The 71,839-nt window shown below is 45.8% G+C and overlaps 1 protein-coding gene and 1 long non-coding RNA gene across 4 annotated transcripts; one reads left to right on the forward strand and one right to left on the reverse strand.

The window, feature by feature from the left end:
* The first annotated feature begins 323 nt into the window (after positions 1 to 323).
* On the forward strand, positions 324 to 2,441 carry LOC115500851. The gene is made up of 2 exons (XR_003964655.1): positions 324 to 1,539; positions 2,062 to 2,441. It is a non-coding gene; the product is annotated as an uncharacterized LOC115500851 (long non-coding RNA).
* On the reverse strand, positions 2,383 to 48,432 carry PRPSAP2 (phosphoribosyl pyrophosphate synthetase associated protein 2). Of its 3 annotated transcripts, none has more exons than XM_030295581.1 (12): positions 48,306 to 48,431; positions 43,392 to 43,487; positions 42,983 to 43,133; positions 41,749 to 41,801; positions 39,290 to 39,356; positions 36,224 to 36,396; positions 33,155 to 33,270; positions 25,999 to 26,054; positions 18,704 to 18,852; positions 11,959 to 12,029; positions 6,532 to 6,678; positions 2,383 to 3,058 (listed from the first exon to the last, which is right to left on the reverse strand). In XM_030295581.1, the coding sequence occupies exons 3-12, from the start codon at positions 43,099 to 43,101 to the stop codon at positions 2,900 to 2,902; spliced, it is 1,110 nt and encodes a 369-aa protein (XP_030151441.1). In that variant the 5' UTR covers positions 43,102 to 43,133; positions 43,392 to 43,487; positions 48,306 to 48,431; the 3' UTR covers positions 2,383 to 2,899. The 3 variants fall into 3 exon arrangements, with proteins under 3 accessions (XP_030151441.1, XP_030151442.1, XP_030151443.1); XM_030295582.1 differs by lacking the exon at positions 48,306 to 48,431 and adding an exon at positions 46,210 to 46,418; XM_030295583.1 differs by lacking the exon at positions 43,392 to 43,487 and having other exon boundaries at positions 48,306 to 48,432.
* Between the last annotated feature and the right edge of the window lie 23,407 nt (positions 48,433 to 71,839).

Here is a 71,839-nt window from a genome sequence, read left to right on the forward strand (position 1 = left end):
GTTTCCATGCCTCAGAACTTTTTTGGTTGATAACTGGGCATTTTTAGAACAGGGGAAGTCTGGAATCAGAGTCTCCTCCTTCCCCAGGGTTTATTGCTGCTTGTAGTTGCCTGTTTGGTGGCGTTTCTCAACTAATGTTTGTAAAGTCTGTATCATCATGTATGGTAACTGAAATCTCTGTTCAGTCAGCTGAATGGTGAGTCATCATAGACTTCCTTAAATGCCTGAAAACAAGAGAAGGGGAAGGGGAAGGGGAAAGGGGAAGGTGGGAGGGGAGGGAGGGGAGGAGGAAGGAAAATCACCCACTCTGCAGATGGGCTGCTGTCTTGGGCCACACCTTCAACGCTCAGACAGACAGACTAAAATTCTGCTTTAGCCCACACTTCATGCTTGCATAGAGCCCGAAGGTCAGCCCGAAGTGAGAGTCTAAGGCTTTCTTGGGTCTCTTCCGGGCACGTGCTCAGCCCTGTGCAATCCCGTGCCCTTCATATCCCCAGGAACACATGGGAGCTTTGTAAAGTCCTTTTCCCCCCAACCCCTGATGTATCTCATTCTCTAGCCTTTCCTCCAAGCTTTTCATGGTCTCATTGTTTGCCCCGACAGGGATGGCTAATACATTTGCCTTTATACTTTTTCAACAACTGTCCCTCTGCTCTGAAGAGTTCTGAGTTGGGTAAAACCAAGGCAAGTCCTTTGAGCCATCCTTCGAGGAGCCAGGAAACAGGCCCAAACAAATAACCACGGTTCTGTGAGAACGGTATTCTACTCCCACTGGTACCAGGAACACGTACCAGGAATGCAGGCCACTGTCTTCAAGGCTGCCAGGAAGCAGGTAACAAATGGGACCAGGGGTAAGTTAAAGTGCCACAAAGCAATTTTGTCAAGATTCAGCCGTTTGTTGGTGGTGGTGGAGTGGTTTGGTTTGACTAACAATTTTCTGGGTTGCCATAAACTTGGTTATTTTCTAGAGTCCCAATAATGTTGATTCTGACAGTTTCTGCCAATTTCTTCTCTTTTACAGAGGAAGGGACTTTTGGAGTTCCTCATTCCACCATCCTGTAGACATCTGCCAGCTTATTCTTTTTGAGCTAAAAGGAAAACTTGGTTACTTTCAAGGGTTTCGTAAAGCAAAGACAATCATGCTCGCAAACTGTAAAGGAGAGAGCATAAGGCCGCACTGTTCTAAGCCAAGAGTTAATGTGCCATGTTAACGATGCAGACTTCCGCTTTGATTAGACCCGAGCATCAATGTGTATTACGTTATGCGATTAGCAAAATATGTCTTCCTTTCATGCACCTGTAGGAGCACAACCATCATGGGGTGTTTGGCTGAGACGTGGCGTCGGGAGGGGTCTGGACACTGCCGGCTGTGATGAGCACAGAGAGATGAGCAGGAGACCATCCAATACCCAGGGCAGCTGACAGAAGCAGGGGCCTCAATGATTTTGCACACGCAGGCCCCCAGACCTGCTCCAGAGCAAGCCCCCAAGAGTCAGGCTTCTCTCTTGGGAGCTGCAAGAAACCCTGATACGGCAAACGGTAAGTGACTCATCTTTAATTTTGTGCCAAGGCAACTGCTATTTTATTCCGGGTTCTAACACAGGCAGAAAGCACAGGTTTAGGTTTTCTTTGGAAGGAAAAATAATTCTGGGCTGCGTGGCTGACTCAGTCAGTAGAGCATGCTTGATCTTGGGGTCGTGAGTTCGAGCCCCACAAAGCAGGGTGGAGCTGACGTGGAAAAAAAGAAAAGCAAAAGTAATCCTTTTCTTTGTGAGAAAATCTTAATCTCTTCCTCCATGAATTTGACGGCACTGCCATTACATGAGCTTAGCCAGGGAACGTGCTGGCCTAACTCATGGGGCCCCAGTGTTCCGGAGTCTGACAAAACTCCAATGTAGAAGTTCCGAGTTCTGCACTCCGAACTGGAGGGCAGACGGTCCCCAGAGGCCTCATGTTAACAAGGGTCGTGTCATTTGCCCTCTGTGACCACCCTCCAGCATGTCCTCGTCCAGAGCATGCACAGGTGAGTTTTGTTCAGAGAATGGCTGTGCTGTCGAACAGGGAGCAGAACAAAGCCATGCCGAGATGCAGGTGGCAACTCACACCAACTCGCTGACCTGCCCCCCGTGGCTCACAGCCTGGGACTCGAGTTCCTCTCCTGCCACAGCCATTACACGTCAGAAATGTGCGGGTCCTGGACAAACAGAACAGGAAATATTACATCCCCGAGAGGCCACTGTCTCACCCCGACAAGATGCAGAAGACAAAACGGAGCGGGCGGACGAACATTTCAACATCCATGGCACGTATATTCAGCTTTCTTTTTATTTTAATTATAAAACAATGGCCAATACACAAAGTTTAAAAAAAAACACACACACACACACAACGTAAGTTTTTATTCCCTCTTTTTTTGCAGAAAATAAATAACGGTCACGTAATAATCACATATGCTTGTCTATAAAAGCATTTCTAAAAATGTCACTTACTGGATTTAATGGTATTATCTTTTTGGCTTTTCAACTGCAAGTAACACACAGTAGATCCTTTTATTTCATTAACTTGTTTAAGCACTTGGGCTCTAGCAACTTTGGAAAAAGGCTGTCTGTGAGCTTAAAAAAATCGTATTCCAAGCTATTTTTGAAATAGTTCAACTACAAACAACCAGATCGTTAATTTATTTAGGAGGAGAATATAGTTTTTCTCTTATAAAAATCGCCCCAAAAACTCACGAACACCTAACCCGACATAAAAAGTTGGTCTATCTTCATAGGAATTAACAAAGGGAAAGGAAGAAAGCATAATCGGCCCCCGTGAAGTGCATCAAACCAGGTGTGAGCCCTCACAGTATGCTCCGCCTCTAGTTTGGCCCTTGGGAGTTTCAAGAAAGGAAAGCTGTTCAGTCATCTAAACCTATGTTTCTGAAAAGGTAGGACATGGACTCCCCATTGTGAATCCGACGGATGGCTTCCGAAAGGATCATGCTGATATCCACCGTTTTAATTTTGGGGCACTGGAGCTTCTGGATTTCATGTGGAATCGTATTGGTAACCACCACCTGCAAATCGAGAGGAGAAAAACCAAGAGCATCATGAAACCAGGTAGCTTCCCGGCTGGATGTGAAAATGTGATATATTCTCAAATCTCTGTAGTTTGACTTGACAGGACAGTGGGTCTACCGTACCTTTGATGGTGTTTTCAGTCAATGTGAACACTACTTGTGGTTCTTAGGTCAAGATCTGATGACCTTATGTCCACTAAGATGGCTACAGGCAAAAAGAGAATAAGAACTACTGGCAAGGTGGGAATGCAAACTGGTGCAGCTGCTCTGGAAAACAGTATGGTGGTTCCTCAAAAAACTAAAAGCAGAACTACCCTATGACCCAGCAATTGCACTACTAGGCATTTATCCACGGGATACAGGTGTGCTGTTTCGAAGGGACACATGCAGCCCCGTGTTTCTAGCAGCACTATCAACAATAGGCAAAGTATGGAAAGAGCCCACATGTCCATCGGTGGATGAATGGATAAAGAAGATGTGGTCTATATATACAATGGAGTATTACTCGGCAATCAAAAAGAATGAAATCTTGCCATTTGCAACTACGTGGATGGAACTGGAGGGTATTATGCTAAGTGAAATTAGAGAAAGACAAAAATCATATGACTTCACTCATATGAGGACTTTAAGACACAGAACAGATGAACATAAGGGAAGGGAAACAAAAATAATATAAAAACATGGAGGGGGACAAAACAGAAGAGACTCATAAATACAGAGAACAAACTGAGGGTTATGGGAGGGTTCTGGGAGGGGGGATGGGCTCAATGGGTAAAGGGCACTAAGGAATCTACTCCCGAAATCATCGTTGTACTATATGCTAACTAATTTGGATGTAAATTTTAAAAAATAAAAAACAAAGAACTACTGGTAAGGATGTGGGGAAACTGGAACCCTCACGTACTGCTGGTGGGAATGTAAAATGGTTTGGCTACTTTGGAAAGAGTCTGGAAGTTCCTCAAAAGGTTAAACACAGAGTTGCCATAAGACCCAAGAGAAATGAAAACCAATCTTCGTTCAGAAACTTGTACACAAGGAGCCCCTGGGTGGCTCGGTTGGTTAAGCGTCCAACCTCGGCTCAGGTCATGGTCCTGCAGTTCACAGGTTCAAGCCACATCGGGCTCTCTGCTGACAGCACAGAGCCCACTTTGGCCTCTGTCCCCTTCTCTCTGTGCCCCTCCCCAACTTGTGCTCTCTCTCAAAAATAAATAAACATTTTAAAAAAGAACAAAAAAACTTGTACACAAATGTTTGCAACAGTATTTTTTTAAGTAGGCTCCATGCCCAACGTGGGGCTTGAACTCACAACCCGTAAGATAAAGAGTGCTATGCTCTACTGACTGAGCCAGCCGGGCACCCCTATAGCAGTATTATTTACAACAGTCAAAAAGTGGAAGCAACCCAAATTTCCTTAAAGTTATGAATGAAAAAACAAAATGTGGTATATCCATTCAATGAAATATTCAACAACAAATAAAAAGGAAGTACTGATACTCTACTACGGCAAAGATGAACTTTCACAACAGTATCTTCATTGAAAGAAGCCAGACGCAAAAGGTCACACATCACACAATTCATGTATGTGAAATGTCCCAATTAAGTAAACCTATAGAGTCAGAAAGCAGATTACTAGATGCCTATGGCTGAGTGGAAACGAGGGGGGGTGCTGCTAATGAGAACAGGGTTTTTTTTGGGGGGGGGGGAGCGAATGAGAATGATGGCTATAAAATTCTGTGGATATACTAAAACCACTGAATTTTATACTCTAAATGGGTGAACTGTACGGTATGTGAATTATATCTCAATAAAGTTGTTTCTTAAAGTTAAGATTTGATAAAGATCAAAAAAAGATAAACAGGCACTTTCCAACAGCTACAAATGGAAAAAATATTAAAATACTCAGCTTTCTTAAAAAAACAAACAACAACAACAACAACAATAACAAACAGGGGATTTGGGGCACCTGGGGCTCAGTGCTGACGGTGCGGAGCCTGCTTGAGATTCTCTCTTTCCCTCTCTCTCTCAAAATAGATACACTTTAAATTTAAACAAAAGGGGGGGGGGATGGGAATAATTTTTAGATCATATTTATAATATACATTCCTTGCTTCCAAAACGAGCTTCATGACAACTTATAATAAAGACGCATGTACACAATGAGATTGTTGAAACAGATATAACCACCAGGAATTATTCAGAACCAGCACCAGGGACAGGAAAACCTAGCCTCATGCAATTATTGTGACTCATCATTTTGTATTTCATATTTCTAGCAACTGAGGCAAAAATGGAAACATGAAGAGGAATGTAAGCATCACAGCTTGTACAAGACAGAACAGGTCCCGCCCCACAAAAAAAATCTACCAACTGGTATCAAACACAGAACTTTCTACACCATTCACGTGAAATCACAGCTTCCACTACTTTTACGCCTCCTCTGAAGTCCAGTGGGCTCTGGGAGGCGTGGCTCTCCAGCAGCTCCCCCACAGGCCTCTGGCTTGCTCTGCCCGCAAATAGCACCCATGAGAACCACACGGACAGACCAGTGAGAGCCGCTGTGGGCCTGAAGTCTTCCTAGCCTACTTAACATGTGAATTCCATATTGATTCTCCAGCCCTGAATGCTTGTAGCATCATTCTTGGTCCCTTATATGTCTGTCCAGCTGAGTAGGAGGCTGGATCTGACCTGAGCCACGTGAGCCTGGCCTGTCTGTGTGAAGGCACCTTGGACCCATAAACACAGGGCCAAGCTCAAGGAAATCTGCTGCCGAAGAGTCAAAAAGCGGAACTCGGAAAAGTAAATCCAATGTAAGATTTAACCAATCTTACAATTCTGGCCAATGTACGATTCAATACCCAGGAACATACACGGCAAAACACTTCCATTTCTTAAGACACAATGAAAATGTGACGTATGCCGTCAAAGCACACAAGCCAGCGGACCCAGGGGGGTGGACGGAGCGAGGTGAGTAAACCCGAATGGCCTGGCTTCAGCCTCAAGGCAGCCGCGTGCAACTGGGAAATGTGCCCCGTTTGCCTGTCTCCCCCAATCTCCCCCCACAGGTGTCTGCACCAGCGACAGAGCGGGGCTCTGCAGTCAGGCAAGTTAAGGTCTGATCACAAATGCTCAGCCTACTGGCTGTGTGACCTTAAAAAGTCACTCACCCTTTCTGATGCTCTCTGAAAGTGGTGTCAACGGGGACCCTGCGGGGCTGTGATGGAGCTCGAGCGAGGGAGGGTGGGCACAGCACTGTGCACCACACGCACCATTTGTGAGAATTAGGAAGACTCTGAACTATTACCAGGGGCAAAAGGCAGAGAGAGGCTTACAGCCCACGAAATGCAAACATAACCCACATTTTCAGTCCATTCGTAACCACAAAAGAACTCCTCCTTCACCCGCTGTCTATAACCCGGACCGAGGGGGCACAGGAGTGCCAGGGCAGCAGTGCCCACGACGGCGGCTGTTACCTCGTCAATGGCGGACTCTTCGATCAGCCGCGGAGCATCCGAGGATAACAAGCCGTGAGTCGCCATCACAAAGATCTTGTATGCGCCTCTTTCCTTCAGGGTCTCTGCTGCAGCGAGGAAGCTGTCAACATCATCGATGATGTCGTCCTGTCCAATCACAGAGCGAGTGGAAGGCACATGAACACGTGCGCAAAGCCAGGAAAAAGAAAGGGTCCAATTCTACTCTAGCAAATCTGTTGCTGCATGTAACACCCCGACAGTAAGGTCACACTGTGAGTCTAAGTGGCTGTGATGCCACCACATTCCCTGCTGGCTTTTTGCTGCAAGGCTCCTCTGCCAGGTGCCTGTCATCTACAGGTGGCATCTTGGCCACACCCAAGGCTCCCTGGGGCCTCCCTCTCTGTGTCATCCCTTACTGTGCCTAGGACTGTGCCCTCACCCTGCAGGAGCTCCAGAAATGTTCACTGAAGGGTTTTTGGTTTTTGAAATGAATAAAGCTGTCAGGAAAGGCTTCTGACTCTAGGTAGACCTCTCCTCTTTTCCTGTTAGTTTTCTTCAGTTTCCAAATTTTCTCTGCTGGGCATATGGCAAATATGCTTTTTACATACGTTTTTATAATGGGAAAAACACTAATAGTTATTATTTTAACAAAATATGCAATCCAATGGTTTCCCTTCTATCGACCACATATTCCCAGTATGACAGGATAGAAAATATTGGCCTCCGCCCCGGGTTCCTGGCACAGAGCTCCTAAAACTCTTGTAAATTCCTATGTGATAAGGATACTAGGAACATGTCTTATTCTAGTATTTGTCTTTGACTCCATCCCTGACACAGGGCTCCTAAAACCCTTGTAAATTCGTACGTGGTAAGAATACTAGGAGCATCTTTTATTCTAAGGAGGGAAGTCTCGGTGGGCTCCCAAATGGGGGCTGGTCACCAGAAAGACCACGCCATGAGGAGAAGCTTGGAATTTCCAGCTCCCCCACCCATCCTCCAGAGAGGAGAGGGGCTGGAAACAGAGCTAATGATCCATCATGCCTCTGTGATGAACCCTCCATAAAAATCCCCACAGTACAAGGTGTGGAGAGCTTCTAGACTGGTGAAAACATCCACATACTGGGACGGGGACGTGCCCCCAACTTCACAGGGATGGGAGATTTTGTGCTCTGGACCCTCCCAGACCTCGCCCTATGCAGATCTCTTCATCTGTATCCTTTACAACATCCTTTAATAAACTGGTAAATGTGTTTCCCGGAGTTCCATGAGCTGCTCTAGCAAATGAATCCAACCTGGGAACGGGGTCATGGGAACCTCCAATTTCTAGTCATATTGTACAGAAGCTGTGGGTAACCTGGGGCAACTGAAGTAGGGTGGGAGCAGTCTTGGGGGACTGACCCTTAACCCCTGGGGCTCAGACCCTAGCTCTGAGTAGACAGTGTCAGAACCGAGTTAAATTGTAGGGCACCCAGCTGGTGTTGTAGACAAAAACCTCCACACATCTGTGTGAGTAATAAAGGAGACACACAGGAGAGAGACACAGGAGGTGGAAAATAGAGTCTTTCCTCATCACACCCAGGCTACCAAAGTTATTTGAACCCCATTACGGTATTAAGCATTGTCTAGAGTTGAATAAATATTCATGTATGTATGTATATGTGTGTGTGTATGTATACATATATATATAACGTCCTTGCCTTATATATATTCTTTTCAAATGTACACTGATATTACTATGATCAAAGAAAAAAATACTTTATATTTTTTTTCTGTTTATTTTTGAGAGAAAGAGACAGCATGAGTTGGGGAGAGGCAAAGAGAGAGGGAGACACAGAATCCAAAGCAGGCTTCAGGCTCTGAACTGTCAGCATGGAGCCAATGTGGGGTTCGAACCCATGAACCGTGAGATCGTGACCTGAGCTGAAGTCTGATGCTCAACTGACTGAGCCACCTAGGCGCCCCAATACATATAACTTTGTTTTTAATGTTTATTTATTTTTGAGACACAGAGACAGAGAGAGAGACAGAGAGAGAGAGAGAGAGAGAGAGAGAGAGGGAGGGAGGGAGGGAGGGGGAGGGGCAGAGAGAGAGAGAAAGACACAGAATCTGAAGAGACTCCAGGCTCTGAGCTGTCAGCACAGAGCCCGACGCGGGGTTCGAACTCGCCAACCGTGGGATCATGACCTGAGCTGAAGTCGGACGCTTAACCGACTGAGCCACCCAGGCGCCCCCAGTACATATTACTTTAAAAGTGCTACTGGTAAGGGCGCCTGGGTGGCTCAGTCGGTTAAGTGTCCAACTTGGTTTTGGCTTAGGTCATGGTCTCTTCGCTTCATGAATTCAAGCCCCGCATCAGGCTCTGCCCTGGCAGTGTGGAGCCTGCTTGGGATTCTCTCTCTCTCCCTCTCTTTCTCTGTCCCTCCCCGACTTGCGCTGTCTCTGTGTCTCTCAAGATAAATTTTTTTTTTCTTAAAAGTGCTGCTGGTAAAATTGTACAGCCTCTCTGAAATAGAGCTTGACAGGTTCTTATAAAATTGTATTTGCAATTACCATGCAACCCACCAATTGCACTTTTGGTCATTTATCCCACAAAAAGGAAAACTCTGTTCACACAAAAACCCATACACAAAAGCACAGAGCAATTTAATATCTAATAGCAGAGAGCTAGAAACAATCCAAGTGTCCTTTAATCAGTGAGTGGTTCAACTGGGGTACCAATCTACATGGAATACTGCTCAGCACTAAAAGCAAATATTAATATACATAACAACTTGATGGATCTCCAGGGAGACGTGCTAAGTGAAAAAAAAATCAATCTTAAAGGGCTACCTACTATATATTCCACTTATATGACTTTCTTGAAATAACCGTTATAAAGACAGAGGACACGGGCGCCTGAATGGCTCAGTCGGTGAAGCATTCGACTTCAGCTCAGGTCATGATCTCGTGGTTCATGAGTTCAAGCCCTGAATCTGGCTCTGTGCTGACAACTCAGAACCTGGAGCCTGCTTGGGATTCTGTGTCTCCCTCTCTCTCTGCCCCTCCCCCATTCACGCTCTGTCTCTCCCTCTCTCTCCAAAATAAACACTAAAAAAAAAAATTTTAAGTAAAAAAGAGGGCAGACTAGACACGGCCACAAGTTAGTGATCAGGTGGGCAGAAAGGGGGTGTGGCCATAAAGGAGTGGCACAAAGGAGCTTCGTGGTGATGGAACAGTTCCATATCTGGATTGCAGTGGTGGTTACACAAAGCTCCACGTCCATATGCACGTATGCAACACCGGCAATATCAGAAGCAGCTCTATGAGTGGTGGTGATCTGAATTTCCAGATTGTGGTACAGTTAAGCAAGGAGGAGGAAGCTGGATAAAGAGGACACAAGATGTGTCTGTATAATCTGGGGGGAGCTACTTCCTATGAATCAATAATTACTTTAAAAAAAAAAAGTTGTGGGGTACCTGGGTGGCTCAGTCGGTTCAGCGTCCAACTTCAGTTCAGGTCACGATCTCGAGATTGGCGGGTTCGAGCCCCATGTCAGGCTGTGCGGACAGCTCAGAGCCTGAAGCCTGCTTCGGATTCTGTTGTCTCCCTCTCTCTCTACCCCTCCCCCACTAGTGAGCGCGCGTTCTCTCTGTCTCTGTCTCTCTCTCTCAAAAATAAACATTAAAAAAAGTGTTTTTTTCTTAAATGTAGCTGCAGCAGAAAGGGGGCAAAGGCTTTACTGAATTCACAGCATCTTGTTGCTATAGATTTTGCTGATTAAGGAATAAATTAACGGGCACAGCTATTATTACCCTATAGGGTGACATCGGAGATTTTCTGATTCAGAAAAAGTACAAACAAAACTATAAACACCAGGGAGCCCTGGTTAATTGGCGCAGCCACTTTGGGAACAAGTTGGCACCAGCCAGTGAAGTTGGGAATGTGTGTGCCTTAGACCCCCAGCCCCACTCCCAGGCACCGAGGAAGTCTAACGTGTATGCACCAGAAAAGAGACGCAACACTGTTCAAAACAGTATTATTTGGAAACAGAAAAACTTTACGTTCAGGGGAGCCTGGGTGGCTCGGTCAGTTAAGCGTCTGACTTCGGCTCAGGTCATGGTCTCATGGTTTGTGAGTTCGAGTGCACAGCCTGCTTCGGATCTTCTGTTTCCCTCTCTCTGCCCCTTCCCTGCTCTTGCTCACTCGCTCTCTCTCAAAAATAAACAATCAAGGGCCGCTGGGTAGCTAAGTCAGTTAAACATCCAATTTCAGCTCAGGTCATCATCTCACAGTTCGTGAGTTTGAGCCCCGCATTGGGCTCTGTGCTGACAGCTCAGAGCCTCGAGCCTGCTTCAGATTCTGCGTCTCCCTCCCTCTCTCTGTCCCCTCCCCAGCTCACGCGCATGCGCGCTCTCACTCTCTCTCAAAAATAAATAAACATTAAAAAAATAATACATAAAGGCGCCTGGGTGGCTCAGTTGGTTAAGCGTCCGACTTCAGCTCAGGTCATCTCTCACAGCTTGCGAGTTCGAGCCCCACGTTGGGCTCTGTGCTGACAGCTCAGAGCCTGGAGCCTGCTTCAGATTCTGCGTCTCCCTCTTTCTCTGCCCCTCCCCTGTGCTCTCTCTCTCAAAAATAAATAAAAAATTTTTAAATAATAACAAATAAATAAACATTAAAAAAAAAGAAAGAAAAACTGTATGTTCAATGCCTGGAGAACAGATCAGTAAGGTGAGTGTTGGCTGTACCATGGAACGGGCACACAGCAATGAAGAAATGTTAACGTGCAACCACATGTTAACTACACAGAAGAATCTCAAAACAGCGTTGAACAAAAAGTCGCAAAGTACACAAAGACTTCATTATATAAACATGAAAAACCTGCAAACGAAAACAACCTAGTGTTTCGCACACACGCACTCATGGCAGACTGCAATGGCAAGTAAGGGTACGAATGACGACTTTCAGGCTGCTGACAACCTCTGGGGGGAACAGAGGAGGGGGAGACCAGGGCAAAGCCCAGAGGTGGCTTCAGGGGGACAGGACAATGTTCTGATTCCAAGCTGAGTAATGGGGGACCCACGTGTTCATTTTATTCCTCTTGTAACTATACAGGCATTAAAGACACTCCTTTCGTGCGCTAGTTTTATGAAGTGCAAGAGAATGTGTGTTTTAAACAGTCGTAATCAATTTCAGACGCTTTCAGCACAAAACAATTTCCCATGTTATGAACATCAGCTGCACAATATTTTAGTTGACTAAGGAGTTATAATTTCTTAGTAAACTAGTAACAATTTTCAATTTTTGGACCAAAGTAAACATTTAGCCCAGGTACCAACTTAAATGAGACTTAACTGGCCATACCGCTATCCCCACATAATTAGCAAATAATTCAGCAGAGTAACAATGGCAAAATACAACAATGAATAATAAAAGAGGTCGACATACCACAATGATGGCGATCCTTCCTCCCACATCGCCAACAACTGTGATTGGGGGCTTTTCTTTAGGAATTAGCACTGGTCAGAAGAAAACACACACACAAAAGTTTCTATATTAAAACGTACGATACAGCCTCTAAGAAGTTAATGTCTCATGATAAAAAAACTCAAGAAACTAGCAACAGATGGAAACTTCCTCAACCTGATAAAGGGCAACTGTGAAAAATTCACAGCTGACATCATGCTTAATGAAAGATTGAAAATTCTCCCCTAACATCCGGAACAAGACAAGGATGCCCATCCTCTCCACTGCTATTCGACATTGTACAGGAGGTGCTAGCCAGGGCAATTAGGCAAGAAAAAAATAAATAAATAAAAGGCATCCAGATTGGAAAGTAAGAAGTAACACTATTTGTATCAGCAAGTGACTTGATCCCATATATAAGAAATACCAAAGAATCCACAAGGAACTACAAAAGCTAATACACCAATGCAGCAAATGTTGTAAGGTAACACACAAAAATCAGTTGTTTCTACATGCCAGCAATGAACAATCTAAAGAAGAAATTAAGAAAACAACTCCATTTATAAAAGCATCTAAAAGAATAAAATACCTAGGAATAAATTTAACCAAATAGGTGAAACACTTGTACACTAAAAACTATTAAAACACTGCTCAGGAGCGTCTGGGTGGCTCAGCTGGTTAAGCATCTGACACTGGCTCAGAGCCTGACAGCTGAAAGCCTGGAGCCTGCTTCAGATTCTGTGTCTCCCTTTCTCTCTGCCCCTCCCCCAGCTCACACTCTGTCTCTCTCTCAAAAATTAAAAAAAAAAAAAGAAAAAGAAAAAATTAAAACACTGCTCAAAGAAATTAAAGAAAATATACATAAATGGAAAAACAGCCCATGTGCATGGATGTAAGTATTAGTACTGTTAAGATGGCAATGCTCCCAGTGACCTAGAGATTCAATACAATCCTTATCAGAATCCCAAATGCTTTTCTGACAGAAATGAACTGACCATAAATTCCTGAAATATGGAAATACAAGGGACCCCAAATATCCAGAACCTCAAAAAAGAAAGAATCAAGGTGGAGGACTCACACTTCCCTATTTCAGAACTTATTACAAAGCTGTATTTTTTTTTTAATTTTTTTTTCAACGTTTATTTATTTTTGGGACAGAGAGAGACAGAGCATGAACGGGCGAGGGGCAGAGAGAGAGGGAGACACAGAATCGGAAACAGGCTCCAGGCTCTGAGCCATCAGCCCAGAGCCCGACGCGGGGCTCGAACTCACGGACCGCAAGATCGTGACCTGGCTGAAGTCGGACGCTTAACCGACTGCACCACCCAGGCGCCCCCAAAGCTGTATTAATCATACGTGGTACTAGCATAAGGATGAGGATATAGATCAAGGAAAAGAACTGAGTCAAGAAATAAACATTTATAGCCAATCCATTTTCCCCCCAGCTTTACTGAGATGTCTCTGACAAAGAACTAGTTGTTAAGTTCAAGGTGTACGACATAACGATTTGATACACATCCACACGGCAAAATGATTACCACAGTAAGATTAATTAACACATCCATCACTTCACATGATTACAATTTGTGTGTGTGTGTAGTGAGAAACATTAAGAACTACTCTCTCAGTAACTTTTAAGTTTTCATGTATATAATACAGTATTATTAATTTACAGTTATCATGTTGTACACTAGATCCCCAGAATTTGGTGAACTTATAACTGCAAGTGTGTACCCTTTGACCAACATCTCCCCATTTCCTCCACCACCCCAGGCCCTGGCAACTAACATTCTATTGTCTGTTTCTATCAGTTGAGCTTTTTCTTTAGATGCCACATATAAGTGGGGCACCTGGGTGGCTCGGTCAATTAAGCGTCCGACTCTTTCGGCTTAGGTCACGATCTCACAGTCACGCTAGTCTAGTGTCTAGAGTATATAAAGAACTCTTACAACTCAACAATAAAAAGGCAAACAAACCAATTTTAAAAATAAGCAAAACATCTGAATAGACACTTCTCCAAAGAAGATATGTAAGTGGACAAGCACATGAAACATCATTAGCCATTAGAGAAATGCGGGTCAAAACTACAACAAAGTACCACTTCAACCTGCTAGGGAGACTATTATAAAAGAAATCAGGAGAGGCACCTGGGTGGCTCCAGTCGGTTAAGCATCTGACTCTTGATTTCGGCTCAGGTCATGATCTCACAGTTCCTGAGAGGGAGCCCCACATCGGTGGGGCTGACAGCGCAGAGCCTGCTGGGGATTCTCTCTCTTCCCCTGCCCCTCCCCTGCTCACTCTCTCTCAAAAAAAATAAATAAACATCTTTAAAAATCAGGAAATAAGTGTTGGGAAGGATATGGAGAAATCAGAACCTTTGTATATGGCTGGGAGGAATGTAAAATGGCACAGCTGTTGTGGAAAACAGTTCGAGGGCTCCTGAGAAAGTTAAACATAAAGTTACGACGAGACCCAGCAATTCTAACCCTGGAGAAATGAAATCCTAGGTCTGTGGGAAGCAGGCACACGAATGAACGTCACAGCCTTAGAGCCAAAGGCAGATGCAACTCCAGTGCCCACCAGTGGGGGAATGACAAGCAAGCTGTGCCATATCCACACACAACGGAAAAGCATCCGGCCACGGAAAGGAATCAAGTCCCAGTACGCGCAATGACTCGGATGAACGTCAAAGACGTTGATTCCGTTTCTATGAAATGTCCAGAACAGGCAAATTCATAGCAACAGAAAGGGGGCATGGGAGTGATAATTTAATGGGTAGGGGTGTTCTTCTGGGGGGATGAGGTGTTCGAAACCAGGGAGAAATGGTGGTTGCACCACGCTGCAGACGTACGAAACGCCAGTGAACTGTGTACCTTCGAAAATGGCTGATTCTAGGTTATGTGACTTTCACTCAATTTTTGCAGAAAGGTCAGCGTCACTGAAGGAAAAAGTAGGAGTGCTCCAGATCAGGGCTGCTCCACCTCGGCACCACTGACGTTTTGGGTTAGATAATTCTTTGTTGTGGGGGCTGTCCTGTGTGTCACAGGACCTTTACAGTGTCCTTGGCTTCTTCTCACTAGATGCCAGGAGCAGCCCCCTCACTTGTGACCTCCAAAAATGTCTGCAGACACCTCCAGATGTCCTCAATGGGACAAAATCCAATGGCACCCCCTGGTTGGAAATCACCGCTGTGGATTAAAAGGGTGGCTAGGGGCGCCTGGGTGGCGCAGTCGGTTAAGCGTCCGACTTCAGCCAGGTCACGATCTCGCGGTCCGTGAGTTCGAGCCCCGCATCGGGCTCTGGGCTGATGGCTCAGAGCCTGGAGCCTGTTTCCGATTCTGTGTCTCCCTCTCTCTCTGCCCCTCCCCCATTCATGCTCTGTCTCTCTCTGTCCCAAAAATAAATAAACGTTGAAAAAAAATAAATAAATAAAAAAATAAAAGGGTGGCTAAGGGCGTATGACAATTCAACGCAATGTGTGATCCTAGGTGGCAGGGCGGGCGGGGGGCAGCGGGGTACGACAGAAATGCAAAACCCAACAGAGCAAGACAAATCCCAAAACTGAAGTGACTTTTTTTTTTTTTTTTTTTTTTTTACATTTTCTACACTTTTCCCAGGCACCTGACGCCAGTACCAGGGAAAGAGCACAGCGGTGTAGCCTTTAGGGAATCAACCCAACAAAGAGCCATACGAACAGTCTCAGCTTGGGCCTCCTTAATCTCACTTTTAGAAACTTACAATGAAATAAACCCAAGTGCAGAAGTTTTTACCCACATATGCGCACTGCAACATTCTACTGGCAAGGAGCAGGCGAGAACAAGTACCAGCCAGACCCTGCTCAGGCTTAGGTTTAAGCCACATCTTTTTTTTTTTTTTATTTTTTTTTTTTATTTTTATTTTTTATTTTTTAAAAAAAATTTTTTTTTCAACGTTTATTTATTTTTGCGACAGAGAGAGACAGAGCATGAACGGGGAGGGGCAGAGAGAGAGGGAGACACAGAATTGGAAACAGGCTCCAGGCTCTGAGCCATCAGCCCAGAGCCTGACGCGGGGCTCGAACTCCCAGACCGTGAGATCGTGACCTGGCTGAAGTCCGGACGTTTAACTGACTGCGCCACCCAGGCGCCCCTAAGCCACATCTTTAAGATGGGATATTCAACAGCCATTAAAAATGCTGTTTACGCAAGTTTTTAATCACGTGGGCGAAGGTACGTTATGGAGGGAGGCACGCGTTCTGTGCCCAGGATGCACCGCATCTCCTTAACACAAGTAAGGAAAACCTGAGAAGAGACCCATGAAAAGAGAAATGGGTCTCTGGATGTAGCATTGATGATTATTTTCTTCCTTTACAACAGAATGTTTGGAATATTTCTATAACGTGTACACACTCTGGAAAAGAACTGTTTTCTGTTTTAGTTGGTGTTTTTCACGTTTAAGAAACCAGAATGTACAAACTAACATTTTATTATTTTTTTTTATTTTTTTTGTAGGCTCCACACCCAGTACGGAGCCTAAAGCGGGGCTTGAACTCACGACCTTGAGATCAAAACCTGAGCTGAGAGCAAGAGTTGGATGCTTAACCGACTGAGCCACCCAGGGGCCCCACAAACTAATTTTTTAAATCTAACACTAAATATCAAAATCTTGTGATACAATCAAAATCTCAAAATAGATGCGTCAGATGCCACAGGAACAATGCTTTCTTTTGCTGTCATGTATCTATTTGCTATTAACTTTAACAAGTATTACACAGAGAAGGTCAGGCCATCAAGTGTGCAAAAGCAAAGTGCAACACGTAGGAGCTGCGAAATTCAACTTCTCAATTATAATCCCCCCCAAATCTTCCAGCGTTCACCACCTGGGTTAAAACATAAGCACAGAAATGTTATAATTAAAATCGTGAATGAAATGAGCTGAAACAGAGAGAGCAAATAAACAGATGGAGGAAACGTCAGAGAGTCCCATTCCCTGGTTTTCATTTTTTTTTTTAATTAAAAAAGAAATTTTTTTAATGTTTATTTATTTTTGAGAGAGAGAGAGAGAGAGAGAGAGAGAGAGAGAGAGAGACAGAGCATGTGCGGGAACGGGGCAGAGAGAGAGGGAGACACAGAATCCAAAGCAGGTTCCAGGCTCTGAGCCGTCAGCACAGACCCCAACATGGGACTCGAACACAAGGACCACGAGATCATGACCTGAGCCAGAGTCGGACGCTTAACCGACTGAGCCACCCAGGCGCCCCCCATTCCCTGGTTTGCAGACGGGCAACCAGCAGCTCCATTTCTGCAGTCCAGAAACCACTAGCTAAGGCCACATTTAAAGCTAAGACCCAGAAGTTAAAAGGAGCTGATTCGTCTAAAGACTGCGGGATGTGTTCCGGAATGGAGCCCACGTGACTGCCAAACTGAACAGGAACGTGCTTTCCCCCACGCTCAGGGGAAGGGCTTATCCCTTGAGCCGAAGGCACTGGGGCTCCTGACATCCACTACTGCCTAAAAGCAGAGCCCCCCAAAAGAATGCCCATTCAAAAGAATGCCCGTGTCAGAAATCCACTCCAAGAACAACCAGGAAGGACTGACCTACCATGGAGACTAGAGGTCAGCACCACACCTCAACAGACACTGTCACAAAGCTATCCTACTGCCATCCGTGCTGAGGAGCCGCTCATCTCTCCTAAAAGTCACCTGTTTTCTAGCTTCCGCTTCCCCTGTTAAAATGGTATAGAGGCCCCCAATCCTAAACCCTGTCTTTTCTCGCACTAATCTATCTTTTGTGAGTTTTTTTTAATGTTTACTTATTTATTTGAGAGAGACAGTGTGTGCGAGCAAGTGTGGGGGAGGGCAGAAAGAGAGGGAGACAGAGGATCCTAAGAAGGCTCCACACTGTCAGCACAGAGCTGGACACGGGGCTCGAACTCACAAACCGTGAGATCATGACCTGAGCCGAAACCGAGAGCCAGACACTTAACCAAATGAGCCACCCAGGTGCCTTCTTTTGTGAGTTTTATTGCAGGCCCCAAAGCCTGAACCTAAAGAGGGCAGAGGATAAGTTTTTCCTCCCCATCAGACTCAAACAAAGGCAGTATTTTTTTAATCAAGAAGATGTTAATAAAGCACGAAGGAAGTTTCTTAGAAACAAAAGCAAATTCACACATAACCCTACCACCCTGTCACCAGTATTTTCATCTTCCATATTCCCTCCCGGGCCTCACACAAACACAGGTATACCCTCTCATGTTCTGCCCATTCCCATATGTTCCAGATTTTTCTCTTGTGTCCAGACAGTCTTAATTATGTCAACAGGCTGCATAATTAGCTGTGCTGATACAGCATAATTCAAGCTCTACCCTCTGCTAAGCCGTTTAGACTTTTCCAATATTCTGCATTCAAAATAACACTATAGTGAATAACCTGCACATACAAAGTTTTCTGCTTATGTTAAACCCTTCTCTAGGATTTATTACTGAATGAATGAAATTCCCTGAAGTGCCAGAACGGAGTCTTTTCCTAGTTCTTGCTGTGATCACACCGACTGCTTCTAGAAGGCTCTACAGTCCACAGGGCTCTCTGAAATGCACTTGTGACAACCAGGCCAGGCCAGGAAAAGTATTAGTCATTTTTGCCAACTTAAAGAAAAAACAGAGAAGAGGCAGTTCACAGCTGAAAAACGACAAATTCAGTCAGCCTTAAAACCAAAGCGGGAAGTGACAAAGAGGGGCCAGCGCACTTACTGGGGATCTCCAGGCTGGGGTGGATGGCAGCCACACTCCTGACCATGGGCGGGGAATGCCGTCCATCCACCAAGTCGGACTCGGCGTCCTGCGCTTCCCCGTGAATCACCGCAATTCCCAGTCGCAGGCGCTCCGCAAAAGACTGTGCCCTGAGGGAGAGCAGTAGACACAGTTCAGAAATCACGCAGCCCCCCTTCTCCAGCGTTCGCGGGAGAAACAGAAGACAACATAAATCAGATGCGGTTTCCGAAAGAATTCGTGAAAAGAGAAAGAAGGTGACCTGCAAGTGTTAGGATGCAGGACAAAGTGTGGAGTCCCCACGTGACGAGCGTGTCCCTCTGGCCGGGGCAGCGATGGGCAGCGGCCAGCCTGCTCTGTGCTCGGCCCACTAGGGAGCCTACAGCAGTGACTCCGGGAAGCCTCAGCCTCCCGGCTTTTAATTGCTAATCCACCCGGCCACGCACTTCATAGTGAGAACCAACCACAGGAGACAAGGTGCGTTACAGCCTCAGAAAAGCAGTAAGCGTCGATTTTTAAATTGTACTGAGACAGAACGAAGACACCATAAAATATACACGTTTACACTGTACAATCTCATAGGCTCTGATGTGCGTACACATCCGTGCAACCATCAGCACAACGAAGACCAGGAAAATCTCTCACTGCCAGACACGTCCTGGTGCCCCTTTGTAATTTCTCCTTCCGGCACCAGGCAAACCAATAGTTTGTTCTCTGTCAGCATAGTTTTGCCTTTTCTAGAATTCTGTAAGTAGAATCAGAGTATCATTTTTTTTTTTTTTTTTTGTCTTTCTTCGTTCACTAAGGAAAACATGTTGGAGATCCATCCATTTTACATGGGACACCAAAGTCACCCCTTTACACTGCCACAATCTGTTGTTTGGGTCTATCACAGTTTGTCCATTCACTTGAACTTCTGCATTGTTTCCAGTTCTGAACCATTACAAAACTGCTTTGAATATTCATGTACAAATCTCTGCATGGACTTATGTTTTCTTTTCTCCAGGGTAAATACCTAGGCGTAGAATGGCTGGATCATAGGACAGGCATGTATTTAGCTCTCTAAAGAAACAACCGTGAGGCACCTGGGTGGCTCAGTCGGTTAAGCGTCCAACTTCAGCTCAGATCATGATCTCACGGTTCATGGGTTCAAGCCCCGCGTCGGCTCTGTGCTGACAGCTCAGAGCCTGGAGCCTGCTTCGGATTCTGTCTCCCTCTCTCTCTCTCTGTCCCTCCCCACGTTGTGCTGTCTCTGTCTCTGTCTCTCTCTCTCTCCCCCTTAAAAAATAAAAAACATTAAAAAATTAAAAACACAACAACAACGAACTCTTTTCCAAAGTGGTTATACCAGTTTACATTCCCACGAACTGCGCACGAGGGTTCCAGTGCCTCCAAGTTCTGCCACTCAGTGTGGTCAGTCACTTCAACTACCACCCACGCTAACGGCGCGTACAGGTGCCTCACCGTGGCCTCAGTTTGGACTGGCCTCATAACAAATGGTGCTGAACATTTTCACGTGCTTACCTGCCAATTGAATATATACTTTGGGGTAAAGGGTCTGTTTATCTTTTGCCAATTTTTTAGTTGGGTTGTTAGTTCCCTAAGTTTTGGGAATTCTTTACACATTCTAAATACAAATTCTTTATCAGATACAGGCTTTCCCAATATTTCCTCCCACTCTGTCTGTGTCTTCTGTCATTCTCTTCATAGTCTTTGGAAGAGTAGTTTTAATTTTGATGACACATGATGTGACAACTTTCTTCTTATAAAACGGACTTCTAGTGTCATATTTAAAAAATGTTTGTCCAACCAAAGTCACAAAGATTTTTCTCCCATGTTTTCCTCTGGGAGCTTTATAGTTTTAGGTTCTACATTTAGGTATGGGATTCATTTTTAGTTGATGTTTGTATATGATGTAAAACACGGCTCAGAATTGATGATTTTGCACATGAATTTCCAGTCATTCCCACACCATTTGTTCAAAGGACTATCCTTTCTCCATTCAGAATTGCCTCTGCCCCTCTGCTGGAAATCAGTATTCGAGATACGCGTAGGTGTATTTCTGGACTCTGTTCTGTTCCACTCAGCTATTTTTCTATCTTTTCCCAATCACACACAATCACGATTGCTTTAGCTTTATGGTCAGTCCTGACTTCAGTGTTACATCTCCAACTTTGGTATTCTTTCTCAAAGTCCAAGTAGCACTTACATATCTACCGAGTGGAAGGGCAAGTCCACCTGAATCATATTTGGCCAACACCCAAATCCCATAATCACTGCTGCGGAAAACACCCTGAGAAGTGATTAGCGGTGCCATTACTTTCCAGTGAACATACACAGTTCAATCACCATGGATCGCCTTCTTCAGCCCCTTGGGTGTGTTTCTTCATCTGAGAGAGAGAGAGAGAGAGAGAGAGAGAGAGAGAGAGAGAAGAGAAGAGAAGAGAGAGGGAGGGAGGGAGAGGGGGAGAGAGAGGGGGGGAGAGAGAGGGAGGGAGGGAGGGAGGGAGGGAAGACGCTGGCCTCCTAGCTACAGAAGATCAAGTGAGGTAACACAGACGTCTTAGTTCCAGCTGCTGTAACTGGATACCACAGACCGGGGGTGCTTAAACAGCAGAAATGTGTTTCTCACGGTTCTGGAGGCTACAGGTCCAAGATGAGGGCCTGCTTCCCGGTTTGCACACGGCCTCTGTCTCTCACTGTGCCCTCGCGTGGCAGAGAGCAGACGGCCCCTGCAGCACTGGTCTCTTCTCCTAAGGGCACTGAGCCCATACATGACGGCTCCTCCTTCGTGACCTAATTACCTCCCAAAGGCCTCCCCTCCTAAAACCATCACAGTGGGGGTGAGGATTTCAAGGCGAATGTTGGGGGGACACAAACATTCAGTCCACAATAGCAGCTAAAACATCTGCCGCTAAACCTAAGCTCCCTGAGGGCACCTTCTCCGGTCTCATCCGACCGGCACAATAGCTTCTCAATAAACATCTGAATGGGTAAATGACAAACTCAGTGTGGTACAGCCCACCCTTGAACAATATGGGTTTGAACTGCATGGGTCCACTCACAGCCAATTTTTTTTTATATAAATACAGTGCAATACTGTAAATGTATTCTCTTCCTCATGATTTTCTTAATAACGTTTTCTTTTCTCTAGCTTACTTTATTGTAAGAATACAGTATACTACACGTAACATACAAAATTTGTATTAATTGACTGGTTACGCTATCAGTGAGGTTCTACTCAACGGCGGTCTGTCAGTAGTTGAGTCCTGGGGGAGTCCAAGTTATGCATGGATTCTGAAGCACAGGGGGGTCGGCACCGCTAAAACCTGTGTTGCTCAAGTGTCAACTGTACCAACAAATGCCAAATAAACGAATCCAAAGGCTATTACAATGATAAAATCCCATCAACACATGAAGTCAGATGTAAACTGAGTATTGTAAAAGTTACCAAAAGCCTATCCATATGGGCGAGTCAAATGAAAATTCATCATATTCTTTTGGTATTTAGTGGGAAAAAAACGATCGACACACACTGCTGCTACTCCGGTCTCCGCCGAGATGGAAGGCCCCCCACCATGGAGCAGAACTGAAAACCCGGATGTTATACATGAAACAAACCTAAGAAGACTCTGAAGAGTACAGGAGACACGGACTGGCCGGGGACCTCGGGACTGCGGGGATAACAAGGTGCTGAGTCCTCTGGTCTTTCTGTCTCGTTACCCCATATCCCAGACTCGCAGCTGGAGAGGCGGGCGGCCCAAAATGCCAAGAGGCACATACCAAAGAAGCGCAGACAAAAGCCTGCTCTCTCCAGCCACAGGACCAAGAGAGAGACCGCCTCCCACGTCAGAAAACTTTAACTCTACCCCCGGCCACCCCAGGCAAAACCAGCTATGCCACTCGCCCACACGAGTTTAGGTCAAGCAGGGGGCCTGCACTGCCTCCCTTGCCAGGCGATAACGATGAGCCCCAAACCCGCCAACGGGGTAGTTGAAGAGACGGCCAAGTAGGGGGCTGGCACTTTTCATCCCCACCGGGAGGTCATCACCCCCGCGCCCCGCCGGGTGTCAGTGCAGAGGGACACGTGGACTTCCACCCCGACTCGGCACTAAGGAGGTGCCCTTCCCCCTCCCGTGAGGTGGCGTCAGATGGGGCCCCGTCAGTCAGTGGTAACAGGGCCACTCCCCACCTGTGTCAGCAGAGGATTCCCAGGGAGCGGTGCTCGCACTCTGACCCACTTGTGAGTGTTTTCGTCCGACTCTTCCTACAGAGCCACGGCAACCACGACAGTGTGGTGCTGACATACAGTCAACAGAACAGATCTGAGAGTCCAGAAATACACACAAACATCTATGGCCGAGTGATTTTGACAAGAATGCCAAAGCCATTCAAGGGGGAGAGAACAGTCTTTTTGACAAATGGTGCTAGACAACCAGACAATCACGTGGAAAAGAAAGAAGCTGGACCCCTACCTACGGCTCCCTCCAGACACAAAAATTAATTCAAAATCGATCGACAACCCAAACCTAAGAGCTAAAACTACACTATTGGGAGAAATCACAGGGGTAAAACTTAGTGCCCTGGGTTTAGCAATGGCTGCTTAGATATGATGCCAGAAGCAAAAGCAGTAACAATAACGCTAAACCGGACTCCATAAAATTAAAAACTTCTGTGCGTCAAAGGACCATATCAAGACGGAAAAAGACAACCTGCAAAATGGGGTAAAATATTTACAAACCACGTACCTGATAAGGATCTAGTCTCCAGAATATATAAAGGACTCCTACAATTCGACCACAAAAAGAAAAACCACCCAGTTAAAAAATGTGCAAAAAGGGGCACCTGGCTGGCTGTCGGTTCAACATCTGACTCTTGATTCTGACTCAGGTAGCGATCCCAGGGTCGTGGGATGGAGCCCCGCGTCAGGCTCTGCAGTGAGCATGAAGCCTGCTTAGGATTCATTCTCTCTCTCTCTCTTCCTCCCTCCCTCCCTCCCTCTGCCCCTCCCCTAGCTCATACTCATTCTCTCTCAAAAAAAAAAAAAAAAAGTACAAATGACTTGAGTAGACATTTCTCCAAAGAAGCACATGAAAAGACGCTCAACATCATTCATCACCAGGGAAGTACAAATCAAAACAACAACGAGACACCACTTCACACCCACTAGGATGGCTGGAACAGTAACGAAACAGCAAATAAGCGTTGGTCGGGATGTGGAGAGATTGGAATCCTCGTACGTTCCTGGTGAGAATGTGACATGGTGTGGCGGCCCCTCAAAAATGTAAACACAGGGGGCACCTGGGGGGCTCAGTGGGTTGCACATCCAACTTCAGCTCAGGTCATGATCTCACAGTTCGTGAGTCCAAGCCCCGGGTTGGGCTCTGCCCTGGTGGTGTCTCCCTCTCTCCACCCCACCCCTGCTCACACTCTCTCTCTCAAAAATAAAGAAACATTTAAAAAAAATGTAAACCTAGAATTACCATACGCCCAGCGCTTTCAATCCTAGGTATCCAACCAGGAGAAAGGAAACCACGCGTCCACACGGCAACGGGTACACAAATGTTTGCAGCAGTGCTACTCACAACAGCCACTAGGTGGCAACAACCCAAACGTCCCTCAATACGTGGATGGCTAAACAGGCTGGAAGAGTAGTCAGCCATAAAACGGAATGAGATCTTGACACAGGCCACAACGTGAAGGAACCCCGAAAACATTGTGTCAAGTGAAAGAAACCAGATGCAAAAGGCCACACAGTGTACGATTCCGTTTATATAAAATGTCCAGAAGAGGCATATCCAGAGACAGAAAGCAGATCAGTGGTTGCCAGGGGCTGGGGAGAGAAGGGAATGGAGAGTGATTTCTTAACGGGTCCGGGGTGTCCTTCAGGAGTGATGAGAAAGTTCTGAAACAAGGGAGTGGTGGTCGTTGCACAACACTGTGAGGGTGCTAACTGCCAATGAACTGTAGACTTTAAAACGATCAGTTCCATGTTCTACGATTTTCACCTTCACAACAACTGAAACCATGTGTATCAGAGAAAAACAAATTACTAAATTAAATCTGATCCAGCACAATGCTTGGAAAAATGGGATCTTATGTTCCAAACGAGTCACGGTTGACTCCAACTTAATCAAATGGACAAGACTCTGCTGATAAAGACTCTTAACGGAAGCGCTGTGTGGACACAGCACTGGCTGCACTGGACACAACTTCATGTTTTTAGCAATAATGCCAACCTCGTTAATAGACCCAATGTCATTCCTCGTTTACCACGGAAAACTACTTATCGTAATACCTTCGAAACCAGCGGCTTATCGTCCGCGAGCTCTCCTCATCCTTCAGTAGCAACGGTCTGCGGGCCCAGGCCAGAGGTAGGTGCCTGTGGCCTCCTTACACACCACAGGGCTTAACAGGGATCCAGTGACCAAAGGCAGGATAATTGCGGGACACAATTTTAAAAGAGCTTTTTTAGGAAAAAGCCTTTCTTCCAACATATGCTTTTATTCTCTCCCTTTCCCGCTTTGTTGGAAACGCTGGTGTAGGAAATCCTCTCAACCCCAAGCCTCTTTAAGTCCTGTATTACCGATTCATCAGTTACTCCAGGTTACACAGAACCCTCAGCACTGCCCTATTTGTAGGCCTCAGTAAAATGTCACCTTTTAACATGTACCAGTAAGTGGCCTCTTGGCTGGATATAATTCTGTTAATAAATTACTAAGTTCTTCTAATAAAAGGCAGTGAACAGTCACAAAGTATATTCACTGGTATTTTAAAGGGCAGATCTGAAGACCGACGAGCGGCTGCCAATCAAGAACTAGGTCAGGCATCCCTACACCTGGAAGTTTCTGACTACTGGTCACATATTGGGATTGAAAAAAAAGACGAAAATACATCATCATTTTTAAAATGGAGTCAGCAGACAATCTTCTAAACTAAAAACCCACAGGCGTGCCTGGGGGGCTCAGTCAGTTAGGCATCCAACTCTTGACTTCAGCTCAGGACATGATCTCACAGTTTGTGAGTTCCAGCCCTACATCAGGCTCTGCACGGACAGTGCAAAGCCTGCTTGGAACTCTCTCTCCCTCTCTCTCTTGTCCCTCCCTGCTTGTGCGCGTGCACTCACTCTCTCTCTCAAAATAAATAAGCTTAAAAAAAAAAATTAAAAGCCCACAGAATTAAGGGAACCGCTGAGACAGAATCCAGAATGTCCAGGATCCAACTGGGGATGTGATTCTCCACATGGACCCAAGGAGTAGTCATGAGCTCCCACCTACCTTTTGGCTGAGGCTGGAGATTTGGCCACGATCACTGCATTCCTGTAGTCCGGGATCTGTGACAGATTAAGAGGTCAGGGATTACTCCAGAGGCTGTTCACGCCAGCACCTGACAGTCAATAAAAAGGAACATTCCTAGACTCAAAACTGTCATCTGGTCACATGAAAAGTCTTCCAAAAAGAGAAAAAGTTCAAAGTAAATTTCCCCTTTGGAAAATGAAGAAACTCCTACTACCTAGGAAAAAATAGGACAGAGGTATGAGCCTCACAGACTTAAGACACAAAGTAATGCTAATCGGTGATTAGCTGATATCCAGGGACCAGTGAATACTGATAATGGGGTATAAAGACGTTTTTATAAAGTCAACAGGAATTCCTCTCATGAATGCCCGTCACGTGCAATTTCACAGTGCAAGGATGATATGCATCCAACCTGAATCCAAGGCAACTGTCACATTCCAAATTAGTACACTCCATACGAATGACTCCCATATCTGAGTCATGGCATTTTGAAGAAACCAATCTGTTAAAGGATAATCAGGATGGTGGGATTTTTTAAAGATATGAAGGGGCGCCTGGGTGGCGCAGTCGGTTAAGCGTCCGACTTCAGCCAGGTCACAATCTCGCGGTCCGTGAGTTCGAGCCCCGCGTCAGGCTCTGGGCTGATGGCTCAGAGCCTGGAGCCTGTTTCCGATTCTGTGTCTCCCTCTCTCTCTGCCCCTCCCCCGTTCATGCTCTGTCTCTCTGTCCCAAAAAAAAGAAATAAACGTTGAAAAAAAAAAATTTAAAGATATGAAGAACCCTTAAGAAAATAACTAAAATATCAGTCTACTCTGCAGCCTTTTACTGTTGGAACATTTGAAGTGATTGTAATTGAAGATATACCCATTATCGACTTCTGAGAGTTTATAAGACAAAACTCTTTTTTTTTTTTTTTTTAAGACAAAACTCTTTTTAAGCTGTGCAGTGATTTATTTCTGACTTCATCCTGGCAATAGTTTCAAATTACGTTCTTGACATTCAGACACTTCGTTAAATGGTATTATTTCATTCAATATACCCTCTTCACTTTTTTTCTCACAACTATGCTATATCAATGAATTTCTATATAAGCATTAATAACATCTAACACCTTGTACGATGCCTAGTACACAGGAAGCACTAAGTAATACTTAGTAAATAAACAGAACACTGATTTATTTGAAGAACGCTCTAATGGAAAAATACCCAGCATAACCACACGGATCGGGTATCTTTATAGGGCAGCCTAATTCATCCAAAACTACCAAGGAGTAAGGGAGCAAAAAATACACATGGGCATTTTCCTTATTTTCACTGGAAGTCTTCCTAAACTGTTTTATGGACTTGTCTCTCACCAAATATCATCAAACAGCGCAAACCCAGCCAAGAGGAGAAGTGACAATGAAGGAAAACAGTTAATAAAGCAAATAAAAGGAGACTTTAAAAGAAAGGACTCTTTAATAAAAACAGGTCTATTTCGGGGGTACGTGGCTGGCTCAGTTGGTAGAGCATGAGACTCTTGATCTCAGGGTTATGAGTTCAAGCCCATGTTGGGAGTAAAGTTTGCTTAAAAAAAAAAAAAAAAAAAAGAAATGAAAACAGGCCTATTTTCTCCCCAGGAGCTACAACAGGAAACCGTACACTTAAAGAACTAGCTGTTAAGAAAAAGAACCAGGGGCGCCTGGGTGGCTCAGTCAGTTAAGTGTCTGACTTCAGCTTAGGTCATGATCTCGCAGTTCATGAGTTCAAGCCCGGCGTTGGGCTCTGGGCTGATGGCTCACAGCCTGGAGCCTGCTTCAGATTCTGTGTCTCCCACTCTCTCTCTGCCCCTCCCCCGCCTGTGCTCTGTCTCTCTCTGTCTCTAAAAAATGAATAAACATTTTTAAAAAATTAAAAAGAAAGAAAAACAACCAAAAAGAAACCTAGGCAGTGGAAATAAGAAACTCACTAACGGGCTTTTACGGTGGCAGAACGGACACAGATAAACAAGCCTGGGTCTTCCAGCCAAGGGATTTTCCCACAACGCTATATATAACAACGCAAAACTTGAAAAAGACCAAATAACAAAAAGTGAAACAACAGAAACTAGATCCAAAATTTTCAACATCTAACAGTTCCCAAAGGAAAGAATGAGAAAACAGAAGAGATGAGATAATCAAATAATAGGGGGGGGGGGAAATGCCCAGAGAATGAAAGAGACCCAGGGAGTATCTAGTGACATGAAAGGAAAAAAGATCTACCCCAGACACATCATGCGGAAGTTTCAAAACCACAGCAGAAAAATGTGACACTGTGGGGGAAATTCCTGCCTGCCCCCAAAAACACACTAGATGTACCCTCACACTAAAACTCAAGAAAGGGAAAAATTCAAATCATACAGCATTGTTTTGGTCATTAAACTTGCAAAACTAAGTGCACGGGGAAATAGACACTATCATATGTACTGTTAGTGAAAGTATCAATACAGCCCCTTCGGAGAACTGCAAGTTTCATAATATTGTATTAAAATATTAAATTTTCATGATATTCAAACATTAAATTTTCAGAAAATTGAGATTTTTGCAATATCTACTAAAGCATTAAAAATGTAGATTACTTTTCTATCAAGCAATTCTACTCCCCAACATTTTTTCAAAAAAATATGTAATCAGAAAGGTAAGTACAAGAATTTCCAATGCAGCATTATTTAATGATAAATTTTTAAGTAAAATATTTCATCTAAAAGAGTGAAAAATTGGGGCACCTGGGTGGCTCAGTTGGTTTAGTGTTCGACTTCAGCTCAGGTCATGATCTCGTGGTTTGTGGGCTCAAGCCCTGTGTCAGGCTCTGTGCTGACAGGACAGAGCCTGCTTTGGATTCTCTATCTCCATCTCTCTGACCCTCCCCCACTTATGCACACGCGCTCTCTCTCTCTCAAAAATAAACATTAAAAAAAAGAAGATAAAACATTCACAGCCCTTTAAAAAAAAAGGGTGAAAAATTAAAACAACCTAATATCCAATCAAGAGGAGGATGGTTGAAAAAACTGTGGCTCATTTAAACTTGTGCTTTAAACATTTAAACACGTAGCCATTTGATCTTAATTGAACTCAAAGAAAATGATTCAGTTCTCAGTCACACTAGCCACATGCAACGACCAGTGGCGACCAAACTAGACAGCGGCTAGAACATTTTCACAATCACAGAAAGTTCTACCGGCCATCACTGATCTAAACTCAGAACTACGATGTAGCAATTATGAATCTTAGCATGGCAAGACCTCCAGACACCAGCGTAGCAATGAAAAGAACAAGTTGCAGAACAAGGCAAACAATATGTTAACTGCTTTTTGTTCTTTGTTTTTTTCCAAAAAAGCACCCACAAATCAACATCTGTAACTATGTATATAGACGAGGAGGCGAATACAAACAGAGAAAAGTCTGGGAGGACACAGGGCGCAAAGCAAGCTGGCAACAAGGGCTACCCCTGCAGAGGGGCCAAGGACCAGGCTGGTGGCCCAGGGAAGCTAGGGGCTGACCAGTATTGTCAGAATTACTATATACACACACATGCGTGTCCCTGTCACTGCCACTGTCAACATAAAGTTTCATTTTTCACTTTAGAAGAAAATGACTCTATCAGGCGCAAGGGAAAACATACCCCATATCCAGTTTCCAGCTTCCAAACTCTGTAGTAATTTTCTCCTGAACGACTAAGGGAAAACAACATCAGGGCCACTGTGGAACCACAAAGAATCAAACTGCCCTACACCCCCATACTCCCTTGCTATACACCCCTACCCTGTCCCTGATCTCTCATCCCCTGCCATATCTCATTTCTGTAAAGAGAGTGGCTGGATTCAAAGACACTAAGAAGAACACTGGGGTCGGGTGGGAGGTCAGGGGGAGGAGGGATGCAACTCAAGAATCAGAAACAGGATAACTCCAGGGGCACCTGGATGGCTCAGTCGGTTAAGCGTCCAACTTGGGCTCAGGTCATGATCTCATGGTTTGTGCGTTCAAGCCCCGCATCAGGCTCTGTGCTGACAGCTGAGCCTGGAGCCTGCTTTGGATTCTGTGTCTCCCTCTCTCCCTGCCCCTTCCCCACTCTCACTCTGTCTCTTTCTTTCTCTCTCTCTCTCAAAAATAAACATTAAAAAATTAAAAAAAAAAAAAAAAAGAAGATAACTCAGAAGTTCCTATTTAAAAATTGATGAGATAGGATGGGATCTCTACATACACCAGAGAAATATACTTGTGGCCCTCCTCTTCATCATTTCCTTAAGAATCCTGGTGCAGACCAATGATCTCTAGAACTATCACCGTAATATCTTGTCATTTTTTAAAAATACGCATTGTATTTAATCAATACCCAAGCCAATTTCGGTCATATTTTAGTATCTCTCTGATTTAGATGTCCTAGACTCAGTAGTGTCTTACAGCTGCTGTCGGCCCCACAGCAGCTGTGATGTGCTTTTCCAACCCTTCACACATGTGAAGAAGGCCATGGCATTCATTTCAAACAAGCCACAGGCACTGCTGGTTCTATAGGGGCCGGGTTTGATTGCCATTTAAAACGTCTCCAGCAAGAGTTCCCTATGATTCGGCATTAAAACGAACAGCGACAGTGCATGCAGAAAGACACAGCACGTAGACAGCAGGGTGTAGATTTCACATTCGTGGCTCAAGCAGTCATCACTGGAGGAATGACTGCAAGTGAGTATCTTCCCATAAGGCGATAATGGAATGCTCTGTGGGACCTAACGAAGGAAGACCGTGCACTGCCAGTGAAGCTGGAAAGGACTGAATCTCAAAGGACACCTAACATGCACACCACAACGAGACTGAAGGAAGGAGAACCTGCCAAACTCCCAGGAGAGAGGCCCAAAGCTTCAAGGCAATGAGCATCCAATTATCGGGACTTTCCTTCCAACTCTGGCAGAAAGGGCTTCAATTCCAGTGACGGCTCAAGAGAGAAACATGTGAGCTGTCAGATCGGAAAATGTCAGCATCAGCCTTGCAAAACAGGATCACTGAGGGACACAAAGGCACTGTGTCACACAGCTAATCCACAGTGTTTCCTTCCTTCCTGATGACCTAAATAATGTAAACCTTAGCCGATGGCATCTTCGATTCAGTAAGATATGGTCAACTAAAACAAGTACGCTGTAAAAGGCAAAAAGAACAGAAGTCCTTTTAAACAGTGAGCTCCCATAGAGTACTTCATTTTTTTTAAAGTTTATTTATTTTGAGAGAGAGAGAGAGAATGCATGTGCAATGTGTGAGCAAGGGAGAGGCAGAGAGAGAGAGGGAGAGACAAAATCCCAAGCAGGCTCTGAGCTATCAGAGCAGAACCCAACTTGGGGCTAGATCTCTCAAACCAAGAGATCATGACCTGAGCCAATATCAAGAGTCAGACCCTTGGGACGCCGCCTGGGTGGCTCAGTCAGTTAAACATCCGACTTGAGCTCAGGTCATGATTTCATGGTTCGTGAGTTCAAGCCCCGCACTGGGCTCTGTGCTGACAGCTCAGAGCCTGGAGCCTGCTTCCGAGTCTGTGTCTTCTTCTCTCTCTCTGCCCCTCCCCCGCTCGTGTTCTGTCTCTCAAAAACAAATGATCGTAAAAAAAAAATTTTTTTTTTTTTTAAAAAGTCACTTAACCGACTGAACCACCCAGGTGCCCCTAAAGTGGTTAATTTTATGTTATGTGAATTTTAACCTCAATGAAAAAAAAAATCTGAACATGTCTGCTTATGTAGACTCCCTTAAGAAAACTACAGGTTACAAACTGAGATATATGTGAAACAAATACTAACCAATGGCTACAATCAAGAATTAAAAAAGGATGCCTGTGGCACAGAAGGAAACACACAAAGAAAAGGCATTAAGCACCTTTTCACAGAAAAGAAATCTACGAAGAGACGCTCGATTTCTTACATCATCAGAGATATATCCATCGACGTGACACCAACACACCAGGCCACAGCCATTCAACAGGCAAAAGTTTTAAATTCTGGTAACGTAAGTATCGAAACAAAGATGGATCCACAGACTACCTGACTCACTGCTGGTCAGAACGGAAAGGTATAACTGCTTTGGGAAAAATTAAACACAGGCCATGCCACCTAGAGATGAATATAGAATCACGATACACTTGCTTGCACACCACAGGAGACACCTACAAGAGTGCTCACAGGACACAATCACAAGAGCAAAAACCTATGAGTAAACTGTGACAAGGCTGCACAGTGACTATTTCTCAACAGTCAAAATGGATGCACCGTGACACATAACATGGATGAGTCTTACTAACGTAACAGCAAGTGAAAACTGCCCCCAAATCACACAATTTGACTCTTTATAAACTTAAAAAAGTGTATCGTTTTTGTCTTTGAATAATACCTGTATGTGTATGTATATATGCGATAAGACCATCTACAAAGGAAGTCAAGAAAACGATGAAGCAAGACTCAGGATAGTGGCTCCCTTGGGCAGGAGGAGGCAGGGGGATGTGACAGAAAAGGACCACATGAGTGGATGTCAGTTATGAGGGATCTAGTTTTCTTCCTACGTGGGAGGATCACGGCCGGTGACCACTACAGACAGATGGACAGAGAGATAGGCAGAGCGATGGAAACACAAATGAGGGCCAGGTGCATGTGTGGACCAATGATGACAGTTATTTGACCATGATCACAACTAGTTCAATTCTAGGTACCTGAAGTCCAAAAGAAAACACAATTTAAAGAGCTTAACAAAAGAAACAAACTGAAGATTAAAAATTTGAAAACACAGGGGCACCTGGGTTGGCTCAGTCAGTGAAGCGTCCAACTCTCAATTTTGGCTCTGGTCACGATCTCATGGTTCATGGGATCGAGCCCTGTGTCAGGCTCTGTGCCGACAGTGTTGAGCCTGCTTTGGATTCTCTCTCCCTCTCTCTCTGCCCCTTTCCCACTCACGCTCTCTCTCAAAAATAAATAAACTTTAACAACAAAAAAAAAGAATTTTAAAATACACTGAATTACATTTATAAAGTAAATCGTGCTTTAAGCAGAATACACCAAGTTTTAATCCTTGACAGGTGGCCCAAGGAAATGGAAATGGATCTTTTCAACCTTAAACAGAATGTTAAAATACAGAAGTATGAGCTAGCCCACCTCTTCTTGAATATACTGCAGTAAAAAGGGAGATGCTCTTAAATTATCAACAGGAATGTTGAAGAAGCCTTGAATTTCCTTCTGGTGCAAATCCATAGTAATAAGATGAGTTAGACCTTTGGAAACAAAGACACAAACATATGAAGAGCTAAATAACCGGCTGTACTGCATGAAATAAGCATATATAAATACTATATACAATAGCATTTAAAAAACTGCTCTCTAATCAAAAAGACTCAGAGTCTCTCTCTCTCTCTCAGATTTTTTAATTCAATGACACTGTGAGAGAACAGAAAACATATAGTGGTCTCTGACCCCTGTCCCTAACACAGAGCTCCTAAAACCCTGGTACATTCCTAAGAGATAAGAGCGCTAGGAGCACCTTCTGTTCTAATGAGGTGACTTTTGGGTTTTTTTCAAATTTTTTTTAATGTCTATTTATTTTTGAGAGAGAGAGAGAGAGAGAGAGAGAGAGAATGAGTGGGTGAGGGGCAGAGAGGGAGGGAGACACAGAATCCAAAGCAGGCTCCATCCAGGCTCTGAGCTGTCGGCACAGGGCCCGATGCAGGGCTCGAACCCACAAACCATTGAGATCATGACCTGAGCTGAAGTCTCCCTACTGAGCTACTGAGGCGCCCCCTAATGAGGTGACTCTTGGTGGGCTCTTGGAGCTTGGAATTTTCAGCCTTCACCCCATCCCCACCTCCATTCTCCAGAGGCAGGGGGAGGGGCCGGAAATGGAGCAGGCACGAGGAAGCAGAGGTTTCGGGCAGCTGCCAGGTAGGTGAACAGGTGGAGGTGCTGGCAGAGGTCATGGGCTCCGCAGCCCTCCCCACATGTGGGGCCTCGCATCCCCTCCAGCAGGATGATCGCCCGTATTCTTTATCTTATGCTTTTCCAATCAAGTGGCAAACAGTAAGTGGGCAGTTTTCCCGAGTTCTGTAAGTTGCCCCCGCAAATAATCAAATCTGAGGATGGGTCCTGGGAGCTTCTGATTCACAGCAGATTGGTCAGAAGCACAGGTGTCTACCTCCAGGTAGACAGTGTCAGAATTTAGTTAAATTGTAGGCTACCCAGAGGCGCCTGGGTGGCTCAGTCAGTTAAGCATCTGACTTCGGCTCAGGTCACGATCTCATGGTTTGTGAGTTCCAACCCCACACTGGGCTCTCTGCTGTCAGCACGGAGTCTGCTTCAGATCCTCTGTCCCCCTCTCTTTCCGCCCCTCCCCCGCTCACAATCTCTCTCTCTCTCTTTCTCAAAAGTAATAAACATTAAAAACAAAAAACAAAAACCGTAGGATACCCAGCTGATGTCATGAAGAATTGCTAAGTGTAGGGAAAAACCTCTACACATCTGGTGACCAAAAGTGACATCTTCTGCGTGAGTAGTACAAGAGATACACAGGAGGGGAACTGGCTTTTTCCCCACTCAGAAGGGAAAGGCTGGGTGGTTTTCTTACACAGAGATACATGATTTTCACATCAATTTATAGTCTTAAAACAGCAAAGGTAATAGTAACAAAGAAAGGTCTCTTATAATTGTATTAGAGCAAGTTACATCTCCTTGAAGTTTCCTTAATAGGTACAGCAAAGCCATATTAAGACAAATATTGTCTTAAGATCTTAAGACAAACTGCACAGGCCTGTAACTAGAAGAAATGAAGAACCTTCACCTCCACTGGCTCTTCAAAATGATCATCGTACTTGAAATGATCATCAGAAAAGTATAAGGAGGGGCACCTGGGTGGCTCAGTCAGTTAAGCGTCCGACTTCAGCTCAGGTCATGATATAACGGTTTGTGAGTTCAAGCCCCGCGTCACGCTCTGTGCTGACAGCTCAGAGCCTGGAGCCTGCTTCGGATTCTGTGTCTCCCTCTCTCTGCCCCTCCCCTGCTTACACTCTGTCTCTCTCAAAAATTAACAAACATTTAAAAAATTAAAAAAAAAAAAGAAAGAAAAGAAAAGTAGAAGGAAAATCTAATTGGAAAAGTTTTAAAAGCCAAACTTGACCCAAAAACCAGGAAAGTCAACCTGGTGGCCCATCCAGGATCAAGGCCAGAAGAGAAGACCAGCATCTTTTCGGAAGGCTCAGTGAGCCAGCCTGCTCCCTTCAGCCAGCTTTGAAAACTCTGAAAACCAACCTTTCAGTAGGTTGTACCATTGAAGTTGCTGGGGTTCAAGTTTCACCAAGTTATGGTTTGTTTTGTTTGTTTCTTTGCCTTCTCTGGAATGCTACTGTAGAAAATTTATTCCATAGTAAGTGACTATGTTCAAACGCAGTGAGTGGGAATATTTTAATCCTTCCCTCTCTGTGCCAATGCTCCAGGATATGTGGCTTCTACAATCATACACACGCATGCACGTGCCCACACAGGCATGTGCACAACTCTGAAGGTTATTCAGAAACAAGGGGGAGACAATTAGGAGGTTACCTGAAAAGGCGCAACACAAATTACCACATATGGTTTGCAAAATATGCCAATTTGTGCTGCGAAGAGGCTAAAGGAAGTTGTTGCTGTTAAAATGCTCGGTTCCAAATGCCTTTTGCCCTTCAAAAATGACTTAAATGTGAGTGTAACTTGTTGCTTCAATGTCATTTTTTAAACAAAGAAATTAGGAAAAAATAAGTCATTCTCCTTAATTCTGTGTTTCAGGGAGTTGGGAACAGGAGAGAATTCTCTGCACTGCTTTCTCGTTATACATAAGCTGTCTTTAAAAACGGTCTTCCTGGGGCGCTGGGTGGCTCAATCAGTTAAGCATCTGACTTCAGCTCAGCTCATGATCTCATGGTCCATGGGTTCAGGCCCCGCATGGGGCTCTGTACTGACAGCTAGAGCTTGGAGCCTACTTCAGATTCTGCGTCTCCCTCTCCCTCTGCCCCTCCCCAACTTGTACTTGGTCTCTCTCAAAAATAAATAAAATACATTAAAAAACAAAAAAAACAATAAAGAGAAAGGTCTTTCACTCTGTTTAGCATTCGCATTTAGTTAAAACAAGGCTTTACAATTTCTCAGGTAAAAATAAACTTCCCGGGCCCCGCTAAGTATCAAACAAATATCCGCCATTCTTACCCGCTTTGCACATCATCGAAGCCAGCAGTTTAGAAACAATGGAGCCTCTTTTTCTCATCTTGCACTGTTTGCTGTAAGGAAAGTAGGGAATCACGCCGATGATGCTTTTGGCACAGGAGGTCTTACACGCGTACACCATAATCAGGAGCTCCATGATGGTGGTGTTGACATCCCTGTGTTCCGAGAGAGAGAGAGAGACAGACAGACCCAGCAAGGAACGTGAGATGCCTGTTCCAACAAGATGTCAGCAGCGTGCTACTCCTGTCTCTACCAAGTCTCAAGGCTCGAGACGCAGAAGAGGAACTAACATGTCCCACATTCCCTCCCAGCCCATGACACTACTTCCTTTCTTCCTAAAAATAGCAGTCAGAAGAGCGAGCTTCCATGGGCTCCCACCGACACACATATCTGCACCTACAAGTCTGCCCACCCTCCGCCCTCAGTCAGAGACACACTTTCCACACCAAAGTTACTCTGAAATGAGCCCTCCAGATGGCCCACTAACCACCCCTACTCCACAGGACTCCAGTGATCCTCCCTCTCTTGCCTCCATCATCAGTTTGGTATGCCCCCCCCCCCCCGACCAGACTGTACCCATCGGACTATAAACATTCTGTTGTCACATTAAAAACAACTAGTGGGGCGCTTGGGTGGCTCAGTCGGGTAAGCATCCGACTTCGGCTCAGGTGATGATCTCACGATTCGTGGGTTCGAGCCCCACGACGGGCTCTGTGCCGACAGCTCAGAGCCTGGAGCCTGTTTCAGATTCTGTGTCTCCCTCTCTCTCTGCCCCTCCCCCACTCGCGCTCTGTCTCCCTCTATCTCAAAAATAAATAAACATTAAAAAAAAATTTTTTTTAAAAAACTAGTGGCCATTTTTCCCACTGCCCCCGAACTTCTTTGCTCCCCTGTGTATATGTCTCAAGGGAGCTGTCTACACTGCTATCATCAGCTCATCTCCATTCACTCTCTCCCAACACGTTCCAATCCAGGTCATCAATGACCTCTACGCAGCTAGATCCAAGGTCAATTCTTCTCCTCCTCTCACCTCAACTCCCCGGGCTGCTCACCCTGCTTGACCCACTTGGCTTCTAGGACTTCCTCCTGTGCTGCCCCACTTGGCTTCCTGTGCCGGTTCTCCTCTCCCCACCTTCCTGCCTGATGCCCATTCATTTGCCCTCTCCTGCGACCTCGCCTCATCCGCTGGGCTCCTCATCGAGTTTCATGGCTTTCTAGATGCCGGACACTGAAGGTCACACCCTCCGCCCCGAATGTGAAAGAGGAGGAGGAGAGGACCCGACAGGGAGTACAGAGTTACACCAAGGGTCCCGAATCATGCGTGCGGGAGCACTTGTCTCCTGCGAGCTGCTGACAGGCTGGCCAGCGCTAACCTCTGATAATGAACTTGTCTGAGTGACTGCAGAAGTTGAGCTACTGGACAGCATTGCCTCCATTTAAAATTTTTCTAATACTTTAGTGCCCACCATTAGCCTGTACTAAAATGAAACAGAAGATGTACTGACGACATCAGATCTCAACGTTAACTATCTGGCAAAGACCACAACGGCCAGGCTTCCGGCAACCTGGCAAGACTAAGAACCGCGGAGCTCGCACAAGCCTACGGCGCAGCTCGGAACGATGCAGGATGAGACACGCAGGTGATTTTCACTACAGGAAGAAGAAACTAAAAAAAGGCGGGAGGCAAAATGATAGGAGTGTTGAAATAAACCAAAACACAGGAAAGGAATGCAAGGACCTGGAAATGGGAAGGATTACACGAGTCCCCCTCTGAAGCCCTGAATTCTAAGTCCGATTTGGCTTTCCATGCCCACTTCTCCCCTGTGTGACGCAAGCACCTCCGTGCACTTCTCCAAAATGGAGTCACACGTGTCTCTGAGGAGGTAACAGCACCCAGACACGCAGGAGCCAGAAGCGACGGAAGTCGTCCTGTGCTCTGCGCTTTCCCCACCCCGATGCTGGAAGGTGAAGGGCAAGGGGTGCCCACAGGGGAGTTCTCCACCAGCACCCTGGCCCTTCGGCATGCCAGGCAGAGAGGCCACAAGAACTCAGTGCCCCCAGCCCCGCCCAGGTCTGCCGAGGACGCCACGTGGCAGAGGGATCGAAACAAGCGGCCCCCGCCCTTCTCCACGGCACACATGCTCCCAGGAAGGCATGGGACGCGACGACAGGTCCCCTTCAACTGTTCTTCCCAGAGGAGCCAGGGGGCTACAAGACTTCATCCCGATGAACCAAGGACCAGGATAGATGTTCAACATTCGGTGGAAGTATGTGTGTTGCGAGGCTAAATTCTCCCGAGACCAGGCTTTCTTTGGTGTTTTTTACACATATAAATACAAATCTAACATGCAGCAAAATTTAGCATCTCTAAGCTCAAAAACGGTACACCCTATATGAACTGATTTTCAGACATTATTAAAAGCCACTTTGAGGTGAAGAACTTTCATACACAGAGGCATTTGGGGGTGTCCGTGGACAGTGCGGCATTTGATCAAAAAACGATGCAGAGAACCTCGCCGCACAGACTCCTCCACACCCACCTTACACATCTGTGGCCTCGACAACTTTCCAAACACACACATACGTATGTCAAACGTCACACACCAGACAGGAATACATCCTTCAATACGTTATTTTACCTTCTCAGCTCATTTAATCTACATGATAATAAGTGGTGATCATTTTTCAATGACCTGCAGTCAAAGCTTTAAGAAGCCCAAGTAAGTAAACCCCTCTCCCCCTGCCTTTTTTGGGGGGACCAGAAGAGCTTCCCTGCAAGTTGTATAAGATTCCCACTACTGAGAGGCAACGTCATAGGTCCTATTCTCGTTAAGAGCCTCTGCTCCAGTACCTGGTTACTTCCACCCTTCGAGAACCCTGAAAGAACACCTGAAAGTCAGCAGTTATGTCAGAAAAATTAGCAGAATAAGACATACCGATTTTAAAATGGTCATAATTCTTCCTGTCTAGTCAGCTCTTATGATTCCAAGCACTCTTGCCCAGAAAGAAACCCAGAGAGACCCCCGTGTCTGTTGGCTAAGGACTCACTTTGAGACAGTCTGGATGATGAAAACATCCTTTCCCCTCACGGATTCTTGAATCTGTACTCTTGTTTCTGGCAGGAAAAGGAAAAAAAGAGGCGGTGGTGAAGACGGCATATAATTTAAATTTTTGAAAATGCACAAAAAAATCTGCCTCATCCCCAGTGTCACAAAATGTGGAGAATGGAACTGTTAAAAACATTCACAAGGCTTTTGGTGCTGTAAATGATAACGAACACACTGGCATCAATCACCCTTTTTAAACATGTCAACGTTACAGTTCGTGCTACTGAGAGAATTCCATTTCCCACTTGGACCAAGTAATCTACCCTTCTTACTTCCACACAGGCAGGGAGCACTGAGCCACGCCGAGCAGGGTATCTCTATGGGAAACTACATACTCATTCATAAAAGCAGCAACAATTAACTTATTTGGCAATAAGTGTTATAAAAACATTGTAAGAATAAAGACAAAGAAGGTTTAACATCCCTACTCTCAAAAAATCTTGTGAATGGCCACAAGGAAACAATTAGACAAATGAAGAATGGGGCATTCTTCAAAGTATCACACGAAGAAAAGAAATGTCCTAGATGAGAAGAAACTAAAGAGATACAGAAAACACATCCTTTGAGGGGCGCATGGGTGACTCAGTCGGTTGAGCCTCCGACTTTGAGCTCAGGTCATGATCTCACGTGAGTTCTCTCATGAGTTCTCGCCCCACATCCGGCTGGCTGCTGTCATCATGGAGCCCACTGTGGGTCCTTTGTCCCCTTCTCTCTGCCCCTCCCTGCTCATGTGCTCTCTCTCTCTCTCTCTCTCTCAAAAATAACATTTAAAAAAAAAACAAAAACAAAAACAGAAAAACAACAGTGAAAAAGAAAACACATTGCTTGAGCCAAGAATCCCGGTTTGGAAAAAACAAAAAACCTAATAGCTGTAAAAGGCTCTCCAGGACAACAAGGGAAATCTGAATATTGGCGAGATATTACATAATTAGAGAATGGTCATTTATTTCTTTAAACTAGACAACGTATTCATGCAGAACAAAGTCCTTTTCCTCGGGAGGGGCACAGCCAAGCATTCAGAGCTTAAGTGACCTGATGCCTGCAACTTACTTTCAAAAGGTTGCACGCATTCATATTCATGTTGCAAAATGTAAGCTGTTGAGTCCACGGCAGACATACACGTGGGATATTCACAGCTCTAGTCTCTTAACTTTTTTACAGGTTCAAACATTTTTGTTAAAAATATTGGGAAAAAACAGAATGTGTGTTTACAAAGGAATATACAGTACCAAGGAAAGAAAATGAACTTTAGGGTCAGGGAGAGCTGGGTTTGAATCCTGACTCTGTCACGTCAGGGACGTGGGGACTTTGTACCTAACATCACCCCTGAACACAGTGCTTCAGTCCCTGGTAACAGCGAGGAATCCACAAACATCAGTTCCAGTCTTCCTTCCCGATAGACACCAAGTATTCTCCCCACCCTCAGGCAGGAACCCAGACGGCAGACGAACTTTCCTCCTGGGACGAGACTCCCACCACCAGCTCTCCCTAACCCTCCCTTCCAGGCTACACAAAGGGCATCACGCAATCTGCTTTAGCAGCAGACCCTTCTCCAAACTCTCCTTGCATATTTTCTTCAATTACACATTTTTCCCACTGAAGCCACATGGGGGATCTTGGGAGACAGGAAAAAGGTGGCAGTGATGGTAGAAATAAATAGGGGGAAACAAATTTGTGCCTTTTCATCAAAGCGTCTTGTAAGTTCTCCCAATATTTAGGTAATTGCCAAAATCCTACATTGGAAAAGAACAGGGAACCAGTGTTTCCCGAGCACCTACTACGCACCAAGTGCGAAGGCACACAAATTATCCCATTAAATCCTCAAAGCACCACAAATCATTCGCAGTTTAGAAAAATTAAATAACTCGCCAAGGATAAGTCGTCTGACCCTCGGGTCCTGGTAAGCTGTCCATCATTCCTGCTAGGATAATTTCAAATATCCACCATTTCTACAGAAATTACAAAGAGTAAGTAACACGTGAACAAGTGCACAATGTGGGGTGTTTATGTAATGACGGAAATCAATTAACAAAAGCATTTCCTAATGGCAACTTATGGGGAATAAAGAATGGCAACCAGTTAACACTGTGGTCACACAGGGCTTTCTCATCCCACCTAAGGGGACACAAATTCACACAATTGCTGAGCTAGATTTCCATTCAGTGGGCCAGCTGCGTGCATGTCTGCAGTTTTTACTGAATGAGGTCTGAGAACTGGAGTTCAAGCCCCCAGATGGTCTACGTCCAGTTGGTATTCGCCACCTTGCCTGCTGGACTTCCCGCAGGCGGAAATAACTGGCCGCTGGGTCCAACTATTTTAAGAGCAGAGGATGAAGGACAGAGCCAGAACGTCACATTCCACAAAAAGATCAACATCACACGCATGTCTGAGATAGCTCACCTCTGTTAGGTTCCTGGTAAACCTGCACTTTGCCCATCTCCACCCCCAGCCGCCTAGGGAAGAGAAAAGGGGGAAAAAGCTGAAAAGGTAATAGAAATAAAATCGACTCAACATCTTTACTATTTAAGGATGATTCATAAATTGATTAAAAATGAGACAAAGTGAAATAAAACAGAGGCACTCTTACCATAAAATTTAAAGTGGATACGATAATGTCTGTCACTCCGTTACCTAACCCCCACCCCACGCCTCCCCAAGAAGGCCTCCGGAGGCCAGCTTAGCCTGATCGAGCCTGTCCCTGGGCTACACCAACCCCTCCCGCCTTTGAACCTTCTGTTCCCTCTGCCTGGAGGGTTTCTCAAGTCACATACCATCCCCTGGGCTTAAAAGGCACCTGAGCTAAAATAGAACAACCTGCACAAACCTTTCCCTTCATCCCGTTTTCTTCACACTATCACCACCTGAAATTCTCATTTGTTTTGTTGACTTTCTTCTCGTCTGGCTCCCCTACTACATAGAAGAAGAAAGGATCCTGACTGTTCGGTTCACTGTTAATCCCCAATATCTAGATCAAGGTCTAATACATAGTAGGGGGTTCAAACTTTATTTAATAAATAACTAAAACTAGACTGAACTACAATCTATGTAAACTATGTTCATACAGAATACACTTCATTGCTCTTCATACGCAAGTAATTCTCCACGTATGCGGCACCTAACACAATCCCTGGCACTTATGAAGACTTGATAAATGTCTGCCGAACGAACGTGTAGGGAGTTACGACAGTTCACAAAAAAAGTTAGCCCTTAATATACAGACGATACACAGACCAACTACAAAACATCTGTTCTCAAGTTTAACAATCAGTGCTATTCCGATAGTCAAATTTAAAACATGACATAATGAGGGCGCCTGTGACTGGAAGAAATGAAGAACCTTCACCTCCATTGGCTCCTCGAAATGATCATCATACTTGAAGTGATCATCAGAAAAGTATAAGGAGGGGAGCCTGGGGGGCTCAGTCAGCTAAGCATCTGACTTCAGCTCAGGTCATGATCTCACGGGTTGTGAGTTCGAGGCCGCATCAGGCTCTGTGCTGACAGCTCAGACCCTGGAGCCTGCTTCAGATTCTGTGTCTGCCTCTGCCTCTCTCTCTCTCAAAAATAAACATAAAAAAATTTTTCTTACAACATGACATACTGAATATGGATTTTAATGGCACGAAGTACTCACTCAGCAATTTTCTTTGAAAGCTCCATACACGAGGAGTTAGAATTTGCTGAAAACAACACCAGACCTCCTTTCGTTATGTTCATCTTGGTTTCTAATTCAGGTGGCGCCACACAAAACATCAAAACCTTCTTGGTTTTCCAATTCTCAGAGCCTAGGAGGGTTAAAAGTATATTAAGAACCACCACAGAATATGAAATTCACCTGAATGAACTTTTTTTTTTTTTTTTTTACTAGCAAATGACTTAAGCTGAAGGAAATTAGTTTTCGCCATGATGGAGTCTTTTATATTAAATATATGTATGGACAAATAAAAAGTTCATTTGGGTTTCAGGGTTCCGGATTTATGGAAAAATGTTACTGCATGATTTAATCAGTTTTCATGACCACTGGGAACAAACGATAAACTTACAAGAAAGGCGGAGCTGAAGAGCTCAGTGTTTTACTGTTTGCTGCTTAAAGTCAATTATGGACAACCTCCTTTTATTCTCTGACAACAAAATTCCTCCTGGATTAACACACAGAAAAATGGCAGAGCCATTAGCAAGGACATGGACTGATCGATCCTTCAATGACGAATAAATAGCCCATCTGTGCCCAGCTTTTCCTATAATAACTATTTACCCCCAAACCTCCCCCCTGGCTGCCAGCTGCCTCTCTGATGCCCTGAGTCATGTCTAAGCTGGACCTTGGCATCTAAGTTTTTCTGAACTGGAACACAAGGCTGAGACCAAATAATAACCCCAAAGGGAAGGAAAGCAACCACTCAACTGACAGGCAGCAGGGCACAAACAGAAAAACCCCTGGCCCGAGAGTCATCAGAGCCGAGGTGGTAATCCCACGGGCCGTTCATGTGCTCCTCCACTCTCTGGGCTGCGTCCTTATCACCCAAGGAAGGTGCAGGACTAGATGCCGTAGCAATAACCTAGCAGGCCACGGGGCGGGGGGGACCTTCCCGGCGAGCCCACTGCATTTCCTCGGTTGATGGCTCCAGGAAGATTACAAAGGGACCGAAGCCAAGCGGATCTTTCTTGTTACTCTTAAATTTTAATTCCACTGGCACACACACACATTCTCCTCGTGAGGAACTGAAACTTGTTTAGGCTAACATCACGAGCACCAATCCCAGGCTCCTTCCCACCCACGTCCCCAGGAACGGACAGTTCTTATCAGTTTGATACGGCCACCACCTGACCTGTACCCATTCACATGCGACCCCCGCCTCATAAAAAAATATGTACAAAAATACCTTTCTAATGTAAAAAAAAATCATTGTGCAAATTTATCTATAATCTTTTTTGTTAAACGATGTATTTTGACAACCCGGGGGTTGTATATTTACAAAATATACTTTTGAACTGCTTCGAGTACTCCATGGTGCGGAGATGTCACATGTAGCAGGTCACCATCCTAAACAGGGCTCCTAGCGCACGTGTGCGCGTCTCTGCTGTAATTGCAAGAACCACTGGGTCCTTGGGGCAGGGCAATTTATAGGTACGGACGCACCAGCAAGCTAGGAGAGCACATTTCCCGAGAGTGCCTCTTACGGGGCATCCCGTGATGGGAAAAATGGAGCACTACAATGAAAACTGACCTACGGCCTATGAATTCCAAACACAAACACATGCACAAATGACCAAAGCCCTTAGGAGACCAACGAGGATACCTACGATGGAAAGTGGCTCGGGAGCAGGGATCAGGCAACTACAGCCCACGGGCCAAACCAGATCCCTCCAAATGCTCGTTCTGTACATAAAATCGTATTGGAACACAGCCATGCTCACTGCCTACAAACTGTCTATGGATACAATGATAGAGTTGAGTACAGGCCATACAGCTGAAAACACTGATCATCTGGGCCTCCACAGAAAGTCTGCTGACACCTGCTTTATGGCAGTGTGGGCCAGAGTGGCTGGTACAGATGAAAAAAAGAATGTATTTAGTCATCAATACTCAAAGTTGGAAGAGATCTTAAGTATCTTCCAACACCATCTCTCAACCAATGCTATGTCTGTCTTTAGGAACAGATGGCACAGGTCTGGAGACGGAAACAATAAAAACTCATTCTCCTGTAGTTATAAATACAGGCTTTGGAGTCAAATTCACGATTGCATCTGGGCTCAACTCACTGCGAGGTTCTGTATGAATGAGTCTCTCTTAGCCTTAGGGTAAAGTGACCTTACAGGGTTGCTGTAAAATTAATTTCTGTACAGCACTTAACACAGTGTGCAACACAGAGGATCTGCTTGGTAAATGGAAGCTAGCTACATTGGTATCCACTTTCAAGGTTTTGGTTTTCTACTGAACAAGTGCGGTTACATGCATATGTTGGCCATCTTGTTATGTTCCCCAAACCTCAAATAAGAAGCTTCTTAAGGTACCACAGTGTTCTTGAGAGGACATGGAACACTCAGAACGAAAGCATCTGAGGGTAGAAAGAGCTCTGAGAGATAACCAGGCCCATCTACAGGACTCCTGCCAAGGAGCCACTCCAGGTGCCTGAACAGCTCGAGCCCAAGGCCCATATCCTAGGGGCCCATCATTCCAAATTCTTCCTTAGAACACGCCAAACTTCCTCTCCCTGCCCTCAGCACCTCCTGGTCTTTGCCCTTTCCTTGATAATTTGCAGGAAACATCAAATTCCTTTTCCACTGGGCAGTGCTCAACCTATCTCAAGATGGCCCTCTTGCCTCTGTGCCTTCTCTTCCCCAGGATACTTCCTGCAGCCTTTCGTTACTGGTCACAGTTTGAACGCCCTTCACCACTGACTGTGGTCTCTTACGTCCTAAGTCTTCGGACATCAGGTTTCTATAACCAAAACCCACCACCATCAAAATGGCACAGGTAGGGGCATCCATTTGGAAATGGTTATCGACAGTCATATTCTGCGCCTACTCACTGCACAAGATGTTCAAACTTAAGGGCTGTTGCTAGCTTGGGTTCTCCTTTTCCCTACTGGAAATTCAAGTTGTACTCCCTACCAAGCTTCAAAAAAGTGAGTTTTAGAGATTATCCTCAGAAACATAATCACCAGGATGGGGCCTGGCAGAAGGCTCATTACGACAAAGCCTTAGCGTGAAATGGAAAGTGAAGAGAGCACTCCCATTCTCCCTGCTCCGCAACCCTGTAAACTACAGCTGCTTTTACATTTATCCTAAATTTACCCCACAATGTGTGAGAATTATTTATAACACAGATGAAAACACGTCCTTTTCCGAGGCTCTCAGTACCTTTCCAAAAGCAAACGCTACTCCTCTCTGAATGAGACTGGACAATCTATGAAGTCTCCTGAATGAATCCACACTGAAAGGCCACTCGCTTTGGATGTTGCCAGCAGTCCTTCCAAAACCACTTTTCCACATTTCAGATGAGGAAGGCTTGCCTTAAAGTGTGATGCTTTCCCTCCAAAGCATCCGCTGCAAACACCTCCTATCTAAAGACACCAGAGTAAGTGTGAAATCCCGGGCTTGCCTTCCGTGGTTACTAGCGACCCGTTCTTGGGTAGGTGGCTTGGCCCTTCCCTCCTGACAACAGAGATAGATGTTTGGGAAGATCAGCTTCCCCCACCAGTACCGAAGGTCCAGGACAGCAGAGATTTTTTTTTTTTTTTTTTTCCCACCATTACATTCTCTGCTGTATATCCAGTGCCTAGTACCTGGCACATGGGGGCCAAACGGTGTTTGACAAAGTAACAAACAGTTGTTGAATAAAGCCTGACCTCACTGAGTCGCAACAATTAACAAATGGTACTCAAAGCAGTCTGCAAACTAAAAAGCATCATAAGATGCAAACAATTATTATTTTTATTGCTGACGTACCTCGCTCAAAAACAACTGCTTTTTATATCAGTACTGAAGAGAATTAGGGCAAAACCTAAGCCGAATTAATCTTCCGTGTCTCTGTGATCCCAGGCTCTTTGCCCGTCTCTCCAGCAGCACGTTTTCTTACAGCTAACGCTGTTTTCTAAGTGCTCTGAATTCTTACGGCAACTCAAGAAAGCAGGTACTCGAAGTGGACCCATTTTACACATGGGGAAATGAGGCTGGAGATTAAGAAACGTGCTCAAGGCTGCGCGGCTTCTAAGCAGCTGACGACAGCTGAGTTTCAGTCTGACTTGTAGCAGACAGTTGTATGCAACAGCACAGAAAATGATGATACTCCCATGTTGAATTCAGCATCACAGCAGAATCAGACAAACACCCAGATTTTTTTAAATGTCTAGACAGGCCTTGTTTGAAATACAATTTATACCAGGTGTTGAAGAAAGAACACAACACATAACTTTTAGTATTTCCCCTTTTGGTCATTTGTACCAGGACAAGAAAAGAACAAGCCATATATGTTCAATGATGGTCACTGCAAGATTTCTTTTAAGAGCAACACTGGACAGATAGAAAGCATCCATAATGGGGTAATTAAGTAAAATTCGGAAATATATAGTCAACATAATAAAAACGGTAAATATCCAGGACTCCGTACAGTGCTTATGTTAAGTGAATAAGCGCAGAATTTCATCTCTGCTAATCAAAACTGGGTTATCATGGTATAGACCGGGTCAGGGTAGGAACACGGGCAGGAAGAAGGGTAGGATTTAGCGGAGTTCAATGATGTGGCTGAATTATTTTTATTTGCTCATTTAAATCTTCTAAACGTAAGAAATCACACTTCTTCATGCTCCAAATCCCCAGTCTGCATTTCCTTATTCTTTATAAAAGCTAAACACCCAAACTGCGCCAATATTAAAATAAAGGGGGAAAAACCCTATCGTCAATGCAATATGCTGGGGGAAAAAACATTTTAAAGTCAAATAGTATCTAAAAATCACATCGAGGTCCTCCCTCAACCTCTGCTGGGTGAGCTCTGGGTGGGGAAAAAAAAAAAAAAAAACCGGCCAGAGAAGAACAGAAATGGTCCGCGACTAGCAAGGCCAGTCAACTTAGAATCAGGGGCTGTGTCAGACCAGGGGCCGGAGATGGCTGCGTTGGAGGCTCGTTTTCTGAGCCGCCGGTCCCGTAATTAGGGCTCGATTCCCAAAGGCGCCCGGAGCTGGGTCACCCGGGGCCGCGCGCCGGGCCCGAGCCCCGCGGGCCCCGCGAAGGAGAGGAAGGAGGGAAGGAGGGAGGGAGGGAGGGAGGGAGGAGGGGGCGGCTGCGGGCGCGAGCCCGGGGTCGCCCCGCCGTATCCCCCCGCCCAGCCGCCGCCCCGGGACCGCGCGACCCGTCCGCCAGCCGGCGCCGCGGGGCTCCCCGCCCCTTGCACCTGCGCCCCGCACTGCCGGAGCCCGCCGGTCCGCGCCGCCACTCGTCGCTGGCTCCCGCCCGCCTACCTGGCCCCGACCCCAGCCCCGGCCCCGCCGCAGCCTCGGCTGCCGAAGGAAGAAAGCGCCGGCTCTCCAGGCGGCTTCTCTAGGAGCAAAATGGCGACTCCATGCGCAAGAACGGCGTCCACGGCGACTGCGAGGCCTGTGGGCGGGGCAGAGGGCGGGGCCGGGAGCCGGGATTGCGGAGGCACCTGGCTCGCTGGGGCCGTGGGCGGGGCCCACCCGAGGGGAGGAGCGGGGAGGGGGGGCGGGGGAGGTGCAGGCTAGAGAGGCGGGGCCATGCTGGCAAGAGGGGTGGGGAGGTGGACGGGGCTGAGCCTCTTGGGACCCCTGGGATGCGGTGGCTGTGGAAGCAAAGGTGTGGAATTACAAATGTCTGGGTTCAAGTCTTTAGTGGCTTGTAACCTTGGGCAAAGTCACTTCGCCTCTCTGAGCCTCAATATCCTCATCCGAAAAATGAAAATGACAGTAGCATCTATCTCATAGGGTTATGAGGATTAAGTGAGATAACACCTGCAGAGCTTTGTAGCTCAGTTCCTGCCATGCAGTAAACAATCAGTTGGTATCATTATTTCCTTTGTTGACCTGTCTTCTTTTATATTTTTTATTTTTTTAATTTTAATTTTTTTTGAAGTTTATTTTTGAGAGAGACAGAGACAGAGACAGCATGCGAGTGGGTTCAGGCAGAGAGAGAGGGAGGCACAGAATCTGAAGCAGGCTGCAGGCTCCCAGCTGTTAGCACAGAGCCCAACGTGGGGCTCGAACTCATGAGCTGTGAGATCATGACCTGAGCTGAAGTCGGACGCTCAACCGACTGAGCCACCCAGCGCCCCTCTTTTATATTTTTTAAATGTTTGTTTTTATTTTGGAGAGAGACAGACAGACAGAGGATCCGAAGCAGGCTCCTCGCTGACAGCAGAGAACCCGATGCAGGGCTCGTGAGATCATGACCTGAGCCAAAGTCAGTCACCTAACTGACTGAGCCACTCAGGCACCCCAACCTTTCTTCTTTTATTTTGTAAAGGAATTGGTGCTTTTGCTATCCATTCCCTGAATTCTTTATAATCTAAATATAACCATATTTATATGGTTTATTTTAATTTTAAATATAATAATAGCAAATGCAGAGGCATCCGGGTGGTTCAGTCATGAAGTTCTGACTCTTGATCTCAGCTCAGGTCTTGATCTCAGCGTCCTGAATTCAAGCCCTGCATTGGGCTCTGCGCTGGGTATGAAACCTACCTAAACAAACAAACAAACAAACAAAGCAAATACATATGTAGCACTTACCCTGTATCAAAACAAGCCCTCTTAAGTCCTTACCATATATTAACCATAATGTATTTAGTCCTCACAAGGGCGTGAAGTAGACATTATTGTCTTCTCCGTTTTAATACCTATGGGAACTGAAACACCCACACTGAATGACTTGACAAATGACTAAGTGGACGAGAATTGCAATCCAGGAGGCCTGGCACCAAACTCTGCATTATGCTGATCCCTATACCACATTGCATCTCCAGTTCTGCTTTGGATTTTTCACAAGCGTGAGGCATGAAATCATTCATTAAAGGTTGGGCAGCTAGCCAGAAGCAGCCAGCCTCTTATTTTACAATTGGGGAATACAAGCATCTCGATTTATGAGTTATAAATTGTGTGATCCTTCATGAAATGGCGTTAAGACAGTTCCTTTGCCTGACAACTTTACAGGGACATACTTCTTGCAAAGGGCGCGACCCGTGAGCCCACTGATACATTCGCGGGACAAAACTGAATCCTCTTCCAGCAGTTGGGTTTTCGTCACTTCTCTTGCGCTGCAATCTAACCCTTGCCCAACCTCACCTGCCTGCTTCGACCAGCCGCATGGGATCCACCTTTCACGTCACATATTGCGGTACGAATGGATCGGACCAATCGAGACAGCTCATCCCTCTCAGCTCCAAGGATAGGCCGCTGAGCCAATGGGAGCCCAAGAGACACAAGCCAGAGCCGCGTGGGTAACTGTGGCAGGTGGCTCGCTTCTTGCTCTGCTTGTCAGGATACCTAGAGGGGAACCACCGGGAAAAAATGCTGATAGAGGAACAGAGGGGGAGGGAGATAGACGGGCCCAGTCGAGTTTAGGCTGAGCCTGAAGTCTGGAGTTCCCTGGATTTTCATTTATGGGAGCCAGTAAGTTTCTCCCCTCCACCCTCTTAAGCCAGCGTGAATTGGGTTTCTATCATTCTCAGGGGCCTGCGTGTTCTCCCCCTGCTTCTGTATTGTTTTTTCTCACCAGCCTGGTCCTCCCTCTCCGCACTATAGGGTCCTTGCACGTGCTGTTTCTGCCTCCCAGAAGGCACTTCCTCCTGCAGTCCTCTCCCCCTGCATCTCAACACGACTGTCATTTTCTTTTTTTTTTTTTTTTCAACGTTTATTTATTTTTGGGACAGAGAGAGACAGAGCATGAACGGGGGAGGGGCAGAGAGAGAGGGAGACACAGAATCGGAAACAGGCTCCAGGCTCTGAGCCATCAGCCCAGAGCCTGACGCGGGGCTCAAACTCCCAGACTGCGAGATCGTGACCTGGCTGAAGTCGTACGCTTAACCGACTGCGCCACCCAGGCGCCCCAACGACTGTCATTTTCAAGCCTTCCCCAAACCGTCCCCTCCCCAACCAAAAAACCTATTTCATGTACTTTTCCTTCACTAAGCCTATCATGATTGCCAGTTATTGCTAATCATGCATTTACTTGGATGATTATTTCATAAATATCCCTATCCTAGGCCCCATAGCCTGTAAGCCCCATGCGGGCAGGCCGTTTGTGTCTTCTGCTGACCAGTACCCAGAACAGTGTCGAACACAGGTATGGTACTCAAGAAATGTCTCTAAAATGGGTGACCTGAGACTTAGCCCCTTGGTAGAAAGGAGTTGGGCAATAGTACAGAATTATATAGTATTTGCACAACACAAAGAGAATGTTCTGGAAATTTTACAGATCCGCTTTCCTGAGCCAAGTGTGGGTTGCTCCCGCATAGCATTGCTTCCAGGCTTCCAGTGAAATGGCTAGTTTCTCTTCAGCTCCCCTCACTGCAGGCACTTAGCTTCTAGTTTCCCTTGTGCATCTGCCTTCCATTCTCCAAAGACTCTTTTGAAAGCCCTGGGAGCTGATGTCTCATCTCCCATTCTCATTATCCTTGGGGTTTAGGCCATGGGAGTCAGCTGTGGTGGACATCCGGCCCAGATGACCTACCAGCGACTGCAGCCCCAGTCACCACCTGACTGCAATTGTACGAGAGACCCTCGAGCAAGAATCACCCAGCTGAGCCCAATCAATCCACAGAACATTGAGCGGTAACAATCAACTTTTGTATTAAGTCACTGAGTTTGGAGATGTCTTGTTACACAGCTACGGGTAATGAGAGAGAAAGGAGCAGAGCCAGAATTTGAAGACCGCGGTTGGGCTCCTGGTGGTTCAGTTGGTTAAGCCCCGGACTTCGGCTCAGGTCATGATCTCACAGTTTGTGGGTTCAAGCCCCGCATCGGGCTCTGTGCTGACAGCTCGGAGCCTGCTTCAGATTCTGTGTCTCCCTCTCATGCGCGTGCTCTCACTCTCTCTCAAAAATAAGCATTGAAAAAAAAAAAATTTAAAGGCCATGGTCATTCCCACCCTAATGCAGTTTTGGGCTAGTGTATTGCTAAGCCTTGATAATCCCTTGCACAGTTGGAGGTTTACTGAGTCTGTATGTATTACAGAAGTGATCAGCTTGCCTGCATCACATTGTTGACCGCATTCAAGGGCTGAACTGTTGCACGTAAAATATGAATCAAGACACCCACACCTAAAACATTCCCCCTCAAACTTTTTTTTTTTTAATGAAACTCTTTTTTAAAGGGAGAGGAAACTTGCTATTGTTTTGGAGAAGTTTTTCGGCAGAGTGGTATAGCAGAAAATACAGGCGTCTCCAAATACATGTTGAAATGAGAACTCAGGGACTTGACCATCAGTCACTAAAACCAGGGTCTGCCTCCTGCCCCCTCATTGCAGAAATGACCCCCAACGGAGAGGTGAGGGCACCTCTCTGAGCCTCAGTTTGCTCACCTGAAAAATGGATACTAACTACGATTAGTGGCCGTATGGGGATTCCGGGTAGGGAATGACTTCTCTGAGGGATCCAGGACTAAGAGGCCACCAGAGGAAGCTCTCTGGCAGCTGTCTCTCCACTCTTGCATCGCTGGCCATCAGTGGCTTTGTTTCTTCTCCAAGAGGAGGAGGATGGCAGCTAGCCTGGCTGTGGAAGGCAGCAGGGACCAGGGGCCTGCTCGCTAGTCAAGGGAACTTTGTAAGTTTCCATCATTGAACCCTTTCCCTCATCCTCTGGATTTTCTCCTTTTTCTAGTCCCCCTCCCCCCCAAAATGAAAAAAACTTCATTATCTTTCATGATTATTAATATTTACATGTAAAAAAAATCCAAACACACAAAGAGAAAAAAGTAAAAAGATATTTGCCATTATCTCACCATGGACAGATGGTCACTCCCAACATTTTTTTAATCTCCCTTTTTCACTTAACAATTTATTGCAGACATAGTTCACGTTAATGAACTTAAGTCAAGGTCATCATCATGTGTACCATGGACTAAACACCACAGACTTGGCAGAGAAAGACAAATATCCTACGACTTCACTCATCTGAGGACTTTAAGACACAAAACAGATGAACATAAGGGAAGGGAAGAAAAAGAATTTAAAAACAGGGAGGGGGACAAAACAGAAGAGACTCTTAAATATAGAGAACAAACTGAGGGTTACGGGAGGGGTTGTGGGAGGGGGGGATGGGCTCAATGGGGGAGGGGTGCTAAGGAATCTACTCCTGAAATCACTGTTGCACTAGATGCTAACTAAATTAGATGTAAATTAAAAAATAATAAATTAAAAAAAAAAAAACAGCATAGACTTGGGACCCAGTCAGCCTATGTCTAAAGTCCTTCTCCTCTGCGATCTTCACCCTTCTATACCTGCTTCCTCAGCTGTAAGAGGGGAATGATCGCAGCGGCTGCCTCATAGGGTTGTCATGGTGACCAAGTGAGTTATTACCTGGCACGCTGTTGCCAACCACTTTCTGTTCGCTGCACTTACTCTGCACTACGGTGATACGGATGGACTGTGACGGTCTTAACCCGTCTCTAAATCTGAGCACTTTTCATTAAGATACACAAGCTGTCTTGGCACCTCTGCCCGAGTATTTTCTCACAATTACTCGAGGTAAACTTGTTGGTCCAAGGGTATGCAATTTTTCAAATTTTGTCCCCAAGAAACTGTGCGAATTTACATTCTCGCCAAAAACAGGAGGAGTGTCCATTTCTCCTCATCCCTGCTCACACCGAGCACTATCATTTTTGGGTTTTTTTACTTGGTCCAGTGGATTGTCAATGTTTCCTGGGCTTTTAAAATTACTTGTCCGCATCAAGCTGCCCGTAGCTCCCCTGGCCACCTTGCTAGCTGACCTTCAGCTCCGTTCGTTCACTCCACAAATATTCATTGAGTACCTACCACGTGCCAGGCCCAGTTAGAGAGCTGGGCTGCAGCAGAGAATGACAAATCATCTACCTCATGAGATGGCCAAGGAGTAGGCGAGCCACTGCATGCTAAGTGTTTAGCAACGGCCTGCTTTAGCACCCGGGAAGCTATACTATATAAGTGAGACCTTTATAAATAAACACAGAATAGACATTTTGTAAATGTATAAATGATATTGCATCACTGTATATATAACATTCATTATCATTATACATAAAATGATATTATCATTATCATGTTTAGCCACAGGACCTAAGAAGTCACTTCTCTCTCTCCCTCAGTCTGCTCATCTATAAATGTCTGCCCAAGAGAATTTTAAAGGGTTGTTTTGGGGTTTTGGTTTATTTATTTTGAGCGAGAGAGGGGCGCAGGGTGCGCAGGGGAGAGGCAGAGAGAGAGAGAGAGGGAAAGAGAATCCCAAACAGGCTCCACACTCTCAGCACAGAACCCGACTCACGAACCGTGAGATCAAGACCTGAGCTGGAATCAGGAGTTGGATGCTTAACTGACTGAGCCACCCAAGTGCCCCCAAAACAGTTGTTTAAACACATACTTGCATACAAATGTGAAAAGCAGGGGTTCTTAAACTTGAGTGCCTATCTTAATCAACTGGAGAGATTGTGAAAACACAGAATGCCGGGCCCAGCCCCAGAGTTGCTGATTCAATGAGGTCTGGTGGAACCTGAGCCTCTGCATTTCTAACAAGTGTCCATGGGCTCTCGATGTCTCTGTCCAGCAGTCATGCTCTGACAGCCACTCTCTGGGAGCTCTAAGGATGAAGGAGAGAGTGGATATTGATGAGCTAGTAGCCGTTCCCATCACAGATGGGAAGGGGCCCTGAACCGTGTCCCACGAAGGAGCGCTCACAGCATTAAGACCTTCCAAGGCTTTACCTTTGCACATCCTCCACATCCTCTATATAAATGTATGAAAATGCATCCACATATCATGGAAAATTAAACTCTTTGCTATAAAATAAAATTTGGAAGGGTGTTTTATGATGGTGCTTCTGAAATCATTTGGCCATAGGTGAGTCCCTCAACCTCTGACTGACTGATTTCTAAGCAATCAGCGTTCATCTTACTTTATGGGAAATCCTTACAAAGTGAGAAAATCTAAGCCCCGTGTTTTCCACTGTCCTGAAAATTGTATGGACATTAGATTTAATGATGAAGAGGTTGAGTCTAATGTTACACTTTGTGGACCTTTAATTAAACATTTATTGGGGCATCTGGATGGCTCAGTCAGTTGAGCGTCGACTTCGGCTCAGGTCATGATCTCATGGTTCGTGGCTTCGAGCCCCGTGTTGGGTTCTGTGCTGACAGCTTGCTCAGAGCCTGGGGCCTGCTTCGGATTCTGTGTCTCCTTCTCTCTCTGCCCCTCCCCTGCTAGCTCTCTGTCTCTCTCTGTCTCTCAAAAATAATTAAACATTTAAAAAAAATTTAATAAAAACACATTTATTAATATTGGTTTTGCAGGGCTTTAAAAAATGTTTTGGATGCAATAAAAAAAATATTAGGTCTTGGGGCGCCTGGGTGGCTCAATCGGTTGAGCATCAGACTTCAGCTCAGGGCAGGATCCTGCAGTTCGGGGGTTCAAGCCCCACAAGGGACTCGCTGCTGTCAGCACAGAGTCTGCTTGGATCCTCTGTCCCCCCTCTCTCTGGCCCTCCCCTGCTCTCTCACTCTCTCTCTTAAAAATAAATAAACATAAAAAAATCTAGGTCTCAAATATAAATGAAGGCCCTTGAAATAGTCCTAATCCCTAGGCTTGGTGCCAAAGAAGTTTGCCAAACAAAATGGAAGCTCTCCTGAAGATCCTGGACATGGACCCTGGAGAGGCTCCCCCACCTGGAAATCACTGCAGGGCTGTCACAGGGGAGGGAGCAGCTGGGCCCTGTTCCTCACCCAGGCTCCAAACGGAGTCAGGGCAGGAACGGCCAGGAAACAGGTTTCGTCTCAGCCTCAGGAAGCTGGTCAGAGCTGCCAGCACAGGGCCTGTCCTGACCGGGGAGGAGCCACTGGGAATGGCAACAGAGACACCTCTGTAGGTTAGGATGGGCTGGGTTCTGCTGCAGCAACAAATGAGCCCCAAATCATCATTGGTTATATCAACAAAGCGTTCTGACGCCATGTGTCCACCATGGGTCGTCTAGAAGCTCTAATCCACATGGCCCACGCTCCCGCCAGCCTGAAGCCACAACCCCCACGCGGGCCACTGTCCCCCTCCCAGCGGAGAGAAAAAAGAGATCTGTGGCTAATCGTGCATCAACCGTTACCGCTTCTGCTGGGAAATAGCACGTGTCACTTCTCCTCGCGTTGGACAAAGGTACTCTCCTTGACCAAGTTCCCCTCAGGCTCCTCTGAGTTCTCTTTCGACTAGGGCATGACTTTTGGATTTCTGTGCTCCTCTTTGCATTGTCCAATTTGGGCAAGGATCTTGCTGACTCAGTCTAGCCAGAATCCGCCCTCCTCCCATCACCTCCTTATCTTATGAGGTGGATTACCTCATCTTTCTTTGGGGGGCATGGAAAGAACAGATGAGTTCATTGGTGCTTATCAGAAAATTCCTGGGGCACCTGGGTGGCTCAGCTGGTTAAGCGTCCAACTCTTTATTTCAGCTCAGGGCATGATCTCATGGTTCGTGAGTTCAAGCCCCACATCAGGCTCTGTGCTGACAGTGCAGAGCCTGCTTGGGATTCTCTTGCTCTCCCTCTCTCTTTGCCCCTCCTCCACTTGCGCTCTCTCAAAATAAGTAAACATTTAAAAATCTTAAGTTTTCTGGCATGTGGTATTATCTTTCGGTTATGTAAGATATTCTCGTTTAAAGAGGTGCATGCTTAAGTATTTACAGGTGAAAAGTTACAAGACCACAGGAGTGGGTTTCAGGTGAGGACTGACCATCAAACTCACTGCGCCCAACAGCTCACCCAGCCCCTTAGAAAAGATATGGAACAGGAAAAGTGGACTTCACAAACAGCTTTCTTTTGTCCTTAATTTTTGCAATGAACAATGTTCTAGCTGTAGGCAACATCAACAAAGGGAAGCCACTGGCTCTGGGGTCCCTTGCTGGTCAAGTTGCCCTGTAAAGGTTAAGAGGCTCCTTCCTATTCTTCCGTAAAGCTACAGTCAATTACACGTTATGCCGGGAATAACAAAACAATACACACACACACACACACACACACACACACACACACAAACTACCTTCAACCCGCCCCCTCCCTCCCCAAAGGGAAACTTTCCCACATAAGCAAATTGTCCTAGATTCCACTTCAGTCAAGTTTTGTGCCAGAGACCAGATGAGTCCAGGCCCCCATTTTTCTCTCCCCACCACTCGCTTTTCATCCTTAGTGTTGCTTCCACTCGTAGACAGGTCATCAGACGGTGGTTAACAGCTTCTGGAGCTGTCTCCTTCCAGAAAGACATTCAGCAGCCTCTGCCCTCGCATTCGCCGCAAAAGTCCCAGGCTCACTCTGATTGGACAGGCTCGGTCACAGTCCCACCCCTGAGCCAATCAGTTAAGCCAGGGAATATTAGCCCTGATTGGCCTACCCTGAGTCACATGCCCCACACCTGGATCTAGGGTGGAGTCAGCAGGGGCAAAGAGCCCTAGGAATGGAGGCGGGGGAGGGGACGACTGGGTGTGGCTGGATTCTGGAAGGTGGGGTTAGAGGCAGCTGTCGGAGATGAGAGCCGAGAGGGAGTTGACTCGGTGACCAGCTCCCAACCCACTTCAGAGGACATTTGGATCTTAGTTGGTTCTGAGTACTTCTTCAACCTGTAGGTCCCCACAGTGATTTTTTTGGACACGGTGTGCGCTTGGCTGGTTGGCCGGATTTTTTTTCTTCTCCCCCAAGTATTAATTAACCTGTTTTCCTCGCGCTCAGCCCAGCCCATGTCTGGAGCCCGCACTGGCTGGGTGTCGTAGTTCACAAAGTGACCACGAGGTGGAGATAGAGAGGCGAGAAACCTGTCGCTAGTCTTCGGTTTTTGTTTACTTCCTAGTGAAGTATAAAATACATATAGAAAAGTGCATCTTACAGATTCAGTTCAATGAATTCTCACAAACAGAGAAAATGAATGTAACCAGCATTCAATCATCTCAAGAGGCAGGATACGATCAACACCTCGGGAGCCTCCCTCTTGCCTTCTGCCAACCCACGCCTCCCTCCGCGTGCAAAGATCACCACTGTCCTGACTCACAGAGCTCTCTGTTCATCAATCTTTGTTTTGTCATCTACACCCATACAGTCATACCGTATGTGTTCCTTTGGGTCTGGCCTTTTCATTCAACATTCGTTTGTGAGCTTTATCCATGTTGTCATGTGTAGTTGTATTTTTTTTTTTAATGTTTATTTATTTTTGAGAGACAGAGTGGTAGTGGGGGAGGGCAGAAAGAGACACAGAATCGGAAGCAGGCTCCAGGCTCTGAGCTGTCAGCACAGAACCCGATCTGCGCTTGAACTCAAGAACTGTGAGATCGTGGCCTGAGCCAAAGTCAGACACTTAACCGACTGAGCCACCCAGGCGCCCCAGTTTTATTTTATTTTTTTTGTCAAGTAAATGCTACCCCCAAAGAGGGACTCCAAATCACAACCCCGAGATCAAGAGTCACATGCTCCACCGAGTGAGCCACCCAGACACCCCTGTAGTTGTATTTTTGAATGAACACAGTTCATTATGGTTCTGTAGTTCCCACGTCGCTTGTCCTTTCTGTTGTTGATGGGCCTTTGGGTAATTTCCGGTTTGGGGCCATTACGCGTAGCGCTGTTATGAATCTTTCACTTCACGGAGATTATATGTATTTTGTTGGGTGTATACCTGTGAACGAGATTGTTGGACCGTTGGTTATATAAATATTTGTTTAGCATTGGCAGCTACTGCCAAGCTGCCTCCAACACAGTTGAGCTGATTTACATGCCCATCGGTGGTGCAACAGTGTTCCAGTTGCACAGGTATTTTCTGTCTTTTCCATTGTGGCCATTCAAATCCGTTAGGCTTTTTTTTTTTTTTTTTTTTTTTACTTTATTTGTTTATTTTAAGAGAAAGAGAGACCGCGGGGGAGGGGCAGACACAGAGGGAGAGAGAGAGAATCCCAAGCAGGCTCTGCACTGTCAGCGCTGAACCCGGACACGGGGCTCGATCCCTCAAACCAGGAGATCAAGACCTAAGCCAAAATCAAGTCGGACATTTAACCGACTGAGCCAACCGAGGCGCCCCTTAACAGCTTTATTAGGTATAGCTGATATACTGTAACATTCACAAGTCAATGATCTTTGGTAAATTTGTGGAGTTGTGTAATCACTATCGTGAATCAAGTATCGAAAATTTCCTTCACTCCAAAAAGATCTCTCATGTCCTTTTTAGCTTGGGTTTTAACCTCCTTGTTTTCAACAGCCTTAGGCATTTCCTTGGTTCCAGGCACTTGGCTAAGCATATCAGTGATTTTAAAAATCAGTAAGACCTGGTCCTTGCAGCCTAGGGAGAGACAGACATGGAATCCAATTGCCGTGATTCAGGGCAAGCACAGAGCACCATGGCATGTGTAGTGACCCAGAAAAGGTTGAGGGATCCCGATTGCACCTGGTGGGGATGACAGGGAAGGAGAATCAGCTTGGCCACCACCTGGGGGAAAATGTCCCTCCAAAGAAGAGCTCAGCTTTCCGGGCCTTGCTTGGAGAACTTTCCCAACCAGGGGCTTGATTAGGGGACTCTGCCCTTTATACCCACAGCTTTCTGGGTTTCAGCTCAAGTCCGCCTCCCCCACTAGACTGAGAGCTCTTAAGGACGAGGGTCTCGGCTCACTCTTTCACTGTTGTCTTTAGGGCTTGACACAATGTCTAACACATAGTAGGTGCTTGTATTAGCTTCGTGGGCTGCCTGAAACAACAGAAATTTATTCTTTTATGGTTCTGGAGGCTCAAAGTCAGAAGTCAAGGTGTGGGCAGGGTCCCTCTCCCTCTGAAGTCTCTAAGGCAGGATCCTTCTTGGCCTTTTTTTTTTTTTTAACAGCAACAACAACAAGAACAAGAAAATGATTTATGTGTAACACAGCCCAGTCTCCATCACTTGAGCAAGCATAGAGGTAGAAAAGAGTCACACTGAAGCATCATGTGGCTTAAGGCAGAACTTTATGCCTCCCCAAACAGCAAGCCCGTCTCCTCCCAGAGAGCCATCCCAGAGCCAACCGAACACACAAACAGGCAAGCCCAGAATGAACTTGAGCCCAGGCCTCCGCACGTCTCGCCCTCCCCACCGCCCTCCGAGCTTCCTTGGCTGCAGCCTTCCACCCTTCCAGCCCAACCAGGCCAGCCCCCAGCTTCTGTGATTGCTGGCAGTCCTCCGTTATCCTTGACTTGTAATACATGTCTCCAGCCTCCGCCTTGTCCTCGCGTGAGAAACAAAGGCAAAAGAAAAAAAAATATGCGTACCATTTACAGCCCATTGACAAGCCCTTGAGACAGGCAGAGTGGCCTTCCTCTGGGAGCTCAGCTGCCTCGATGATGACACTTTGCTAAGGGCAAAAGGCAATCCTAGCTTAACATTACCCTGACCTCCAGGATCCTATAGGTCTACTTTAACACATAAAAATTCCTTTGGTGGGGGGTCCCTAGGTGGCCCGGTCGGTTGAGCCTCTGAATCTTGAATTTGGCTCAGGTCACGATCTCATGGTTTGTAGGATCTAGCCTCACGCCCTGCTCTGCGTTAATGGTGTGGAGCCTGGGATTCACGCTCTCCCCCTCACTCTGCCTCCCCTCTACTTGCGCACGTGCGCTCTGTCTCCCGATCTCTCTCTCTAAATACATAAATAAATAAGCATTTAAAAAATTCCTGTGGGGGGCACCTGGGTGGTTCAGTACTTGAGCGTCTGACTTTGGCTCAGGTCACGATCTCAGTGTGTTCATGGGTCTCGACCCTGCGTCGGGCTCTGTGCCATCAGCACAGACGATCCTCTGCTGGGGATCCTCTCTGTCTCCCTTTCTCTCTGCACCTACCCCACTTATGCTTTCTCTCTCTCAAAATAAATAAATAAACTTTAAACAATTTCATTTGGAAACTTCCTTTATCTCTACCCCCCGAGATATATGCTGGCAATCATCCGCCAAGCGTATGGCCCACTGATATCCGCCTGAAGGGTCTCATGACTAAGGCTGTATTAGACAGTAACGAACAACCTTTTCCTAACGACACCTAGGCCTCTCAAGGTCCCAGAAACCCTGCTTCCAAATTCCTTGGGGACTTAACGCTATCCCTAACCCCCTCCCAACTTAAAAGTGTATAATCAGTCTCTTCTCACAACCCCAGTGCAGCTCTTTCTGCCCACGGGTCCTGTCCCCGTTGCTTTAATAAAATTAGCTTTTTGTACTGAAGACGTTTCAAAAATTCTTCCTTTTCCATTTTCTCTGAACCCCAGCATTGCCACATCAGTCCTCACAAGGCATTTTCATGCTTGTGTCTTTGCCTCCTTCTCCTCTTCTTTTGAGGACACCAGCAATATTGACGTTAGGGCTCCCACCATCCCAGTATGACTTCATCTTAACTTAGAACACCTGTATTCTGGGGCGCCTGGGTGGCGCAGTCGGTTAAGCGTCCGACTTCAGCCAGGTCACGATCTCGCGGTCCGTGAGTTCGAGCCCCGCGTCAGGCTCTGGGCTGATGGCTCAGAGCCTGGAGCCTGTTTCCGATTCTGTGTCTCCCTCTCTCTCTGCCCCTCCCCCGTTCATGCTCTGTCTCTCTCTGTCCCAAAAATAAATAAACGTTGAAAAAAAAAAAATTTAAAAAATAAAAAAAATAAAAAAAAAAAAAAAAAAAAAAAAGAACACCTGTATTCTGAGGTTCCAGTTGGACATGAATTTGTGTGCATGTGTGCATGTGTGTGTGTGTGTGTGTGTGTGTGTGTGTAGGCGGGAGCACTATTGAACCCAATACAGCACTCAACAGGACTCTGCTGGAAATCCCATTCTGCGTGCTCTGAGCTGATGCTCCCCCAGGAACTTGCTGCTGACTCTGGTGTGACAGTCACCTTAGTGGGGTTGGGGAGGGGACTGTTCCAGGAATCTGTCAGACCATATGTCCTGCTCACAATGGTTTTCTGGGTGTTCAGTCTGTTTTCTCCTAGAATCATTCCCCCAGTCCTGCTTCCAGACCAGCTCCCCATGGACGGCCAGGCCCTGGACGCAGTAAGTTACTACATCCCGCCTTCTGTCTCTCTCTCTTTTTTTTTTTTACTTCAAACATTAAAAAAAATATGCAAATAGTGCATGGTGATTTTTATAAACTAAAGAAAACAATTGTTTTCCTTTTAACTCAAACATTTCGTTACGTATTAAATAATACATGATGACATTTTTTTAAACGTTTAAAAGTTTTTCATTTCTTTCCCTTTTCATTTCAAACATTTAAAAAATACACAAATTATTCACGGTGATTTTTTTTAACTTTTTCAAAAATTTATAGAATGCAGACAAATAGCACAAAGAGTTAGCCAGCTGCTGACCTGGGTATCTGTCCTTCCCTTCTTTGTATTTAAAAAAAAATTTTTTTAATGTTGTTATTTATTTTTGAGAGAGAGAGAGAGAGAGAGAGACAGACAGAGTGCCAGCAGGGGAGGGGCAGAGAGAGAGAGGGAGACACAGAATCTGAAGCAGGCTCCAGGCTCTGAGCTGTCAGCACAGACCCAACGTAGGGCTCGAGCTCGCGAACTATGAACCGTGAACTGCGAGATCATGACCTGAGCTGAACTCAGACGCCTCACTGACTGAGCCACCCAGGCGCCCCTGTCTTCCCCTTCTTAAATCTCCTGATTTTCAGCTGGTCAGCTGGTCACCTGGAAGAGAGACTATATTTCCCACTTTTCTGCTTCCCTGTGGCTAGGGTGGCCATGTGGCTAACTTCTGGCCAATGGATGAGACATAAGTGTTACATGACAGTTTCTGGGAAGTTTTCTGAAAAGACAGCTCAAGGGTGCCCATCCTCGCTCCCCCCCCCCCCCCCGCCCCAAACACACACTTAGAAATGGGATGTGGAGGCGCCTGGGTGGCTCAGTCAGTTACACATTTGACTTTGGCTCAGGTAATGATCTTACAGCCTGTGGGTTTGAGCCCACATCGGGCTCTGTGCTCAGAGCTTGGAGCCTGTTTCGGATTCTGTGACTCCCTCTCTCTCTGCTCCTCCCCCCCCCCTCAAAAATAAAGAAACATTAAAAAAAAAAATAGGATGTGGTGCTGGAGTGCTTTCTTGGAGCATGAGGACAGGGACATACCCTAGGGATGGGAAAACAGAAAGCTAAGTCAGCCTGAATCATCATTGTCTGTGGAGACACCATGGCAACCCTGGGCTGTCCACGCTCAGACTTATATGCATAAGAGAAACCAACTTCTTTCTTTCTTTTCTTTTTTTTTTTTTTTTAAGATTTTATTTTTAAGCAATCTCTCCACCCAACCTGGGGCTCGAACTCACAACCCCGAGATCAAGTCGCGTGCTCCACTGATGGAGCCAGCCAGGCACCCCACGGGTGTCATCTTCTATCTTGTTCAAGCGTTTGTGTTTATTTCCTGTGGCCGCTGTAACAAATGGGTGGCTTAAAGCAACACGCATTTATCACCTCACAGTTTTGGAGGCTGGAAGTTTGAAATCAGTAGGGCTGGGCCAGAATCAAGGAGTCACCAGGGCCTCAGTCCCTCCAGGGGCTTTAAAGGAGAATTTGCTCCTCACTTCTTCCGGGTTCCAGCCTTCCTCTGGTTGTGACTAGATCATTCCAATCTCTGCCTCCATCTACACTGCCTTCTCTGTGTGCGCGTCAACTCCCCCTCTGCTTCCTGGCCTACGAGGAGGAAATCCTTATCTCAAGACCGTTAACTTAATTACATTTGTGAAGACCCTTTCCCCGAATAAGGTAATACTTACAAGGTTCCGGGGATTAAGACTTGATAGCTAGCGTTTGGGGGCCTTGGTCCGGCCAACTACGCCACTGTTACTCACGTCCCTAGTACTTAGCACTGAAACAAAATCCTAGTAAACAGAGAAGGAGGCCTGTGAAAGAGTGTTCTGGGCACCATTATTGGTTATAGCAAAAATGATGGAAATGACTGCAGAGATCAGCTGATAACAGGAGCAGGGACAAAGAAACTGCGGCCTGATAGCATGGGATCTTACGGAGCAGTGAGGTAATGAAAGGCAGCTGCTGCTACATTTATCAACATGGGTAAATCAGTCGCAGAAGTGTAGACTGAGCTCTGTGCTGGAGGTTGAGGGTCAAGAGAAAACTGGACCGAGCCCTTCCCCATAGGAGTCTGCACTCCAGGGATGGACGGATCAAGAACTAATCACGGCAACGCAGTGATTACACAATAGCAGCGTGCCCTGGACCTCTGGTTGTGCTGCAGAAGAGTCAGCCCCAACTGGGAACTCAGGGAAAGCTTCACTGAGAAGGCTATTGAAGGATACCTAGGTTCATGCCAGGTGGGCATGAGGGAAGGGCATTCAAAGCGAGGGAGGGCCAGGTGCAAAGGCTTGGTGTATGAGAAGAGTGAAGGGAGAGAAGCCGGTGCAGTCAGGGTGCTGTCAGACTCAAGAGACAGGAATCCTGACAATAAAGGGGATTTATGGGATCAAGTGAAATGAGCTTCAGGAGGGGTTTGATCAAGCTCTGCCGTTTTGTCTGCTCTGCCCTTCTTCCTTACAATGGCTTCCTCCCTGACTGCCAGCAGTCACCAGGGCGACAACCTTCCTCATGCAATCCGGGGTGCAAAGGTGTTTCTGCAACCATCGGTAACGGTCCTGAGCTCAGCACCAAGTGGACTACCTCCAAATCATCCCGGTGAGCAACTTATCTTTGTGTGCTGTGCACTTCCCTTCCCGACCCGTTCATTCTCCACCCTTCTCTCCGCATTGTTCTGAATCCTGGTAACTACATAGGTAAACACAGAAGCCAATGTGATCACATTTTTAGTTTGAAGCTCCCCTTCTTTCCACATCTGATTTCTTTTATTATTTTTTAAATGTTTATTTATTTTTGAGAGAGGGAGAGAGACAGAGCACGAGTGGGGGAGGGGCAGAGAGAGAGAGGGAGACACAGAATCGGAAGCAGGCTCCAGGCTCCGAGCTATCAGCCCAGAGCCCAACATGGGGCTCAAACCCATGAACCATGAGATCATGACCTGAGCGAAAGTCAGACGCTTAACCAACTCAGCCACCCTGATGCCCCTTCGTATCCGATTTAAAAGACAACTACACAGGGGCACCTGGCTGGCTCAGTCAGAAGAGTGTGGAACTCATGATCTCAAGGTTGTGAGTTTGAGCCCCACGTCGGGTATAGAGGTTAGTAAAAAAGAAATAAATATAAAAAAACACAACCACATAAAGCAATACTTACAAATCTATGTGGATGGGCACACAATGTATATTTACGTTGTGACAGTAACCGCGTAAAGAAGGGGAAGAATGGAGCTATATGGCAGCAAAGGTTTGGTAAACTATGTATTGAAATGGACATTAACCTTGAAAGCATTATGTTAAGTGAAAGAAAACAGGCGCGGAAGGCAACATCATCTGTGATTTTCTTTTTTTTTTTAATTTTTTTTAATGTTTATTTTATTATTTTTGAGACAGAGAGAGACAGAGCACGAACAGGGGAGGGGCAGAGAGAGAGGGAGACACAGAATCGGAAGCAGGCTCTAGGCTCTGAGCCATCAGCCCAGAGCCCGACGCGGGGCTCGAACCCACGGACCGCGAGATCGTGACCTGAGCCGAAGTCGGACGCCCAACCGCCCAACCGACTGAGCCACCCAGGCGCCCCCTTTTTTTTTTTTTAATGTTTACTTTTGAGAAAGAGTGCCAGCAGGGGAGGGGCAGAGAGAGGGAGACAGAGGATCCGAAGCAGGCTCTGAGCTGATAGCAGCGATGCGGGGCTGGAACTCATGAACCGTGAGATCATGACCTGGACCTAAGTTGGGTGCTCAGCCGACTGAGCCACCCGGGTGCCCCTGTGATTTTCTTTGCGTCAAAAATCAGAGTAGGTGAATCTCTAGAAACAGCAAGTGGATCAGTGGTTGCCAGAGGCAGAGGGGTGAGGAGAAAGGGGCAGAGAGGGAAGGGGTGTGACTATTAACTCCTTTTGGGAGTGAAGAAAGTGCGCTGAAATTGGATGGGGGTGAGGGTGGCACAACCTTGTGAATTTACTAAATCCCACTGAACTGTACACATTAAAATAGTGAGCTTTAGGGGCCCCTGGGCGGCTCAGTCGGTTAAGCATCCGACTTCGGCTCAAGTCATGATCTCGCCCTTCGGGAGTTCGAACCCCACATTGGGCTCTGTGCTGACAGCTCAGAGCCTCGAGCACAGATGCCGTGTCTCCCCCTCCCTCTGCCCCTTCCCCACTCACGCTCTGCCTCTCTCTCTCTCTCTCTCTCTCTCTCTCAAAAATAACCATTTTAAAAATAAAAAGTAAAATAAATAACTACAATAAAATAAAATAGCGAGTTTTATGGCAGGTGGGCTATATCTCAATTGAAAAAAAACAAACAAACCACCCTCCTGTGTGCAGGAGTAGGAACGTACTCAGGGCGAGTGACAGAAAAAAACACAGACATCCGGCGTGGCTCACACAAGGGTTGACCATGAGTGCCGCTCAGAGCAGCAGCAAGGCGGCACAAAGTGAACTGTGTGAACAACAGTTGGAGGGTCAAGCTTTCTCGCAGATTCTGACTCTAAGCGTCTAGCCCAAGGAATCAGAATTTCTATCGAGTTCCTCCGGCTGCTAGAGGTCCGGCCTCTTGCTGCAAGGTACTTCTGGTTATCTGTGGTTTCATGCCAAAGCTTCATAAAACACAGAGGTATAAATCGATCTTTTAAACTGTCATGGTTCCGTGAGTTGACGGGGCTCAGCTGGGTGGTTTTCCCCTAGGATCTCGCCTATAGTTGCAGTCAGATGGTGGCTGGGGCTGGAATTTTCCAAAGGCTACTGGCTTTGGCTCACCTGTCCAGTATTTGGACCAGGATGGGCTCAACCCACCAGGGGCCGGTCAGGCCTTGACCTCTCTCCATGCGACCTTTCCTTGTGGCTAGCGTGGGCTTCCTTAGAGTAGTCTGACTTCTGATATTGGCCGCGGGCTCAGGGTGGGTGGGACAGGAAGGGGGAACCGCAAGATTCTTAAGGCCTGAGCCCAGAGACTGGCACATTATCACTTCTTGGTATTCTACTGATCGAAGCAGCCACAGAGGCCACTCTAGTTCAAGGGAAGATAACATAACCCTAGTGAGACAGATTTTTAAAAGATCGGGGGCCATTTTTAATCCTCCAAAAATGTTCTGACAGATTCCCCAGGGAGGGCTCCCAGACACCCTAGGGCGCCTTCGTGAGAGTTTGAGTCCTTGTCACCGGTTTTGTTGTGGATCTAGTCGGTGAGATTTGGGTGGGCTCTCCCAGTTGAACTGTTTTTATGTAGGAATTTGCGGATTTTGAAATACTATCCCCCCCCCCCCCCCCCCCCCCACCGTCATCCAAGACTCTTCCCTCTGGCTTTTAATTTGGATCTGTCTAATTTCTTCATTCCTAAGGTGATACAGGTCATGACCCAATGTGGGACCCGCAGGGCTCATAGAAACTGTAGGAATGTTCTGGCCAGTCAGCCTTTTTGCTGTATAACCTCAAGGGACTTGAACTTTCCAAGTTTCTTCCTTAGTGAACGCAAACACTCACTTTTGAGAAGATGCATTAAGCAACAGCAGGGGCGCCTGGGCGGCTCAGTCAGTTGAGCGGCTGACTTGATTTCCGCTCAGGTCGTGATCTTGTGGTTCGAGAGTTTGAGCCTGGGTCAGGCTTTGTGCTGACGGTGCAGAGCCTGCTTGGGATTCCCTCTCTCTGCCCCTTCTCCACATGAATGTGCTCTCTCTCTCTCTCTCAATCTCTCTCTCTCTCTCTCTCAAAATAAATAAACTTTTAAAAGAATAGGTATTTAAAAAAATAAGACAGTTGCTGACAGCTTCAAGAGAAAAACAAACATTGGAGGCGTGTGTGTGTGTGTGTGTGTGTGTGTGTGTATGTGTTGCAAGTCAAGCCAATCTTTCTACAGTGGTTGGTAATATTTAACCAGAGTTGTACAACTGTTATTTTCTTTGGCCTGGAATTTCCCCCTCTGGGAATAAATTCCAAGGAAATCTATTCCCAAAGGGAAAACATGTAATTTCTCTGCAGCTGTTTTTAATAGCACTATCCATGATAAGAAGTAACTAGGAAAAACAAACAAACAAACAAACCTGACTAATAAAAAAGAAAATCTTGAAAAAGGAGAGGAAGTGAGCAAGATAGCAACAGAAAATGCAAGTGTAGGAAGTCAAAGGGTCAGTTCCTCCACAGAAGCACTCATTCACCAAAAACTGACAGAATCAATTTTTTTTTTGGGGGGGGGGACTATGGAATCCAATCAGGAGCTTACAGCAACCAGGAAGTTCTAGTGAAGGAAAAAAATTATTAAGTTTTAGTAAGAAAGGATTGTGTCCATTGGTAGATGGATGGATAAAGAAGTTGTGGTATGCATATACAGTGGAATGTTATTCAGTGACAAAAAAAGAACAAAATCGTGCCATTTGCAACAACGTGGAGGCAGCTAGAGAATATTATGCTGAGTGGAATAAGAGACAAACACCATATGACTTTTATTTCATTCATATGCAGAATTTAAGAAACAAAACAAATGAACAAAGGGGAAAAAAGAGAGAGACAAACCAAGAAACAGATCTTTAAAAAAAATTTTTTTAATGTATATTCAATTTTGAGAAACAGAGACAAGTGAGGGAGGGGCAGGGAGGGATGTGTGTGGGGGGGGGGGCGGGACACAGAATCCGAAGCAGGCTCCAGGCTCCGAGCTGTCAGCACAGAGCCCAACGCGGGGCTCGAACTCACGAACTGTGAGATCGTGACCTGAGCCGAAGTTGGATGCTCAACTGACTGAGCCCCCCAGGCGCCCCCCAGGCAGTGATTTTCAAAAGCATTTAAAGACTTAGGCTAACCTTAGCCATCTGGGCAAGGGACAGTAGTCAAGGATAGCAGGTGGACCCCAGGTCCTGGGAAGGAGGCTGAGAAGGAACATACCGGGAGGAATAAGGGCTTTGAAGGACTGAAGCGTATACCGGGCTATTTGGTCTACAAAGAGAATGCCCAGGGCCAGATGCACACATAGAAAAGATCTCAGAGGATTCTAGGCTTGCAAGTTTAGCTGATCCTTGGTCTCTGCACAAGCAGGAGTTGAAGGCTAAGACAGGGTTGGCCTGGTTAAGCATTGTAGGAGCACCTGAGGTCAGATCCAATCTGTGAAGACTAGGAGGAAGGTTGTTGTTGTTGTTTTTAACATTTCATTTTATTTTTTGAGAGACAGAGAGAGACACAATGCGAGCAGAGGAGAGGTAGAGAGAGAGGGAGACAGAATCTGAAGAAGGCTCCAGGCTCTGAGCTGTCAGCACAGAGCCCAAAGCGGGACTTGAACCCATGAACCTGAGAACATGACCTGAGCTGAAGTCAGACACTCAACCGACTGAGCCACCCAAGGGCCCTGAGAAAGGTTTTTTTTTTTCTTCTTCTTCTTGGCTCCAGAAAGTTACGGAAATCTTTGTCTACTGAGATAATGGAACACAGTGTTCAGTGATGATACATGGCAAGGAATACAGTTTTGGCAAAATATTTTGAAAAAAATCTCTGTCTCTCTGTCTCTCTGTCTCTCTCTGTCTCTGTCTCTCTCTCTCTCTCTCTCTCTCTCTCTAGCACACACACACACACACACACACACACACACACACAGAAAATATCATCCCTCGGCAATCAAGAACAACAAACCCTGGAGAAAGGGGAACATCTGATATTCAGAGTTACCATATTATATATTCAAAATATCCAGTTTTCAACAAAAAATGACAAGGAATGCAAAGAAGCAAAAATTTGTGTCCCATTCACAGGGAAAAAAATTAAGAGAAAACTGTCCTTGACAAAGCCCAGATATTGAACTTATTAGACAAATACTTTAAACCAATTTTCTTAAGTATGCTCAAAAAGCTAAAGAAATCGAGGAGAACAATAGTTGAACCAATAGAGAATATTAAGAAAAAGGTAGAAATGATAAAAAGGAACCATATCAAATACTGGAACTAAAGAGTACAATAGTTGGAAAAAAAATATTCACTAGGGGGTTCAAAGGCAGAGTTGAGCAGGTAAAAGAAAGAATCCACAAACCTAAAGGTAGAACAATTCAAATTAGGGGTGCCTGGGTGGCTCAGTCGGTTGAGCGTCTGACTTCGACTCAGGTCATGATCTCGCAGTTTGTGAGTTTGAGCCCCGCATCGGGCTCAGACAAGAATTGCACTGGCAGATTGACAAGATGTGTAACTCTTTTGGGACTTCAGAGTCTGCGGAAGGCTTGTAACTTCCGAGGAAAGGCTTGGACAGAAAAGAGTGATGGGGCGCCTGGGTGGCTCAGTTGGTTGAGCGTCTGACTTCAGCTCAGGTCATGATTTTGTAGTTCGTGAGTTCGAGCCCCATATGGGCTCGCTGCTGTTAGAGCGGAGCCTGCTTTAGCTCTTGTGTCGCTCCCTCTTTCTGACCCTCCCCTGATCATGTGCTCTCTCTCAAAAATAAATACAGTATTTAAAAAAATTAAAAAATATATATACAAAAAGAAAAGAGTGATTAATCTCAGTCAAGTTTAGGTCTTAGCAGATTAGTAGTACTCACTCCCTACCCATCAGCACCATGGCAGGCAGGATGCTGTAAGTCTGCTTTAATATATAAAAATTCACTTTGGGGGATGCGTGGATGGCTCAGTCAGTTAAGCATCTGACTCTTGATTTCGGCTCAGGTCATAATCTCACAGCTGTGGGATGGAGCCCTGCGTCGGGCTCTGTGCAGAGCACGGAGCCTGCTTGGGATTCTCTCCCTCTCCCTTTACTCCTCACACTCTCTTTCTCTCTCCCAAAAAATAAATAAATAAACTTAAAAAAAGGAATACTGATGCAAAAATTCCCAATAAAATACAAATACTAAAAAAGCAAATTCAGCAGCGTATGAAAAGGATGATACACCGTGACCATCGGGATTTATTTCTGACATGCAACGAGATCGACATACAGAAATTTATCTGTGTGATATACCACATCAACAAAATGAAGGAAAACCCCAACATGGTCATCTCAGTCGATGCAGAAAAAACATTTGACCAAACTAAGTACCTTTTCATCACAAAAAAGAAAACACACTAGGAAAACTAGGAAGAGAAGGAAACTCCCTCACCATAATAATAGGCATATTACGAAAAGAGAATCTTGAAATAGTAAGACAGGAGTGATGGATCCTATACAAGGGGTACCAATAAATTAACTGCTGATTTCTCCTAAGAAACATGGATGTTGGCATGGAAGGTGGCGGGAGAATATACTTAAAGTACTGGAAGGGGAAAAAAAACCCTTTCAACTAAGAAAACAATATCTGGCAAAATCACTCCTTAAAAATGAAGGAGAGGGGCGCCTGGGTGGCGCAGTCGGTTAAGCGTCCGACTTCAGCCAGGTCACGCTCTCGCGGTCCATGAGTTCGAGCCCCGCGTCAGGCTCTGGGCTGACGGCTTGGAGCCTGGAGCCTGTTTCCGATTCTGTGTCTCCCTCTCTCTCTGCCCCTCCCCTGTTCATGCTCTGTCTCTCTCTGTCCCAAAAATAAATAAACGTTGAAAAAAAAAAAAGAAGGAGAAATTAAGACATTTCTGCATAAACAAAATACAGTACTTTCATAAATTAATAGGTAAGTATAAAAACCAGTATTATGTTTTTGGTTTGCAACTCTTCTTTGGGTATCTCATATTATTCAATTTTTTTTGTAACATTTCTTTATTTTTGAGACAGACAGAGCATGAACGGGAGAAGGGCAGAGAGAGAGAGGGAGACAGAGAATCTGAAACAGGCTCCAGGCTCTGAGCTGTCAGCACAGAGCCCGACACGGGGCTCAA

Source organism: Lynx canadensis, chromosome E1 (assembly GCF_007474595.2).
Source record: "Lynx canadensis isolate LIC74 chromosome E1, mLynCan4.pri.v2, whole genome shotgun sequence".
NCBI classification, from domain to species: Eukaryota; Metazoa; Chordata; class Mammalia; order Carnivora; family Felidae; genus Lynx; species Lynx canadensis.

What these genes read in the sequence shown, in the direction of transcription:
- PRPSAP2 (XM_030295583.1), bottom strand. Translation starts at nt 43,101, where the DNA reads ATGTTTTGTGTGGCGCCACCTGAATTAGAAACCAAGATGAACATAACG. An exon ending in TTACCAGGAACCTAACAGAG is followed by an intron (nt 39,357 to 41,748) that starts GTGAGCTATCTC and finishes TTTTCCTGCCAG; the next exon opens with AAACAAGAGTACAGATTCAA. An exon ending in TCTCCAGCCTCAGCCAAAAG is followed by an intron (nt 18,853 to 25,998) that starts GTAGGTGGGAGC and finishes GCTCTCCCTCAG; the next exon opens with GGCACAGTCTTTTGCGGAGC.